General features: G+C 45.3%; 1 protein-coding gene across 1 annotated transcript; it reads right to left on the reverse strand.

The window, feature by feature from the left end:
• Window positions 1–36,290: 36,290 nt before the first annotated feature.
• Window positions 36,291–45,279, reverse strand: CDKN2C (cyclin dependent kinase inhibitor 2C). Its single transcript, XM_078671287.1, has 2 exons — window positions 43,466–45,279; window positions 36,291–37,354 (listed from the first exon to the last, which is right to left on the reverse strand). The coding sequence occupies exons 1-2, from the start codon at window positions 44,090–44,092 to the stop codon at window positions 36,998–37,000; spliced, it is 984 nt and encodes a 327-aa protein (XP_078527413.1). The 5' UTR covers window positions 44,093–45,279; the 3' UTR covers window positions 36,291–36,997.
• Window positions 45,280–72,089: the final 26,810 nt, after the last annotated feature.

Below are 72,089 nucleotides of genomic sequence, written 5' to 3' on the forward strand. Positions count from 1 at the left end.
TGGTGAACAAAAAGGTACAAAAGGGGGTGGTGATGGACGGAGCATCTGAACCAATCAAACACTCACACCCAGTCAACGGATCTGGGTTTAATCCATCACCGTTCTTTAGCCCACTCTGCCACCCCAGTTCAGACATAGCCATATGCAAATCAGTCTGACCCTGTGCCTCATGGGAACAGTCCAGCCCGAACTGCCAAGCCATGTTTTCCCTGGACCGGAAACAAGCTTCCGAGGACCAGTTTCTGGCATTTCAGCCGTCTTCAGCCCGGCTTGCTTGAATCCAGTGGCAAAGTGAGCAAGGGACTCACGTCTGAGCATACCCTGCCAACTTATGGCGAACAAAAAGGTACAAAAGGGGGTGGTGCTGGACGGAGCATCTGAACCAATCAAACACTCACACCCAGTCAACGGATCTGGGTTTAATCCATCACCGTTCTTTAGCCCACTCTGCCACCCCAGTTCAGACATGGCTATATGCAAATCAGTCTGACTCTGTGCCTCATGGGAACAGTCCAGCCCGAACTGCCAAGCCATGTCTTCCCTGGACCGGAAACAAGCTTCCGAGGACCAGTTTCTGGCATTTCAGCCGTCTTCGGCCCGGCTTGCTTGAATCCAGTGGCAAAGTGAGCAACGGACTCACTTCTGAGCATACCCTGCCAACTTATGGCGAACAAAAAGGTACAAAAGGGGGTGGTGATGGACGGAGCATCTGAACCAATCAAACACTCACACCCAGTCAACAGATCTGGGTTTAATCCATCACTGTTCTTTAGCCCACTCTGCCACCCCAGTTCAGACATGGCTATATGCAAATCAGTCTGACCCTGTACCTCATGGGAACAGTCCAGCCCGAACTGCCAAGCCATGCCTTCCCTGGACCGGAAACAAGCTTCCGAGGACCGGTTTCTGGCATTCCAGACGTCTTCAGCCCGGTCTGCTTGAATCCAGTGGCAAAGTGAGCAAGGGACTCACGTCTCAGCATACCCTGCCACACTTATGGAGGCCAAAGCAGTACAAAAGGGGGTGGTGATGGATGGAGCATCTGGACCAATCAAACACTCACACCCAGTCAACAGATCTGGGTTTAATCCATCACCGTTCTTTAGCCCACTCTGCCACCCCAGTTCAGACATGGCCAGATGCAAATCAGTCTGACCCTGTGCCTTATGGGAACAGTCCAGCCCTAACTGACAAGCCATGTCTTCCCTGGACCGGAAACAAGCTTCCGAGGACCAGTTTCTGGCATTTCAGCCGTCTTCAGCCCGGCTTGCTTAAATCCAGTGGCAAAGTGAGCAAGGGCCTCACGTCTGAGCATACCCTGCCAACCTATGGTGAACAAAAAGGTACAAAAGGGGGTGGTGATGGACGGAGCCTCTGAACCAATCAAACACTCACACCCAGTCAACGGATCTGGGTTTAATCCATCACCGTTCTTTAGCCCACTCTGCCACCCCAGTTCAGACATGGCCATATGCAAATCAGTCTGACCCTGTGCCTCATGGGAACAGTCCAGCCCGAACTGCCAAGCCATGTTTTCCCTGGACCGGAAACAAGCTTCCGAGGACCAGTTTCTGGCATTTCAGCCGTCTTCAGCCCGGCTTGCTTGAATCCAGTGGCAAAGTGAGCAAGGGACTCACGTCTGAGCATACCCTGCCAACTTATGGCGAACAAAAAGGTACAAAAGGGGGTGGTGATGGACGGAGCATCTGAACCAATCAAACACTCACACCCAGTCAACGGATCTGGGTTTAATCCATCACCGTTCTTTAGCCCACTCTGCCACCCCAGTTCAGACATGGCTATATGCAAATCAGTCTGACTCTGTGCCTCATGGGAACAGTCCAGCCCGAACTGCCAAGCCATGTCTTCCCTGGACCGGAAACAAGCTTCCGAGGACCAGTTTCTGGCATTTCAGCCGTCTTCAGCCCGGCTTGCTTGAATCCAGTGGCAAAGTGAGCAACGGACTCACGTCTGAGCATACCCTGCCAACTTATGGCGAACAAAAAGGTACAAAAGGGGGTGGTGATGGACGGAGCATCTGAACCAATCAAACACTCACACCCAGTCAACAGATCTGGGTTTAATCCATCACCGTTCTTTAGCTCACTTTGCCACCCCAGTTCAGACATGGCCATATGCAAATCAGTCTGACCCTGTGCTTCATGGGAACAGTCCAGCCCGAACTGCCAAGCCATGTCTTCCCTGGACCGGAAACAAGCTTCCGAGGACCAGTTTATGGCATTTCAGCCGTCTTCAGCCCGGCTTGCTTGAATCCAGTGGCAAAGTGAGCAATGGACTCACGTCTGAGCATACCCTGCCAACTTATGGCGAATAAAAGGGTACAAAAGGGGGTGGTGCTGGACGGAGCATCTGAACCAATCAAACACTCACACCCAGTCAACAGATCTGGGTTTAATCCATCACCGTTCTTTAGCCCACTCTGCCACTCCAGTTCAGACATGGCCATATGCAAATCAGTCTGACCCTGTGCCTCAATGGAACAGACCAGCCCGAACTGCCAAGCCATGTCTTCCCTGGACCGGAAACAAGCTTCGAGGACCAGTTTCTGGCATTTCATCTGTCTTCAGCCCGGCTTGCTTCAATCCAGTGGCAAAGTGAGCAAGGGACTCACTTCTGAGCATACCCTGCCAACTTATGGCGAACAAAAAGGTACAAAAGGGGGTGGTGATGGACAGAGCATCTGAACCAATCAAACACTCACACCCAGTCAACAGATCTGGGTTTAATCCATCACCGTTCTTTAGCCCACTCTGCCACCCCAGTTCAGACATGGCCATATGCAAATCAGTCTGACCCTGTGCCTCATGGGAACAGTCCAGCCTGAACTGCCAAGCCATGCCTTCCCTGGACCGGAAACAAGCTTCCGAGGACCAGTTTCTGGCATTTCAGCCGTCTTCAGCCCGGCTTGCTTGAATCCAGTGGCAAAGTGAGCAAGGGACTCACGTCTGAGCATACCCTGCCAAGTTATGGCGAACAAAAAGGTACAAAAGGGAGTGGTGATGGACGGAGCATCTGAACCAATCTAACACTCACACCCAGTCAACAGATCTGGGTTTAATCCATCACCGTTCTTTAGCCCACTCTGCCACACCAGTTCAGACATGGCCATATGCAAATCAGTCTGACCATGTGCCTCATGGGAACAGTCCAGCCCGAACTGCCAAGCCATGTCTTCCCTGGACCTGAAACAAGCTTCCAAGGACCAGTGTCTGGCATTTCAGCCGTCTTCAGCCCGGCTTGCTTGAATCCAGTGGCAAAGTGAACAAGGGACTCACGTCTGAGCATACCCTGCCAACTTATGGCGAACAAAAAGGTACAAAAGGGGGTGGTAATGGACGGAGCATCTGAACCAATCAAACACTCACACCCAGTCAACAGATCTGGGTTTAATCCATCACTGTTCTTTAGCCCACTCTGCCACCCCAGTTCAGACATGGCTATATGCAAATCAGTCTGACCCTGTGCCTCATGGGAACAGTCCAGCCCGAACTGCCAAGCCATGCCTTCCCTGGACCGGAAACAAGCTTCCGAGGACCGGTTTCTGGCATTCTAGCCGTCTTCAGCCCGGCTTGCTTGAATCCAGTGGTAAAGTGAGCAAGGGACTCACGTCTGAGCATACCCTGCCACACTTATGGCGGCCAAAGCAGTACAAAAGGGGGTGGTGATGGATGGAGCATCTGAACCAATCAAACACTCACACCCAGTCAACAGATCTGGGTTTAATTCATCACCGTTCTTTAGCCCACTCTGCCACCCCAGTTCAGACATGGCCAGATGCAAATCAGTCTGACCCTGTGCCTTATTGGAACAGTCCAGCCCTAACTGCCAAGCCATGTCTTCCCTGGACCGGAAACAAGCTTCCGAGGACCAGTTTCTGGCATTTCAGCCGTCTTCAGCCCGGCTTGCTTAAATCCAGTGGCAAAGTGAGCAAGGGCCTCACGTCTGAGCATACCCTGCCAACTTATGGCGAACAAAAAGGTACAAAAGGGGGTGGTGATGGACGGAGCATCTGAACCAATCAAACACTCACACCCAGTCAACGGATATGGGTTTAATCCATCACCGTTCTTTAGCCCACTCTGCCACCCCAGTTCAGACATGGCTATATGCAAATCAGTCTGACTCTGTGCCTCATGGGAACAGTCCAGCCCGAACTGCCAAGCCATGTCTTCCCTGGACCGGAAACAAGCTTCCGAGGACCAGTTTCTGGCATTTCAGCCGTCTTCAGCCCGGCTTGCTTGAATCCAGTGGCAAAGTGAGCAACGGACTCACTTCTGAGCATACCCTGCCAACTTATGGCGAACAAAAAGGTACAAAAGGGGGTGGTGATGGACGGAGCATCTGAACCAATCAAACACTCACACCCAGTCAACAGATCTGGGTTTAATCCATCACTGTTCTTTAGCCCACTCTGCCACCCCAGTTCAGACATGGCTATATGCAAATCAGTCTGACCCTGTGCCTCATGGGAACAGTCCAGCCCGAACTGCCAAGCCATGCCTTCCCTGGACCGGAAACAAGCTTCCGAGGACCGGTTTCTGGCATTCCAGACGTCTTCAGCCCGGTCTGCTTGAATCCAGTGGCAAAGTGAGCAAGGGACTCACGTCTCAGCATACCCCGCCACACTTATGGCGGCCAAAGCAGTACAAAAGGGGGTGGTGATGGATGGAGCATCTGAACCAATCAAACACTCACACCCAGTCAACAGATCTGGGTTTAATCCATCACCGTTCTTTAGCCCACTCTGCCACCCCAGTTCAGACATGGCCATATGCAAATCAGTCTGACCCTGTGCCTCATGGGAACAGTCCAGCCCGAACTTCCAAGCCATTTCTTCCCTGGACCGGAAACAAGCTTCCGAGGACCAGTTTCTGGCATTCCAGCCGTCTTCAGCCCGGCTTGCTTGAATCCAGTGGCAAAGTCAGCAAGGGACTCACGTCTGAGCATACCCTGCCAACTTATGGTGAACAAAAAGGTACAAAAGGGGGTGGTGATGGACGGAGCATCTGAACCAATCAAACACTCACACCCAGTCAACGGATCTGGGTTTAATCCATCACCGTTCTTTAGCCCACTCTGCCACCCCAGTTCAGACATAGCCATATGCAAATCAGTCTGACCCTGTGCCTCATGGGAACAGTCCAGCCCGAACTGCCAAGCCATGTTTTCCCTGGACCGGAAACAAGCTTCCGAGGACCAGTTTCTGGCATTTCAGCCGTCTTCAGCCCGGCTTGCTTGAATCCAGTGGCAAAGTGAGCAAGGGACTCACGTCTGAGCATACCCTGCCAACTTATGGCGAACAAAAAGGTACAAAAGGGGGTGGTGATGGACGGAGCATCTGAACCAATCAAACACTCACACCCAGTCAACGAATCTGGGTTTAATCCATCACCGTTCTTTAGCCCACTCTGCCACCCCAGTTCAGACATGGCTATATGCAAATCAGTCTGACTCTGTGCCTCATGGGAACAGTCCAGCCCGAACTGCCAAGCCATGTCTTCCCTGGACCGGAAACAAGCTTCCGAGGACCAGTTTCTGGCATTTCAGCCGTCTTCAGCCCGGCTTGCTTGAATCCAGTGGCAAAGTGAGCAACGGACTCACGTCTGAGCATACCCTGCCAACTTATGGCGAACAAAAAGGTACAAAAGGGGGTGGTGATGGACGGAGCATCTGAACCAATCAAACACTCACACCCAGTCAACAGATCTGGGTTTAATCCATCACCGTTCTTTAGCCCACTTTGCCACCCCAGTTCAGACATGGCCATATGCAAATCAGTCTGACCCTGTGCTTCATGGGAACAGTCCAGCCCGAACTGCCAAGCCATGTCTTCCCTGGACCGGAAACAAGCTTCCGAGGACCAGTTTCTGGCATTTCAGCCGTCTTCAGCCCGGCTTGCTTGAATCCAGTGGCAAAGTGAGCAATGGACTCACATCTGAGCATACCCTGCCAACTTATGGCGAATAAAAGGGTACAAAAGGGGGTGGTGCTGGACGGAGCATCTGAACCAATCAAACACTCACACCCAGTCAACAGATCTGGGTTTAATCCATCACCGTTCTTTAGCCCACTCTGCCACCCCAGTTCAGACATGGCCATATGCAAATCAGTCTGACCCTGTGCCTGATGGGAACAGACCAGCCCGAACTGCCAAGCCATGTCTTCCCTGGACCGGAAACAAGCTTCGAGGACCAGTTTCTGGCATTTCAGCTGTCTTCAGCCCGGCTTGCTTGAATCCAGTGGCAAAGTGAGCAAGGGACTCACGTCTGAGCATACCCTGCCAACTTATGGCGAACAAAAAGGTACAAAAGGGGGTGGTGATGGACGGAGCATCTGAACCAATCAAACACTCACACCCAGTCAACAGATCTGGGTTTAATCCATCACCGTTCTTTAGCCCACTCTGCCACCCCAGTTCAGACATGGCTATATGCAAATCAGTCTGACTCTGTGCCTCATGGGAACAGTCCAGCCCGAACTGCCAAGCCATGTCTTCCCTGGACCGGAAACAAGCTTCCGAGGACCAGTTTCTGGCATTTCAGCCGTCTTCAGCCCGGCTTGCTTGAATCCAGTGGCAAAGTGAGCAACGGACTCACGTCTGAGCATACCCTGCCAACTTATGGCGAACAAAAAGGTACAAAAGGGGGTGGTGATGGACGGAGCATCTGAACCAATCAAACACTCACACCCAGTCAACAGATCTGGGTTTAATCCATCACCGTTCTTTAGCCCACTTTGCCACCCCAGTTCAGACATGGCCATATGCAAATCAGTCTGACCCTGTGCTTCATGGGAACAGTCCAGCCCGAACTGCCAAGCCATGTCTTCCCTGGACCGGAAACAAGCTTCCGAGGACCAGTTTCTGGCATTTCAGCCGTCTTCAGCCCGGCTTGCTTGAATCCAGTGGCAAAGTGAGCAATGGACTCACGTCTGAGCATACCCTGCCAACTTATGGCGAATAAAAGGGTACAAAAGGGGGTGGTGCTGGACGGAGCATCTGAACCAATCAAACACTCACACCCAGTCAACAGATCTGGGTTTAATCCATCACCGTTCTTTAGCCCACTCTGCCACCCCAGTTCAGACATGGCCATATGCAAATCAGTCTGACCCTGTGCCTCATGGGAACAGACCAGCCCGAACTGCCAAGCCATGTCTTCCCTGGACCGGAAACAAGCTTCGAGGACCAGTTTCTGGCATTTCAGCTGTCTTCAGCCCGGCTTGCTTGAATCCAGTGGCAAAGTGAGCAAGGGACTCACTTCTGAGCATACCCTGCTAACTTATGGCGAACAAAAAGGTACAAAAGGGGGTGGTGATGGACAGAGCATCTGAACCAATCAAACACTCACACCCAGTCAACAGATCTGGGTTTAATCCATCACCGTTCTTTAGCCCACTCTGCCACCCCAGTTCAGACATGGCCATATGCAAATCAGTCTGACCCTGTGCCTCATGGGAACAGTCCAGCCTGAACTGCCAAGCCATGCCTTCCCTGGACCGGAAACAAGCTTCCGAGGACCAGTTTCTGGCATTTCAGCCGTCTTCAGCCCGGCTTGCTTGAATCCAGTGGCAAAGTGAGCAAGGGACTCACGTCTGAGCATACCCTGCCAACTTATGGCGAACAAAAAGGTACAAAAGGGAGTGGTGATGGACGGAGCATCTGAACCAATCTAACACTCACACCCAGTCAACAGATCTGGGTTTAATCCATCACCGTTCTTTAGCCCACTCTGCCACCCCAGTTCAGACATGGCCATATGCAAATCAGTCTGACCATGTGCCTCATGGGAACAGTCCAGCCCGAACTGCCAAGCCATGTCTTCCCTGGACCTGAAACAAGCTTCCAAGGACCAGTGTCTGGCATTTCAGCCGTCTTCAGCCCGGCTTGCTTGAATCCAGTGGCAAAGTGAACAAGGGACTCACGTCTGAGCATACCCTGCCAACTTATGGCAAACAAAAAGGTACAAAAGGGGGTGGTAATGGACGGAGCATCTGAACCAATCAAACACTCACACCCAGTCAACAGATCTGGGTCTAATCCATCACCATTCTTTAGCCCACTCTGCCACCCCAGTTCAGACATGGCCATATGCAAATCAGTCTGACCCTGTGCCTCACGGGAACAGTCCAGCCCGAACTGCCAAGCCATGTCTTCCCTGGACCGGAAACAAGCTTCCGAGGACCAGTTTCTGGCATTTCAGCCGTCTTCAGCCCACCTAGCTTGAATCCAGTGGCAAAGTGAGCAAGGGACTCACGTCTGAGCATACCCTGCCAACTTATGGCGAACAAAAAGGTTCAAAAGGGGGTGGTGATGGACGGAGCATCTGAACCAATCAAACACTCAAACCCAGTCAACAGATCTGGGTTTAATCCATCACCGTTCTTTAGCCCACTCTGCCACCCCAGTTCAGACATGGCCACATGCAAATCAGTATGACCCTGTGCCTCATCGGAACAGCCCAGCCCGAACTGCCAAGCCATGTCTTCCCTGGACCGGAAACAAGCTTCCGAGGACCAGTTTCTGGCATTTCAGCCGTCTTCAGCCCGGCTTGCTTGAATCCAGTGGCAAAGTGAGCAAGGGACTCACGTCTGAGCATACCCTGCCAACTTATGGCGAACAAAAAGATACAAAAAGGGGTGGTGATGGATGGAGCATCTGAACCAATCAAACACTCACACCCAGTCAACAGATCTGGGTTTAATCCATCACTGTTCTTTCGCCCACTCTGCCACCCCAGTTCAGACATGGCCATATGCAAATCAGTCAGACCCTGTGCCTCATGGGAACAGTCCAGCCCGAACTGCCAAGCCATGTCTTCCCTGGACCGGAAACAAGCATCCAAGGACCAGTTTCTGGCATTTCTGCCGTCTTCAGCCCGGCTAGCTTGAATCCAGTGGCAAAGTGAGCAAGGGACTCACGTCTGAGCATACCCTGCCAACTTATGGCGAACAAAAAGGTACAAAAGGGGGTGGTGATGGACGGAGCATCTGAACCACTCAAACACTCACACCCAGACAACAGATCTGGGTTTAATCCATCACCGTTCTTCAGCCCACTCTGCCACCCCAGTTCAGACATGGCCGTATGCATACTCTCTGGAGTGGGAATAGTAATTTTTGCCCTCCAGCTATCCAACGCTTTCTCTACTGTTGCACTCACTGGAGTGGGAATAATAATTTTTACCCCTACGCTATCCAACGCTTTCCCTACTGTTGCACTCTCTGGAGTGGGAATAGTAATTTTTGCCCTCCAGCTATCTAACGCTTTCCCTACTGTTGCACTCACTGGAGTGGGAATAGTCATTTTTACCCCTACGCTATCCAACGCTTTCCCTACTGTTGCACTCACTGGAGTGGTAATAGTCAATTTTACCCTCCCGCTATCCTACGGTAAAAATATTGTATATTTTTTTATTAATATTACGTATATATATATGCATTAAAAAATAAAATTGTATGTTTATTTTATTTTTACTTTCATTAATTATTTATTAATTTTAAGGTTATTTAAGTATTTTTAAGTATGTTTTAGTTAATTATATTTATTATTTCATTACTTTTAAATTACTTTTAAGACATAAAAAAATGGATATTTTGACTAACTATAGTTTTTTACAACGATATTTTTGATTCAATATTTTTGTAGTTACCTGTTTGTAGATAGGAATTCGATATTTTTGCATTCTATATTTTGTCAATGATATTTTGGTAAGTCTATATTTTGGTATTCTATATTATGTCAGTGATCCATCCTTAAGGCAGCCGACTGGTCCAGTTCCTATACCTTTGTGAAACACTACTGTAAACCTATTGAACATATATCTGATGTAGTTTTACTAGACTACCAACATGCATATTGGTAGCCTCAGGTCTTGTAATGAAATTACGATTCTCCTATTACCATGACCAGAGAATCTGGATTTCATTAAAGAGACAGAGGCTAACATTGTCGTCCCTTCCCTCCCGGAAGTGGATGGTTAAACTACCATGTTAATAATTTACTTTAATGACTTTGTTAGAAGTTTAGAATTACAAAATAAAAATAAAAAATGTTGAATTGAGGAAACAAGTCCATTTTTCAATGTATTAGGTTTTATTAATGCACTATGTAATATCCTCAATATTCTCTCTTTTACACAAGGCTTAATAGTACAAATCTTTAATATTGTGTCCTTTTTCAGATAATTCAGCTCAGATGGTTCTTCCACAAAGATGCACCCATAGGATCTTACCTCTGGAGATTCAAGACTTCCTCCTCTTCCCTTCAAGTAAGTTTCGGCATCATGCTTTTATTGTTCTTATGGAATTCACCAGTTTCTAAAAGAAGAAGTTTATTTCTTTTCTTCATAGCTGAACATTGTTTTCATCGCATTTAAAAAAGGCAGATCTATCTAGGCTTGTCTCCGTTGTAACACATGAACATTCTATTGTAGATCTTTGCTTTTGTGATGCATAACTTTAAAATGGCTGCTTGAAGTTGCATTAAAAGTATAATGGGCTCGTACCCCTCAAGGACAGCAGGCAATTTCCATGGATTCCCTCTCAGATGTGTCTAGCGATGAGTACACATGCCCCTCAGGTGCAGCAGGCCCTTTCTATGGAATTTCTCCCAAATGTTTCTAGAGATGCAGGACTTGTGCCCTTCAAGGACAGATCGCCATTTCAAGGGATTCTTATCCAGATGCGTCTCGGCATGGGTACTCACAAACATTGGCCCACGGACCACAAAGTTGGTGTATAATGTGACCGAGGGCCGCATTGATGCCAGCAGGGTAGCGGTATGGGGTTTAGGTGGGTGTAAGGAGGACTAACAACATATTAAATAAATGAGCAAGCGTTTATTTGCAGGTTAATAAATGCCTGCCCGTTAATGTAACCTTTTTTCCTAAACTTAGTGCTCAGCAACTGAACAACAGCTCGTGCTGCTGTTCACCGGGGGCGACATGTAACGGTCAAGCTGCCCTCGGGCCGTACTTTGAGTATCACTGGTCTGGAGGTAGGAGACGCGTGCCCTTCAGGTGCAGCAGGCCATTTCTTTTGATTCCCTCTCAGATGTGTCTAGAGATGGGGGGCTCGTGCCCCTCAAATACAGAACACCATTTCAACGGATTCTTATCCAGATGTTTCTAGAGGTAGGAGACTTGTGCTCCACAAGGGAAGCAGGTCCTTTCTATGGATTCTCTCCCAGATGTTTATAGAGATGTGGGGCTCGTGCTCCTCACAGCCAGAACACCATTTCAAGGGATTCTTATGCAGATGTGTCTAGAGGTAGGAAACTTGTGTCCCTCATGGACAGCGGATCCTTTCCTTGGATTTCATTACAAGACCGGAGGCTACCATTATGCAATAAGTTTTACTGCTGCCCTACACGTGCAGTCCTTTAAAGAACGTTTTACATTATAAACTAAACATTCCATAGAAAATAATAAAACGTTGTGGTAACCAGGCACCATCCTCTTTTATTCGCTGTTCCTGGACAGTTAGGTACATGTTTATTTGTCTCTATACTTTTTGCCATTACGTTTTAGTATTACGTGTATAAATTGCCTGTTTTAAGTCTACCAAGCAAGGTTTTATGTATGCTCTTTTCTGTATGCCTTACTACCTTTAAAAAAACAAAAAGAAAAATATACACCCGACATGGAAGGTAGGTAACAATTTACCTTTTTTCTTTTTGTACCCTTCCAATTTATGGTCAGGTTTTGCTATTACTCTTAATTTCCCTTAAAAAACGTTGATACAGAGAATTGAGGCCTCTGACCTGAACACAATCGCTCGAGATCACCACAAAGTCAGCTGCTCTTGTCTCTGCTGCCAGCCTGGTCTGCGGTAACACGGAGGCAAGCTGTCTGCCGCCCCCACGGCATGAGGCTCCATCCGGACAGGTGAGGTGTGTATTGTAGGCCCCGGTCTCAGCTGACCGCCCACTCCTTCTGGCACAACCGACTCCAGCCTGAATGCTTCCTCCCTGCTTGCCTTACCCTCACGGCGCAAGCCACAAGGGCGGGGCTCACGCTGCTTCGCAGGAGGCAGACCTTCTTTTTGAGACCCCCCAGACAGAAATTAGGTGAAAATAGCAAAAGCAACCTGGCTCCGCACTGTGTGTTGCTATGGCTACACCCAGCGTGGAGCTAAACAGCAGCACATCGCGGACCCTAACGGCATATTTAATGCTATCTGATGCCGGTAAGACTGCCCAAACACTGCCTATAACAAGTTAAGAATTAATGTTAAAAGGGGAAAATATCTATTAATAAAACATATTGAAAAGGATAGTGTATCCTTCAAGTTAACTCCTAGGATTGAGACAGGGACCTGATCTCTTTTAGATCTGAGGATGTCAGAAAACGGAACGCAGTTTAATGAGGACATTCCCCTTGCTGAAAATGCAATTCCTCGATCAGGAACAATCAACTCTGGTAGACACAGAAGTGATTCAGATGCTATCAAAAGGGGTTATACACAAGGTAACAAACACTGGTCAGGGATTTGTGAGCACGATATTTCTAGTAAAGGAAAAATACAAAGGCTGGCGCCCTGTAATAAATTTGAGGGAACAAAATACTTTCCTTGTGTACAGGCATTTTAATGGAAGGTATCCATCTTCTAAGGGACATCCTTCAAGAAAAAGACTGTCTTGTGAAGCTGGACTTCAAGGACGCTAATTTTACAATCCTTATGGACAGAGTCACAGAAATACCTATGATTTATTTGGAAAGGAGTTACATACCAATTCTGTTGTCTCCCCTTCACCCCCCCCCTCAGCACCATGGTGATTCATCAAGGTTCTGAGACCATTGGTTGCCTCCCTCAGGAGGAGAGGAGTATGACTAGTACTTTATCTAGACGTCATTCTACTGATGTCCCAAAGTCAGGGAGAGTTATTAAGACACATGAAATGGGCATTGGACCTTCTGGAAGGATTAGGATTTATTATCAACATAGAGAAATTCGTTATGACCCCAACACAAAACCAAGAATTCGTAGGATTCCAGGTAAATACCATTTCAGCCCAGTTGCAACTTCCTCTAGAGAAGTTGTCCAAAATAATAAAGAAAGTAACTTATGTATTATCTAAAAGTATAGTGAGCTCACGGGAGTGGTTGGTCTTCTATCCTCTTCCACACAGGCGATCTCCCCAGGGCCACTCCAATACAGAGCCTTACACAGACTGTAATCTTCAGGAGTTGAAGAAGGGCCTTTGGTACTCAGACAGAATTCCCCTGTCATTTGAGGCTCAAGAGGACCTCCTATGGTGGTGAAACAATTTAGACAGCTGAATGGAAAGGCAATGTTTGGAAACAGACCGGATCATACTGTGGAGTCAGATGCAAGCAATCTGGGTTAGGGTGAAAGATTAGGAGAAATGGAAACAGGGGAGAAATGGTCCCAGGAGGAACTCCCACTCCACATAAATTGCTTAGAAATATTGGCAAGTTTGAATGCTTTAATGAACTTCAAGTCAGTACTAAAAAACAGCAGTGTTGATCAAACTAGTCAACTTTACAGCTGTCTCCTATATCAACAGCTTAGGAGGGGCAAGGCCAAGGGTACTTGCAAACCTCACCAAGATTTGCTACTTCTGTTGGAGTCAACAATTAGCACTAAAAGCAGAGTGAAGTCCTGGCCATCTAAACACAAGGGCAGATTGGAATTTGTGGTTTCTAAGAGATTCAAGCGATTGGAAGCAGAATCCAATAATCTTCAAGAACGTTCAGGACCTGTTGGGGCCTTTTCAGGTGGACCTGTTTGCCAGCAGGCTAACATTTCAGATAGATCAGTATTACAGTTGGAGGCCAGATCCCCAAGCCGCTGCAGTGGACGCTCTGGTCCAATCTTGGAACAAACAGAAATGCTACACCTTCCCTCTTTTCACACTGATTCAGATGGTTCTACTGAAAGTTCGAAAGGAGCGATGCAGCATCGTTCTAGTTACACCCTTTTGGAATACTCAAATTTGGTTCCCAGGGGTGATGGAAGTGGTAATGGAGATCCCACAACTTATCCCAGGGGGTTTAGAAGGAGAGGTACACCCTCTTCTTCTAGAGAGAAACATGAACATTCCTACTTGGAGGATTTTAGGGGATCCAGAAGATACTCTGGCCTTCCAGGAAAAGCTAAAAACCTAATGGATGAATCATGGGCACCAGGAACAAGGTCAAGTTACACTGGTGTATGGAAGAAATGTTGTAGTTGGTGCCTCGAACAGGATGTGGATCCCATGGACGTCCCTGTTGAAGACGTATCTAACTACCTAACATTTATTTAAATCAAATTTATGCTATAGAACACTTAACTACTACAGATCAGGGATTTCAGCAGGCCACTCACTAATAAATGATTATTCTGTTGGTGCTGACCCCTTAATATGTGGAATAATTAAGGGAATAAGACTTAGGCGCCCTCCAAGGGCCAATTATGGTTCACTATAGAATGTTAATCTTATCTTTGACCTTTTCAACTCTTGTCTTTCCAATAAACAATTATCGATTATATATAGCAACATTACTTTGTCTAATATCCTTAAGAAGAGTGTCAGATGATAAAGTGATTACTCCGTGGGGCTTTGTTTGGCGTTGTTGTTGGGGGCACTCGCCATCTTCCCTGCATCACCCTGGTGAGACTCCAGTCCCAGGGTGCACCATCTGCTGCTGCCCGCACTGCCAGTAAAACACTTCTCACCTTGGTGGGACTGCAAATCCCAGGGTACTTCTGCTCTTCTGCCGCCAATGAGGGGGAGGCGCCAACAAGGCGCATAAAGCGCTGCCTCATCCCCCGCGGCGCAGGACGTCCGCGGGCAGCGTCAGGGCCAGGGGCGGGCCCGTCCTTGCTCGTCATTGCTAGGAAGAGGCAGGGCATGGCCCCCCCCCCCTTGATTCTAACCTTCTCCTGAAGACCGCGGGTAAAACCTTGCTGGGTTCATACTTTCTTTCTATTGACTGCTCCCTGTTGAACTGTGCACATCCATCTGTTGCTAACTGGTCCTATTGCAGTGGAGACTAATGTGGAACACAGGGAGGAGCTTCTGCAGAAGGGACTAGGAGAGTGTCTCCTAAACGATCCAAAGGAAGAGTTTTGATTATCATTCCCATCTGCAGGAGGTTGGGCGGTTCCTGAGACGTTCCTGACAAGCCTTCCTGACTGTTGCGCGATTAGTTTGTAATCACTTAATTCCATTTAGTACTGATTCAGAAGGGCGGTGAGCGATTACGCGTCAGAATTTCAAATATACAGGTTGAAATCTTTTTTCCGCCTTACCCGCTAATTGTGCTCTTTGTATGTTTTGGGGCTTGTTATTTATATTAATCTCAGGTGTCCGTTCTGTGGATCCTAGTTGGGTGGGTACATCGTGGCTCCGCTAAGGTTCAATAATGGGGAAGCGCACCGGCTCTGTCAAACAACAGCCCTGACCTCAAGTAACCCCCTCCTTTTCACTGCCACCAACTTCAATTGACAGGATGCTACAGAGGGCCATAGGTGTGGTAACAACAGAAATAGAGCTCACTGAAAGGCGCTTGTTATTAGCCCCAGATCTCTGTTGCCCGGTGTTAGAACTATCTACTTCCCAAGTTGCCACCCCAACTTCTACACCCAGGGTAACGTGCCTTTTCCATCCCCACAACAAGAAGCTGTACTTAAAACAGTAACTCAATATTGTTTCTAGTTTACCAAAGAACGGGAAGCGTAAGCAAGCAAGTGGGGGGGGTAGCCAAAAGAAGGATAATTTACAAGGGGCCTACAACTAGTGTGGAGTATCTGGATAACCCTGATGAAACTGTAGAATGTAGAAACTGCAGCATAGATAAACCATATCTGGACTCTCATCCAGATATGGTTTATCCATCTTGGGTGCAGAACCTGTTAACGGATTTACAGACCCAACTTAGAGCTATTGTGAAGGAAGAAGTTGCCCCCCTAGCTGATCTCACAAATTGGTAACAATGAGGGATTGAACCACACAAGCCTCACTGAAGTACTGTTGATTGTTCTGATATTGGGGAAAAAATCCTGTGTGGTCTTAAAACTCTCCCTAGCACCCTCCGGCTTTGAACCGTATATTGTTATTATTGATTTTAGCTGCCAGGTAGACAGCTCAAGTTTGACATCTTTAGATAGGCCTGTCATGCTAAGAAACCAAGATTCCACTATCTTCCGGGGCCCAAGTCGGGCTAACGAACATACTCATCTGAGAGGCAAAACCCCCCTGACTCCTGCACAAAGTTTAGGTGTACAGCAGGCCCAAGACCACATCACCCTCACAGGACCCAGAGGTGCTAATTATGAGGTTGGGAACAATAACACAACGCATAAATAAAAACAAACCGACTCCAATAGAGCCTAGGGAGAGTAGAGAAGGGCGGGGGGGGAGATCAGTGGGAAAGAGAGAAATAATTATCCAGCCCACTATAAATCTGCCACCAGCTTAATCTCTGTATGTGATTATACTGACAGGAGTACCAGAAATTAAAAATGGCCAGAGGGAGATACATTTGGACCTCAGGAATAAAAGTCTGTTTTGGTTACCGAGATACAGACAGCTCCCCTATGATAGGGCAGGTGACATTTTAATGGTCCGTTGAGTTGGTTGGATGGGCAACAGCCAAAAAACAATACAAGGGGACTGGTGGTTATCAATTTTTAAAATCCTCAGACCGTATGTAGGCTATTAAGTCAGAAACGCAGTCCCCAAGAGCCTCATACAGGGCTTAAGGCCCTTCCACTGGACTATTTTGATTCTTGCTGTTATATACCAGTTAGGGCCAATACTAGCTTAGATTTAGGCAGGTGGCCACTGGAACATCAAAATGTGGGCCATAGGTATCCATCTCCCAGACCCTTGCTATACAACATACCCGTAACAAATAGATTTGGGGTTCTGGAAGAGGTGAATTGACAAGCAATAATGGGAATAGGCCAGGGAATCAGAGCCTCAAGGTCTCCTAAACAACTAGAGGAGCACAGTTGTGGCCAACCCAGACAGTCCACCAGCCTCGGGTTAGGGATAGATCCAAAGGAGCTGGATATACCAACACAACAGGCAACCATTGGTGTAGTAGGGATACGGGAAGAGTTCCCTGGATTATTAGCTGCCACAATCCCGGCTCCCTTAAACAACAGTATTACGAGGGCAGACGCACCCATTAGAAAATTAGATAACTTCCCCTCGGCCCAAACAAGGGGTACTCAACCTCCCGATACCTACGCTTTTGATGTTACAACTGACAAGCACAACCCATGTAGTAAGCTGAGGGTCTTATTGTGGAACTTTGCTGGTCTAAAACACAAACTGTCACGTCCTGATTGGGGGCTCTTTGTGGACCATTATGAGATATGCATGTTTCAGGAAACCTTGGCACGGGAAGACTCTGCAAGGGTGGGATTTGCGATATTCAATGTCCCTTCCATTTCTGGGGAAAGGGGTAGACCGTCTGGGGGCCTATGTAAATGCGTTGGCTCACACCTGGGCTGTAAAGTTAACCAGTTGAACTCCTCGTCTAATGACATCCAGTGTGCAGCACTCACTTTTTCCTCTAAGCTGAAAATGGCTTTCATTAACATTTATTCCCAGCCAGTAAGCCTGATCAATGAATCCCCGACTCTTGACCAATTGAATCTCTTTATTCCTACTGTCCCCACAAATATCGTGTTGATTGTGGGGGGAGATTTTATTTGTCAATTTGAGCCTCTTGCCGAGACCACTGACACAATCTCTAGTGAGAACTCGCGATGGCTAATCCCAGATCCACAAATTCCACTGAATAAGGCCTGGTCCCCGCTGGCACTCCAGATCAACTCGATCACATTGACCCACTCCCTGAGAGCGTGCAATGGCCGCACAATATCGGATACACCGGGGAAGTTAACATTTAACAGAATAGGTCAAGCCTCTCTGCTGGTCTACATTCTAGTGGAGACTAGGTTATGGCAAAGGGTTGTTGACTTTGCTACCCTGACGCGGCACAACAGCGATCACAACGCTTTGCCCATGGAACTGAAGATGCCGGACCCTGGAAATGCCATGGTCAGCAGTACCCCCTCAAATAATAGACTAACACTCTCCAATTACAGGAGAAGAATAAAGTGGGGGGTAATTCAGCAGTCACCCGATAAGCTTACCACATTATATACAGCAATTATTCCAGCCTTACTAGAATTTGGAGAGGTTGCCACAGTGGTGGGTAGTTCATTGACCATTAACAGAGTTGCAGATTAGCACAGAGAACTAACATCTAAACTGGTTGACATATTCTATCCAAAGATACCCTTCAAGGTGAAAAAACAGGTTACTCGATCCTGGTTTAATGATAACTGCCGAAAGACCAAGCGGGCTCTGATAGAGGCCATTAAAGCAAAGGATAAGTCTCTAACCAAACAAATGTGGGTGCTATATAAAGAAAGTATCCAACAAGCAAAACAGACCTGGGAACTGGATAGATGGGATTCCCTAAAAACCGCCCTATCCAACAAAGATATGAAGGCATTTTGGTCCATAGTTAGTACAGGCAGTAGCAAAAGAAAGTCAGCCATAGAACCAAACATAGCAGCAGATGCTTGGAAAGCACACTTACAGGTTTTATACACCAAGAAGGAAGCACTCAGCCCGAATGATGAAACATCCACAATTCCTTTAAGGACCAATCATGAAGAACCCCCGAGATTATTCTGATTTGTTTTAAATGCAATAAGCAAGCTTCCCTCCAGCAAAGCACCGGTATTGGATAAGCTACCGGGGACATTTTCCGGGAAGAACCAAAAATATGGGGATCCTACTTATGGGTTTTATTTGATGATATAATGAAAGGTATGGCAATTCCTGAAACCTGGTCAGGGGCAGAAATTGTCCCTGTTTTTAAAAAGAGCTAACCACTTTTGCCTGCAAACTACAGACCGATCAGTTTGATCAATGTCACAGAGAAACTGTCTGCACCTGTACTTCTTGATCGTCTTCAGGGGTGGATGGAAGAACACGAAATATTGAGCCCATATCAAGCCGGATTCAGAAAAAAACATTTCCAGTGTCGAAGAAATATATTGACTCCAGCTCTTATTTTGGAAAACAGTGACACTAGAGGGTGGCAGTCTCTATTTAATTTTTGTGGATCTGAAGACAGCTTTTTATATGGTTCCCAGAGCTAAATTATGGGGTGTACTTGGAGACCTGGGGATTCCCCCATACCTTCTAAGAATGCTTATGAGATTGCACAAAGGCAACTTTGCCCAAGTAAGGTGTGGGAAAGACGGTGAACTAACTTCCTGATTCCCAGTTAACAGAGGAGTAAGGCAGGGGTCTGTGCTCGCATTCACTCTGTTTTGCCTCTTTGTTAACGCATTGGTCGCCCAGCTTACTGAGGTAAAGGATAATGATGCCCCGAAGTTAGCACGTAGAAAGGTTCCAGCAATGAGGTTTGCGGACGACGCCCTTTTAATGTCAAAGTCGCCCACAAGCATCCAGAGGGTTCTTGATAGCTTTGTTATCTTCCGTAATAACAGGGATCTGGAGATTAAGACACAGAAGACCAAATTTATGGTCTTCTACCCAGCCAACACATCCCGCTCCAACCCTTGTCTAGATGGCACTATGCTCGAGAGGGTGTCGGTATTTGAATATTTAGGGGTCAACTTGACAGAAAACTTAGAGTGGGGACCACAAATAGCCAGAACAAGTCTCAAGCTAGCCCAGACTACTGGGGGAATTGTAAAACTGTATAGAAATTCCTCCTACAAACCTGCTGAGCCTATAGCAGAGATTTATAAGGTGCAAGCCAGGGGTGCAACAATGTACGGGCTGAATTATGGAGTCATTGTAGTTCTAGTAGTGTGAGCAAAATAGAGAACAATTTTATGAGGCAGATTCTGGGTCTCACCCCCCCCCCCCCTTCAACACTCCCGTTATCCCCTTACGGCTGTATCTAGGAATCAGACCAATTGGGGATGAGATTGTACTCAGACCCCTCACTTTTTGGCGCAGATTGTGGGTGACCCCGGAACTGGCCGTTTATCGGTCAGAATTAAAAGAGCTATTGAGTTTCCTGGGTGTAGGAAAAATCCCATGGTTTGCACATGTAAAGGATGAATGTAGTACGCTGGGAAAATGAGGTCTCTGAAATAATCCATAGGAAACGTGCCCTGAATTTTCGCACTCAGAATTGGTAAAAACCTATAGAATGCATAAACTTGCAGCCATCCAAGGGAGTTAGGCCTTAGGACACTTGACAGCCGAATTCTTGACAATTAAAGACGAGTATACAATAGAGCTCTTTCTGGATGACATCCAACTAACCCTGGCAAGGAAACTATACGTACAGTTTAGATTTGGTACCTTGCCACTCCATGAAGTCAGCTAGGCAGCGCTGGCTTATCCAAATGTGCAGGAACTTAGGGTTTGCGTATTGCGAGGAGGCATTGAGAGTCCTGAAGTTTAATACTCGTAAGCCCATTGTCTTTGCTGTATCACGATTTCTAACTTCAATGTGGCGTACGCATTGGATGTTTTTAAATCTGTTATCACAGTCTTGAATGTACACATTGTCTCCATCTGTCAACTGTTTTATCCAAATTTGTAATCTTTTTAACGTCTCAAATACCAAGTCTGCTGATGAAATACGTTTTTACTCTGATTAATTGCATGTTGTAACTTTTTATAACCGAGGTGGCTTTTACTAAGGGGAAACACTCATGGTAGTTAGTTGGGAACGGGTTCTAGACAAGAACTACCTGGATCCAACACTCTGCAATGAACTTTAATGTTGTTAAACTAATAATATTTGTTCAACTACCAATGAGGATTGTTTTTATTCTACATGGTTTTATGTGTATGAATTTTCTCTGGATGCACTTTTATGGTCCAAGCTGACAGAAATAAAGTTTTGGGGAATTGAATGGGATGAATAAAGCGTTAGAGACCTGTAACAGATTCTATTCCCCAGATGGAGTACCTTTTGAAATATAGAAAAGGACCAAAACTATGTCTGAAAATATTGTTTATCCTTATTTTACTGATTACCCAAATCTATGCGTGGTGAGTTGCATGAAAGTTTATGAACAAAAATTGGTTGATGTTAGACCTAATGGTGAAAGTTAGTTACTAATATCCTTGAATGAATGACCGGTACTTATAGAACGCTCAGCTACTTGGGCAGGAGTGTCTCGGCGCTAACGGTTCAAATATGGCTGGCCTACTAGAAGGCTTAGCTCTTAAAAAGCCTTATTTTCAACTGTTTTTTTAAGTGTGAGAGAACTGTTGATGCTCTCAGAGCTGTCTGCAGTTTGTTCCAAGCGTGGGCTCCTAGGAAGCCAAAGGACCTACCACCTCTACGCACCAGATGTGTTTTGGGGATGCAGGTCAGATGGGCGGAAGATGATCTGAGTGCTCTAGTAGGTGTGTATCGGCTAGCTCGTTTTCTAAGGTAGACAGCGCCCATGCCATGGAAGGCTTTTCAGTTTTGTTGGGATTGCACTTGAGCTGGCTTTCCTTCGCCATCTAAAAACCTTTGTGAGGCAGGATCTAAATTCATCCCCATTGAAGTCTATTCCTCTGTCGCATGTGACAATCAACTGCGTATCATCAGAATAAGAAATTATTTTTGCAGGGGGGCGTGGCCGAACAGCCACGATGGCGGACGGTCTTCGCTAGAGCTCCGTGCCCGGCCGGGCTTTCTCCGAATAATACGGACCTGCGGGGATCATCGGCCTGCCGAGACGCGCAGACCTGAGGCAGAATTCCGTCTGGAGTGCGGGACACTGTGCGGCGGCGGGGTGAAACGCTGAGGAGACCACCCTGTGGGACGCTCTGAGGCTCGCGGCGCGGGGCTTTGAAGCCGGAGTGACCCTAAGACCCGGCGGCGGTCCTACGAATCCTGGGACCCGCTTGGAGGTAGGCGCTGGACTTGGATGATGACGACGGCTGCCTGGACCCCCGCGGACACCACTGGTCGGCGGTAGAGCCGACGGAGCACGGTGAGGGGAGCGAGGAGGAGCGCGCCGGGCCCTGTGATCCGGGAGCGCGACCCTGAGTCAGGAGGAGCCGCAATTTTGTGGAGATCGGCCGAGGGGAAGCCCCGAGACAGCGGTGCGGCCATCGCAGTGCAGGGACCTTCGTGGACCTCCCGCGGCCCTGTCCCCCCCTCGGACCTCCTGGAACCGAAGGACCAGCCCCACTGGGGGGTCGAGGGGGCCAGCGAACGGAGGGACGGGGCGGTGCTGCCTAGAACCCACGGGCTCACGCACGAGGAGGTGGCCGTGGCGGGGAGCTGCTCCCATTTGCAGACCTCAACCTGTACTGGCCTTCAGCTGGGAGAAATATCCCTACAGCGCGAATTGCTGCCTGATATAACCCCGATGAGGGATTGGACCCCCTATGAGGCGATCCGGCTGGGAGCTGGACTATCCTGCTAGTCGGCTTTTCTCCACCCAAGAGCCCGGTGCGGGATCATTGCAGCTGGTACACGGAGAGTCGGGGGCATACTATCTGGGTTGCTGGGCCCGGGTGGCCGGAACATCTCCAGGGCAGTAAAGTACTACGGGTCAAGGGCAACATGGTCAGCAAGGGCCAGAGAAACGTGGAAGGCCCGGGGGAGCCGACGGGGTCCGGCCCGCAGACGGGAGCTGGAGCAAGCAGAGGCGGGCCCGGCCTGGTCGACCAGACAGGGTCGAGTACTCAACAAACGGACAAGCTGGACCTTATACTACAGGAGATCCGAGACTCCCGACAAGCAATTGGACCCTCACCAATAACTTATCCCTCTTAAAAGCGGACCACGGCAAGCTGGCGGACAAAGTCAAGGACCACCGGCTTGCACTCACAGACCTTACGCCAACGGTGGCTGACCACGGCAAATCTATCCAGGACATCCAGGGTCAGGTGGCTGCGCTGATGGAACGGGTCGAGGATGCGGAAGGGCGCAATCGGAGAAATAATATAAGGGTAATCGGCCTGCCAGAAAAATGTGAGGAACCGCGGGCTGAAGAGTTCATGGAGTAGTGGTTCAGAGAACACGTAGCGACAGATGGACTCTCCCCATATTTCTGTGTGGAACGGGCACACAGGATTCCGACGGGACAGCCTCGGCCGGGGCGCCCTCCTTGTCCTCTCATTGTCCGCATCCTTAATTATCGTGATAGGGATGCCCTACTGAGGAAAGCTCGAGAAAGATCCACCATCCATTTTGAAAATCAGAGGATGTCGCTCTATCTGGATTATACGAACATGGTGCAAAAACAGAGGGCCTCCTACATGGAGGTGAAGAAGAAACTGAGAAGCGCGCAACTGAAATACGCTTTGCTCTTCCCCGCCCGCTTGAAAGTTATTCACGGGAAGAAATCATACTTCTTCGAGAGCCCTGCGGACGCTGAAGAGTGGCTAGAGGTGATGGGCTTGGACGGCAGTCAGGAGGCGTCCCAGGAAGCGGAGGCAAGGACGTCGGAAAGGAACTCGGGAGGTAGCCGCCGCTCCTCGTCTGGATCCGGAAAGGGAAATGCTGAGCGCGGCCCGTCGCGGAACCGGATCACTGAAATAATATCGACTGACAAAATATCGAGTAACCAAAATATCGAGGAAAAAATATCTACAGACAAAATATCGAGTTTGTATGTACAAACAGGTAAGTACAAAACTATCGAGTACAAAATATCGTTTACAAAAAAGTAGTTTTAAAAAATATCGACTTTATTAAAAACAGTGTTAAATTAAATTAAAATTAATTACTAAAATATACTTAAAAATACTTACATTAAATTATAATAATTAAATATTTAATTAAAGTTATTAAAAAAATTAACAATCATATTTGTTAAAACATATATATATTAACATAATATAATTAAATAATATCCAATATTATTAACATACAATAGCAAAATGTAAAAAATACTATTCCCACTCCAGTGGGTGCAACAGTGAGGAAAGCGTTGGATAGCGTAGGGGTAAAAAATACTATTCCCACTCCAGTGGGTGCAACAGTAGGGAAAGCGTTGGATAGCGTAGGGGTAAAAATTACTATTCCCACTCCAGTGGGTGCAACAGTAGGGAAAGCGTTGGATAGCGTAGGGGTTTAAATTACTATTCCCACTCCAAATAGTGCAACAGTAGGGAAAGTGTTGGATAGTGTAGGGGTTTAAATTACTATTCCCACTCCAAAGAGTGCAACAGTAGGGAAAGCGTTGGATAGCGTAGGGGTTTAAATTACTATTCCCACTCCAAAGAGTGGAACAGTAGGGAAAGCGTTGGATAGCGTAGGGGTAAAAATTACTATTCCCACTCCAGTGGGTGCAACAGTAGGGAAAGCATTGGATAGCGTAGGGGTTTAAATTACTATTCCCACTCCAAAGAGTGCAACAGTAGGGAAAGCGTTGGATAGCGTAGGGTTTTAAATTACTATTCCCACTCCAAAGAGTGCAGCAGTAGGGAAAGCATTGGATAGCGTAGAGGTAAAAATTACTATTCCCACTCCAGTGGGTGCAACAGTAGGGAAAGCGTTGGATAGCGTAGGGGTAAAAATTACTATTCCCACTTCAGTGGGTGCAACAGTAGGGAAAGTGTTGGATAGCGTAGGGGTATAAATTACTATTCCCACTCCAGGGGGTGCAACAGTAGGTAAAGCGTTGGATAGCGTAGGGGTTAAAATTACTATTCCCACTCCAGTGAGTGCAGCAGTAGAGAAAGTGTTGGATAGCGTAGGGGTAAAAATTACTATTCCCACTCCAAAGAGTGCAACAGTAGGGAAAGCGTTGGATAGCGTAGGGGTTTAAATTACTATTCCCACTCCAAAGAGTGCAGCAGTAGGGAAAGCATTGGATAGCGTAGAGGTAAAAATTACTATTCCCACTCCAGTGGGTGCAACAGTAGGGAAAGCGTTGGATAGCGTAGGGGTAAAAATTACTATTCCCACTCCAGTGAGTGCAACAGTAGGGAAAGTGTTGGATAGCGTAGGGGTAAAAATTACTATTCCCACTCCAGTGGGTGCAACAGTAGGGAAAGCGTTGGATAGCGTAGGGGTAAAAATTACTATTCCCACTCCAGAGAATGCAACAGTAGCGAAATTAAATAGTTCATATATTATATCAATAAATATAAATTAATATGTATCAAAAATTATTTAAAAGTAATTACGAATTTTATATAATATAATAATTAATCAATTAAAATTACAAATTAAATTTAATTATTACAATTATTTAACTATTAATACAAATTAATTACAAATTAACACTTAATAATTTAACATTTATAAATTAATTTACAATAAATTCAATAAATTGAATTTGATTTATTTAATTATCTATAAATACATTACTTCCCATCCTATTCCCCTATAAACCCACAACCCACCACAGAAAATAAATTATTAAATTGACATAATTAGCAATTAATCAATTAAATATAATTAATTAGCAATTCTAATTTAATTAATTACCCATAAAATAATTAACAATTAATTCTACAACAATACCAATAAACATGATTGAATATTTAATTAATTATAAATAAATTACTTCCCACCCAATTCCCCTATAAACCCACAACCCGCTACAGAAAAAGTAGAAAAATTAACATAATTAATAATTAATCAATTAATTTAAATTAATTGCCAATTAAAGTTTAATTAATTACCAAATATAAATTAATTAACAAATAATTAAAAAGTAATAACAATAAATAAATTTACATATTTAATTAATTATTATTAAATTACTTCCCACCCTATTCCCCTATAAACCCACAACCAGCTACAGAATTAAATAACGCAAAAATTAAAAAATACAAATTTCATTAATTATTATTATTTATAACATAAATACACACTTTTCACACATATAATAACATAAAAAACACTATAAAAAATTCAATATTATTAAAAATTAGATAATTTTAATAACCTATATTATATACTTTGATATTTTAACTGTCTATATTTTTAACAGTCGATATTACTTTACGATATTTTTGAGGTCTATATTCTGTCCAGTCGATATTTTGTCCAGTCGATATTTAAAACTCGATATTATGTCCTGTCGATATTTTGAAGTCGATATTTTGACTGTTCACCCGCGGAACCATCAGAGGGACGGACAACGGGATGCATTCTCACTCGCCGGCACCTTCAGGGAGGACCCGGCGAAAATAACCACAGACTCTGACGATACCACGGGACATTCAGACTCTGACAACAGCGTGCTGCTCTTTCCTACAATCACACCTAGAGCCGCGGACGACCTCATAGACAGCTGACCTGTCGGGTGACATCCCGAATCGACTCCTCTGCAGCAGTTAATGCACGGCATCCTTTTCTGTTATACATAGGCTCCGGGTGCCGGACCCCGATTGGGTATCGGTGTATGCGGGAGGTGGGTGAGATGAATGAGTAGACAATGACTCACTCCCCAATGCACACCACATCCTCTGGAATTGACACCGTACTGGGTGCCTCGGGGTGCGGCTCGAGGCCGCCTATTGCCATTCATACAAGCTCTGTCTGTAATCACATTGAACTTTCCTTTAAGCATTAAGTGCCCGGCCGGGCCACCGTTGAGCCGGTAGAGACCGGAACTGGTAACAAAATGACTACATGTGTGCTGGACCAAGCCGCCCAAGGCGAATGCACAAATATTTGGTTCTCTATGTTACTATTGTTAAAGTTGGGCTCGGCTATGTTCTATGGCTGCGCCAAGTTTGTTTTAAGAACTGTTAATAGTCTTTATAGGTGCACTTTCCTGGGTTCAGCTCCCCGGTGTTTTCGACACACGACCACCCCCGGGAATGGTTCTACCACCCACTGATCATGGCTGAACAATCTGGAATGTACAAGGTCACCACCTGGAATGTGCGAGGGCTGGGGGCAGTGCAGAAAAGACACAGGGTCCACTCCTACCTCCTTAGACAGCAGACACAAATTGCCTTCTTACAAGAAACACACCTCACGGTCTCTGAAGCTCAGAAGTTACGGAAGAAATGGAGAGGGACTATATATTCTACGTCATACTCAGCATTTTCTAGGGGGGGCCACTATCTGGGTGCGACACGGGACACCATTTACTGCAATAGAAAGGAAAGTGGATGAGCAGGGCAGATATATCCTGGTTAAAGGTGCCCTAGATGGCAAGTTGATTGTCCTGGGCTGGATTTACGCCCCGAATTACGATCAGGAACTATTCCTACAGAGGGTCGGGAGAGCACTCTCCCCGTGGGCAGATATTCCCTGGGTGCTCGGGGGGGGATTGGAATGCTGTGCTGGATCTGGCCCTGGACAGATCACATCCACCCCTACAGGCTGCCAGCGCTACTAAGCTTATTGACACATTCAGGGCATGGGTGGAGGGCTCGAGACTCAGTGATGTATGGCGGGAGGTACACCCCACACACAAAGAATACTCCTTCTACTCCCCCGTACATGACTTGCACACACATATCGACTGACTCCTATGCTCCCATATTCTGGTCCCACTGATGAGCGCAGCAGAATACTTAGCGAAGACCTTCTCGGACCATAGGCCCCTCAAATGTACTATCTCCTGGGGCAGAGTCCCGACTCCAGTCCCTACATGGCGACTCAACCCCCAGCACTTGGAAGACGGTCCATTCAAAGCAACTCTTTCAGAGGCCCTGACACAGTACTAGGAGGTTAACTGGGATACTGCCTCTTCCAACTTGGTGGTCTGGGATGCAATGAAAGTGGTTGTGCGGGGAGTGGTGATTGGGAAGTTGGTGGGCGCTAGGCAGGAGATCCACCGGAAATTGTGTGAGGTGGAGGATCGACTAGCGGGGCTTGAACGGGAGGCAGTGGAGGACCCGGGGAAAAAACAGGCTCTACAGAACCAACATATTTTACATGTTGAGACGTTAGAAACACTGCGCACCATTGATTACAAGGCCTATTTACAATGACAACACACGGAGGCGGACTGTTCTGGGGCGCTGCTAGCCCGCTTAGTACGTGACAGGCCGGACACCCCAGTCATTACTCAAATCCGTAACCAAGTGGGCGACCTAGTGGACACACAATCTGACATCAACCGGGCATTCCACGACCACTTACAGGCTCTGTATGCCCGAACTGGGACGGAAGATCCTACACGCATAACTGATTTCATGCGGGACCTCCCCTTCCCCCAACTGACAGCAGAGGTACACAAATCGATGGAGGGCCCCATCACCCAAAACGAAATACGCGCTGTCATCAAACACTTAAACAAAAACAAGACTACGGGCATGGATGGACTCCCAGTGGAGTTCTATTCAACTTATGCCGACATATTAGTACCGGTTCTGGAACGAATTTATGAGGAGGCCTTCGAGAGGGGCCGTCTGCCGCACACAACTATGCAGGCCATAGTGATTTCTATCCCTAAGCCGGATAGGGACACTCTGGAGATTGCGAATTATAGGCCTTTATCCATGTTGGCCACAGAATATAAAATCCTGAGCAAAGCTATTGCCCTACGTGTCCAGCCCCATCTGACTACACTTATACACTGCGACCAGTGTGGATTCCTCCCGGGGCGTAGTACCTCCCTCAACACGAGACGCCTGCACGCTATCATGACAGCGTCACCGGCCGGGCTGGCGCAGGCGGGCTGTATCGCGTTAGACCTCAAACAAGCGTTTGATTTGCTATCTTGGCCCTTTATGTTTGAAGCCCTGCGCCAATTTGGGTTTCCGGCCCCATTGATATGGTGGATCAGGTTGCTGTATACCGATCCCTACGGCTAGGGCAAGAACTGGGCGCTATGTGTCGGCTGAATACCCAGTCCACCGGGGCACCAGGCAGGGATTCCCCTTGTCCCCACTGTTGTTTGTGTTGGCATTGGAACCACTAGCCATCGCTCTTCGCCAACACGCAGAGGCGATGGGAGTACCAGTGGCGGGGACATCCCATCTTCTATCCGTATACGCGGATGATATGTTATTATACCTCCGGGACCTGGAAGCTGACCACATGCTAATATATGCCACCTTCCGCCGATTTGAAACAGCATCGGGACTGGCCATCAACCCGGACAAATCTGTGGGATTTTACTTACGCGAGGGGCCTCGTCCGCCCTCTCTGCCGTTTGGCACCTACGTGATCCCGGTAGCCCAATCCAGCTTTAAATATCTGGGAATCCGCATATACAGGAAGTCGGAGGACCTGCTGGATGGTAATATTTCTAGGGCCATTACTGGTCTCCGGGGTAGGATCGGCTTTTGGACCTCACTCCCCTTGTCAGTTATGGGTCACATTGCGATAGCAAAGATGGTAATGTTACCACGCCTGCTTTACTATTTCGTGAACCTGCCTATATGCATCCCGCACCGCACCTTCGAGTCCCTTAAATCCTTACTGATTACCCTTATATGGGGGTCGGGCAGACGGTGGATTAGCTTGCGGAAATTACAACTCAGCACCTCTCGGGGGGGACTGGGTGCCCCTGACTTCCAAGGCTATGTTTACGCAAGTCAACTCCAATGGTTGTCTTACTGGCTGGCGGGGAGAAATCTCCACGAGATCGGTTGGACAGCGGGCCGGTTGGGCAGGGGTGACAGACACGCCTTACTGCTACCCAAGAGTAGAATTCCGCGAGAGTGCCACCCACTGCTCCGAACTGCCCTTCTATGTTGGAAGAAGGCTTTGGCTTACACGTCCACAGTCCTGCCATACGCAGTTAATATTCCATTGCTAGGTATCCCGACACCACAGGGAAAACTTACCAAATACGCCCTCAGGGATTGGACGACAAATGGGATCGAGGGGGTGGGCAGTTTCTTCGGGGACGACCTATTGTTAGACCACCGCACCTTCGTGCAAGTGACTGGGACCTCAGACAGACATTACTTGTTACATGCCACTATCTCTCATTACATCAGGACGACTTGGGCGCCACAACGCATCCACCCACAGCAACACGAACTAGTGCACCTGGTACACTACATGGGGGCCGGCGGTCACTTGGTGCGATGGCTGTACACCGGGATTAGGACTCATGCTGCACTCTCCCTTGACACACTGCGAGAGACCTGGTCACGGGATACAGGGAAGGAATTTCCAGATACAACTTGGTGGGTGGCCCTGGAACATCCAAGGAGGATCTCCAGAAACGTGAAATTTAAATACATTCAGGCCATGATTCTCCATAGGGCATACCTCACCCCGGTGAGGATCCACAAGATGTTCCCCAATGCCTCCCATCAGTGCCCGCGATGTGGGGCGGACGAGGCGGACTTCCTCCATATGCTTTGGTCGTGCCCACGGTTGAGCGGGTACTGGAGTGAGGTGTGCCAGACGCTACGAGAGGTATCTCAGATACAGGTGAAGGAGAGTGCACTGTATTGCTTGACGGGAGCCCGGCCTCGCCCCAAGCCATTAAAACCCAAGTTGAGATTTGTGGACTTAGCCCTCCTCTTAGCGATTAGGAAAATCACAATGCAGTGGAAGTCCCCGAGAGCGCCTAGGGTGGAGACATGGCGAATGGACGTAGTGAAATGGGGTAGAGCAGAATGTGTTGCCCTTAGAAAAGAGGAAGAAGGTGGGAGGCGAAAAATTCTGATGGCACTGGACTGGGAGGTCATGGTATTAGAATTAGATGGTATGGACCGGCCCCTGTCCCAGGACAACTGAGCGCACCGAGGCCCTGAGGAACTATTGTAGAATGTATTGAGCACTGAGGTGGGACGGAGGTGGTTGAAAGAGCTTCTATTGCATAATCCTGGTAGAGAGTGATCAGCGCTGGGGAGCCAAGATCGACCCGATAGGAGGAATTGAGCACCAGAGTTGGTTGGGTGGGGGAGGGATAGTTGGGGAGCGTGAGAGTGGGTATATGGACACGCCCTGATAATAACAGAGACATTTACTATTGTATACGAATTTGGATGGAAACGATCTAGAGGACGGAGCTCTGCCCTCTATATGTAGACTGGGAGAAAATTGAAAAGCGTGATGTATTGCATGTCTGCTGTAAATACTGTACACAAATGTGATGAATATACATTCACGAATAAAGTTTTTCACAAAAAAAAGAAAAACATTTTTTGCACCTTGGGCCTCTGCCAGTGATTCTAGGGGTAACATGCATAGATTAAATAGAGTTGGACTTAATGAGGAGCCTTGCGGGACTCCAACCTGCATGCTGGGCATAGAGGCTGAAAACTGTGGAGTCCAGATAACCTGTTCTCTATCCTCCAAAAAGAATGTAATCCAGGCTACTGCCCTCCCCTCGATGCCTATGTTCCTCAGGCTGTCTAGGAGCTTCCTGTGGGGCACTGTGTTGAATGCTGCTGACAGATCAAATAAAGTAATAATTAAGATTTTCTCTGCATGTTTATTGGAGAATCGTCATTTCATTACAAGACCGGAGGCTACCATTATGTATGTTTAAAGCTTTTTAATGCTGCATTGCTTATGCGTTCCACTGGTTTAAGGTAACATTTAACAAAGATGAAAGCATTTGACCAGTCTGCTGCTCTTAGAATATCCGAAAGGGATCCACCACCCCAAAATACCTTACTGGCCATTGCGCCACGGGATGAGTGTGCACCAAACTTGGATAAGTCTATCCCTGCTTCTAACATGGCTGTTCTTACCCATCTCGAAATTGTAGCAGAAGAGACTGCCTTATAAGGTTTCTACAGCCCTGAAGGTGATGGAACATCTTTGAGACAAGCTGGACCATGGGGCAGAGCAATTTCATTAAAGACAACAGAGGCTAACATTATCCCACCCACCACTTCCTGGTGGAATTTAAAGAAAAACGTATGTATACATTGTTCTACATATACCTAATTACTAATAGTTATACATTGTTTCATCATTTTTAAATTCCTTAACCATTGTTATCACCTGGTTTCTTACTATTCCTTCCAGACACTTCGTCTCTGTGGGAATTACTTACTTATCAAATCCAATTAGCGAGGAAGACGTCAAATAAACAGATCCTATACCTTATCGCAGCTCTAAGAGGATGATGCCTGGTTACCGCGTTTTATTATGTTCAATGGAATGTTTAGTTTATGATGTAACACGTTCTTTAAAGGGCTGCATGTGTGGGGCTGCGCAGCAATAAAAGTTACTGCATAATGTTAGCCTCCATTGTCTTTAATGAAATCAAGATTCTCTCTGTATGTTAATTGGAGAATCGTCATTCTCTCTCAAATGTGTCTAGAGATGAGGGGCTTGTACCCCTCAAGGGTAGCAGGCCCTTTCTATAGATTCCCTCACAGATGTTTTATAGATGAGGGCTCGTGCCCCTCAAAGACAGAATGCCCTTTCAATAGATTCTAATCTAGATGTGTCTAGAGGTGGGGCGACTCATGCTCCTCAGATGCAGTAGACCCTTTCTATAGATGTTCTATCAGATGTGTCTAGAGGTGGGGTGTTCATGCCCCTCAAGGAGAGAATGCTCTTTCACAGGAGTCTTATCCAGGTGTGTTTAGAGGTAGGGGACTCGTGAACCTCAAGGACAGCAGGCCCTTCCCATGGATTTTGCTCGCAGATGCACCAGCATAGACGGCCATGGGTTAAGGTAACAGAGCCTTTTTAACATTCCAAAGAATATTGGCTGTACTGGACTAATAACTCTGTTATTGTCCTGTCATCCATTGTCTATATATTTCGTGAACAGTGTCAGAGCGACCCTTGACCCTACCTGGTAGGTCGCTCACCCTCCGCACAGCACTGCCTGTGTGTCCCTGCCCCAACTGCCGCTGCTGAGGAAGTTCAAGGCCCTCTTCCACCCGCAGGCTACCACCTGCGCCTCATCCCTGGTGGCCAGTGGTAGGCATTAGGTTTGTTCATCTCCGCTAGTTATTGTATTGTAGTGTATTGTTTTTATTGTTTTCACTGTACTTCTTATATTGTCGTTGTCTTCATTACTGTGCCTGTGACTGGTGTTCCCCGTCTTTCCCCGCTGCCTGTACATGATCTGTGCTGTTTTTTTCCCCCTGTTCCCCTCGCTGCCCCGTGCCTCTCTGCCGGTTTATGCATTCTGTCTCCTAGCAGCCGCTGTATTTCTGTGCCCTCTTGCCTTGTTCCACTCGTGTCCCCCTCGTTTTTTGAGCCCTTTTGCTTTCTGTAACACCCGTTTTTTGAGCCCTTTGCCTTCTGTGCCACTCACTTCCCCCTTGTTTCCTGTGCCCTTTGCCTTCTGTAACACCCGTTTTTTTTAGCCCTTTTGCCTTCTGTGCCACACATTTCCCCCCATTTCCTGTGCCCTTTGCCTTCAGTAACACCCCTTTTTTTTTAGCCCTTTGCCTTCTGTTCCACTCACTTCCCCTTGTTTCCTGTGCCCTTTGCCTTCTGTAACACCCGTTTTTTTTTTTGCCCTTTTGCCATCTGTGCCACTCATTCCCCCCGTTTCCTGTGCCCTTTGCCTTCTGTAAAACCCGTTTTTTTCACCCATTGTTGTGCCCTTCCCTCTGTTCCCTTCGTCATCCCTCTCCTCCCCCGCCGCTGTGTCCCTTGCGGCCCCACCCCCCTGACTGCCCATTCACTGCCCCCGCCTCCCAGCGACTCCTCCCTCCCACCTCCCCATATATGCCGGCCGCTGCGCGGCTACTCCGCTGGCGCGCCGAAGGCAAGCTCGTCTGCGCCCATCCGCGCCTGGACCGGGCCAGCGCCAGAACCCCTGGCACCAGCTCCAGCCACGACGACTGCCTGCCAAGAGAACCTCGCTCGAAGACTGCCTCGACAACAACACACACAATAGCAAGGAGCTCTTCAACATCGTGAAGGAACTCTCCAACCCCAGCTCCAAATCCCGCCGTCGCAAACCCTGTGCGACTCCCTCGCCACCTTCTTCCACCGCAAGATAGCAGACATCCACGACAGCTTCAACACCCAGACAGCAACACAATAGACCCTCCGCACACCATCGACCACGACCCCCTGCTAGCCTGGGCCAGCGTGAGCATCGATGATACCATCAAGACCATGAGCACAATCCACTCCGGCTCCCCGTCAGATCCCTTCCCGCACCACGTCTTCAACAAAGCAAGCAGCTCCATCGCACCCCACCTGCGCAACGTCATCAATCTCTCCCTCGAGACCGCGACCTTCCCAGAGAGCTGGAAACACGCCAAGATCAATGCCCTACTGAAAAAACCCAAGGCAGACCCAAGAGACCTCAAGAACTTCCGGCCCATCTCTCTACTCCCCTTCCAGGCCAAGGTCATCGAGAAAATCGTCAACAGACAGCTAACCTGATACCTAGAAGAAAACAGAATCCTGGACCATTCCCAGTCAGGGTTCTGCAGCAACCACAGCACCAAGACTGCCCTCATTGCCGCCACCGATGACATCAGGACCCTGCTTGACAATGGCGAGACCGCAGCACTCATCCTTCTAGACCTCTCTGCCGCCTTCGACACCATCTGCCACCGCACACTAACCGCACACCTCCACGCCGCGGGGATCCGAGACAAGGCTCTGGAATGGACCACCTGCTTCCTCTCCGGCAGAACCCAGAGTGGCCACCTCCCCCCCCATTCCGGTCCAAAGCCTCCGAGATCATCTGCGGCGTACCTTAAGGATCCTCCCTCAGCCCAACACTGCTCAACATTTACATGGCCCCGCTCGCACATGTCACCCGACAGCACGACCTCAACATAATCTCCGACACCACTCAACTGATCCTCTCCCTCACCAAGGACCCCATCACCGCCAAAGCCAACCTCCATGAAGGAATGAAGGACGTCGCTGACTGGATGACGAGCAGCCGTCTGAAGCTGAACTCGGACAAGACGGAGGTCCTCATCCTCTGCACCAACCCTTCAGCCTGGGACGACTCCTGGTGGCTGACGGCACTGGGAGCAGCCCCGACGCCCACCGACCACGCACGCAACCTGGGAATCATCCTCGATTCAACGCTCTCAATGACCAAGCAGCTCACCGCCATCTCCTCCTTCTGCTTCAACACCCTCCGCATGCCCTGCAAGATCTACAGATGGATGCCGACAGACACAAGAGAGACAGTCACCCAGGCCCTCGTCAGCAGCAGACTCGACTACGGAAACACTCTCTACGCGTGAGACCCGACCAAGCTCATCAAACGACCACAACGCATCCAAAACACCTCGGCACGACTAATCCTCGACGTACCACGCCACGGCCACATCACCCCCCACCTGAGGGACCTACACTGGCTCCCCGTCAGCAAGAGGATATCCTTCAGGCACCTCATCCACGCACACAAGGCACTCCACAAGACCGGCCCAGCCTAGCTCAACAGACGGCTCTCCTTCTACATCCCCAACAGCCAGCTACGCTCCACCGACCTCTCACTAGCCACCGTCCCACGCATCCGAGAACAACCACCGGCGGGAGATCCTTCTCCCACCTCGCCGCCAAGTCATGGAACACCCTCCCGCTGAGCCTACGACAGACCCAAGACCTGCTGACCTTCAGGAGGATGCTCAAGACCTGGCTGTTCTATCAGTAGTGTCCCCCTCCCCAGCGCCTTGAGACCCTACCGGGTATGTAGTGCGCTTTACAAATGACTGATTGATTGATTGATTGATGAATTGGCCACGCACCTGCTACACTAGGGTTGAACCATCTAGGGTGATTTTTTTTTTTTACGGTGGTGGTGGTGTTAAAACTTAACATGAGTGTAAAGTTGCTGCATTTTACTAGCCAGAGTTAAAGTCGATGTGATTATAGGGTGGCGACCATTGGGTGACGTCAGGGCGTGCAGGGAGGGCTCGAGAAGCACACGTCACGTCAGTCGGGCACTATCTGGGGCAGCCGACCACGTGCACCCACATTTATAGTTCTAATATTGAGCGATGCCACACTGAAATAGCGACGGTGCTTCAATAATTCAATTCCGTCGCCTGACCCGTGAAAGAATAGAAGACGTGAATGTCCCATGCATACTTCATGAAAACGATCGGTGGCGGTTACCTTCTGTGCTGCTCCTCTAAGAGAAATGTTTAAGTATTTAAATTACACAATATCGATTATATACATAAGTAGTTTGATTCCCTCATATGTGCCACATGGGCTCTCGTAGGTGTGCTAGCCTGGTCTCTTCATGCTGTTTGCGTATGTGTGTGATGATCGGATGACACAATATCGCCTAAGTGAAAAGAAAGCCACTGGAACCACATGCGTTTAAAAAATACACAATGTTAGCAATTGTTTAGTTTTGTCTTCGTCCGTTCGGTGTTTGTTGAACAAAAAGTGGAATCCTTGGCAGGACCTTGATCTGCTTTGAGGCTTAAATATAATTTAAATCCCAACATCATATTTGACTATACATTTTGACAAACACCTAACAATATATATTAAAGAGACACACAGGGGTTTTATTTTAAATAGTAGATTGCGACCCTTTAATTGTATAGGATAGACACGTCGTTTCCGAATCTCCTGGAACTGCTACATAAGGATTTAAACAGTTATTTCCAACATCTTGCTTTGCCAGTCTCTCTAACAGACAAAACTTTTTACACAGACAAATTCGTGATTTTCTTCCGAGGAGACGGGAATATTTACACAACTCAGTACAGCAGAAATATGCACCCCACCTACCTGAACTAAACATTTTATTCGTATATACAGTGTATATTACACGCTCCTCCCTTTTTTCTATTACTTCAAATTGCAGTGGGGTCTCCAGCCTTCATTTTCCGAGTACGCAAATGCAACATTGGGTAGGATATTTCGAATGCGGAATAGCCTGTTTCTACAGCTCCTGATAGTGTCATAAGCCAGTGGCTCGTGTGGGCCTGACTGGTACAACTGAGGGATGCGCATCACAGTATGTTTAATGTTTTGCTTATTTAGATAAAACAAATTAAACAGTCGGCTTTGAAAAGTATAAAATATGCGAGAGAGGAATAAAAAGCACGCTTGGAAGGCGGTATAGATAGCGAAGAGGCAAGGGTTTTAGCGTAGACCTACAGATGAGGCGAAGCCAAGGCTGCTGTGGCCCGTGTGCACAGCTAACCTGTCACAGTATTGCTGCATTTAATGAAATGTGAAACATGACCTGGGCAGCGATGGCTGCCTTAGGCTCGGGGGTTCTCCTCCATCCACTTCACCACGCCCTCCCGCTTGTGGGCCCTGGCCAGGTCGTAGGCCGTGTGGCCCTGCCCGTTCTGTGTCAGCGTGCTGTCCGTGTGCTCCAGGAGGCAGGCCACCACCTCCAGGTGGCCCTCCATGGCGGCCAGGTGCAAAGGCAGGTTCCCCTCCCTGTCCCTTGCTTTGGCGTCGGCTCCAAAGAGCAGTAGAGTCCGGACCGTGTCCGCGAAGCCCTCTCTGGCCGCATCGTGGAGGACGACAAAACCGGTAGGGTCCATCAGGTTGGGGTCAGCACCACTGTGCAGAAGGATTTCGGCGATTTCTGGAACGCCGAGCTTCATGACCTTGGGAAAATAAGAAAGATTTAATGATCTGGGCATGTCTCACAAGACACAAAAAGCATAGATTTATTTACTGCTAACATATCTGAAAAAACTAAAGTCCCAATATTAAAGTGCTTTCATGTAGCGCTCAGTACCGCATTTCTGTCGTTCCTAAGTGCTTGCCATAACAGGCGTTACCGTTAGCCTATTTAATGGTAATCAATTCACTGTCCTTAGAAAGCGGAAAGGCTGAGTCTGCTTTACTGAAATTCGTACTCATTGCTTAGACGGCACCGCCAAGCTACTACCACTCGACTTAGTCTAATTAAAGTTCATGTGCGCACCTATAAATGCTGTATAAAGTGCATGCCGGTCTGCCATTACAACATTACACACCCAAAAAGCCAAAGAACAGCAAGGACTGGAGCACCTCTTCATTTTTCAAAAATACCTATCCCTTCCTTTTTACGGCTCGTTTGAGTTGCAAATATAAAACTGAGGTCAACATCTCATCGTTGCGTGGGTTAATATTTAAAATAGCTAAGAAAAAGAAGGGTGTCCGTCCGTATTAAATCGTGCCTCTTGTATAAAGGAAAATGTAAAAAAAAAAAAACCATGAGGTTGATTAGGGTTCGACGTGTCAGTCTGAAGTAAATCATAAATTGCATTTACAGTTACACAGACACACACCCTTTTTAAGACCAGGGCGCATGGTCGTGTAGCGCTCTCTGAACAAGAAGACGGGTGTAGGCGCGATGCGGGTGCCAGCGTGACAGCTCGTGCAGGATGCTGCACGCCCTGCCTTCACCATGGTGGCTCTGCGACATAATTGTGTCTGGAACCATTCTGTGGTGCACCTGGCAAGTCCCAGCGTTTTTTTTAAATAAAGTAATATTGAAAAGCATTTTCTAAAGCAGAAGGAAACGTTTTACTTCATGTACTGTGTCTGTGCATTGGTACAGTACGCGGAGCAATGGGTGAAAACTCTTAAAAAATGTAGAACATACATTGGGTAACATGCAGCATGGTCCAATGAAGCGGTCTCAGCGCCTTGAGACCCCCACGGGTGAGTAGCGCGCTTACAATACCGATTGCTTGATTGATTGATTTGGCCATACTGTCAGCCACACACCACCCTCTCGGCCTACAAGTAGTATGAGGCATTAAAATCACGTTACATTGGATACCTCATCCCGAACCCCCTAAACCCCTAAACCCAAGCTCCTCTGCTGCAGATTGACAGTTGGTGCCTTATGTTTCTGGAAATTGGGTGGGGAGGGAGACGACACAACAGTTGGCCAATTGCAGAGACGGTTCTTAGCTTTTGTCACATAAACCACGTTTTAGCGCCCATTTTGCCAGAGATTCTGCTTGATTCTGACACACACAAACAACGGTCTTCACATATTTCACGAGGGAGGGGGAGGAGGTAAACCCTTCCTGTTGGGCATCATTTGTTGGATCTTGAATTAGGTTTTGTATGTTTAATACTCCATTGATGGGTCGCTCGCATTGCAACCACACGAATGAAAAAATATGTTCTTTTGGGGTTTCGGGCGGAGACCCTACAGCCGTGATTTGGGTTTTGAACTCGGCTATGACCACCGGAGTAAACCTCAGTTCACTTTTGAGATGTCTGAAGTCAGAATAAAAGTACACTCACTTCTAAGTCCCATCAGCTATCTCTACAACTTTAAACGCTCTTCTTTCAAAAGAGCCTGAACACATTTACACCACCCCACAAAGGGCCATATTCCAATCCAAGATCTATCTTCTTGCCAAATTTGTATTTATTTGCATTGAAGTTTGCTATAGATTATGATGTAGATTACAGCATAAAATGTACACAATAATGTTATACTTGCCTTAACATGTATGCACCCCCGATAATCACGTTTGCCTCCGTAGCCAACATTTTGGGGGACTGGCAAAAAATATTCAGGTGTGAGTGAATGTGAACTTTAGAAAAAATGTCCATGTTCATCTGAAGGGGTACGTTTTAGACAGCGATGGAACGATTTTCCTTTGGCACTTCAACTTGGAGTGCTATTTCCCCTACAGTGTAGCTCAATCACACACAATTAAATTTGCATCATAATAAATAAAAGCATGCTTTAATCTAGTGATATAATTGTCCGTAAAATGGTGTGCACGGCTTTTGCCATGAGCAAACCAAGCAGCATCCATGCAGCCTAGTCCTTCATCAAGCAAATGAACGACACGTATATTACAGCGTCTGCTGACTCATACAGTCCGTCATATCCTTTTAAATATTAAAATGGCAGTAAAGTTATTACAAAACTTGTGTAAAATAACAAAATAACGTGTTCCAAATGCTGTACTCAGAGTAAAGGAACCGTGGAGTTTACAGGTTATGTTATGTGGTTTTGTGCAGTGGCCAAACCTCAAACGAGGCCTCAAAAATGTAGTGAGAGTTTAGTCTTGAAATGTCTATAATGCTTACAGCAGCGGTTTCAACATCTCGTTGGCAGGGGAATGTCGTCATAATTATGGCTTAGTTCCATAATTCAACCAAGAAATACCTCGCTTCTTTATAAATACAGACCTGAATAACTGTTACTATATTTATCAGGGTTTATTAATGGTCTTGAAGAGCCCTGCGACTCTTAGAGTTGGTAGTGGGAGAGAGGGTGAGATGTCCACCGAAGCACCAATGGACATGTTAGCGACAGCATTCTACAGTGTGCATACCATTTTATTGGCTGTAAAAAATGTAAAATTCATGTAATGTTAATTACTTCAATAAATAAATCGGTAATTGGCACCTAACACTATTAAAACATACTTAAAAAACGGGACAGATGGAAAACCCTCGTTTAAACATGCTAGGAACTGACAAAATTATTTGTTGGAATATATATATATATTCACCAAATTTGACAAAAAGCTCATTCATCACGTTGTAATGTGATGCTCAGCCTGGTTACGTGTGTGTTGGAACGTTGAGAATTGGAATGTTAGTTTGGTTTGAGCGACATTCAGACTGCTCCTGGTGGGGTTCATTATTTATGTACTTTATTTCCTGTAACTTCTATCTTCAATACATTTACATGAAGTTACCAACGACGAATGGACTTTTATTCATAACTTTATACACGTTTATTAAATTTGTAATACAATGTAGTGCTATCATTTTAACCGTGTGTGGTTAAAAACCAGCTTTTTCGTCAAATGAAACGCCACACCAATCCACCATTTTCACTGCAGTTTGAATACGAGCTCTTAAAATGGTAAGATATTTGCCAACACATGGTTTGTAGTTATTTTCCCTTGTTACAGTTGTCCAAGAAATGTTTTACATACCACAACATCACAATTAATGCACACCAGCGAATAACAACATAAACCCAAACTTGTGATCAGAAATGTTATTTTTTTAAAACACAGTGTGTATAGAATTCATGACAATCTATATGTGCAGTAGGTAACATCCTCTTACTATCGTTCCCTGTGCAATTCTTAGATGTATTTCCTGAAACGTAGGAGTATGTATTCAAAGACAGGGTGAATATTTTATACAGTTCTGTGCATCGACCTATTTAACTCACAAACTGGTTGGAAACTGTGCTACTGTGAAGCAAGTTCTCGTTATTAATAAGGCCTCGGTTCATGGTGGAGCGGTCAGAGGCTTTGCTCACCCGGAATAAACTAAAACATGCGCACTTCTCAGGGTAAAATGCATTCAGCAGGTAAACGGGTGGCATCTATGGAAAAACGGAGGTTTGCATGAGGCGACAGTGACCCATCACGTTTCGGCGTGTGGGTGGAAGAGTGGCTGGCATGTGCGAGTGATTGTTAATACCATTTTAGGGGCAAAACATAACCCATATATATCTCAGTGGTAAGAACCTCAATTAGTTATCTACTAATCTATCTAGCGTTAAAAGAAAGCTCACCTGTGCTTTGAAACATCACTTGTTGAGTGGACGTGTTTTAGTGCATTCGGTCAGCCATAGAGAGATCTGACGGAGCTGGTGCGTCTCTGCTCCTCCCACATCAGTAACACTCGCTGTCTTTCGTTTGGAAACACTTTTACATTTTACAATAAATGTATCGGGGAGACACTGTTAATGCCAATTATGTGCATACCCCGTTGTTTATTTTGTTGCATGTGTACGTAGGAGGAGTCTAGCCTGAAGAAAAAAGCAAGCCAAATCCAGGGCTGGGTTATTCAATAAACTGCAACATCAGATGCATTTACGTTTTAGGGGGCACGCAGAGCTGTACGTCAGTATGAGAATCCAGGCTGCGCCTATATTTAAAATCCGTTAGACAACGATGCGTGTCATATATATTTCTTAGTCTGCAACACAGTTTAAATAAAGGCAGAGGGCCTCGTCCTGTAGTACTGTGGGCACATCATGCAGAAAAGACCTCTTTCGAAAAGAGTGGCTCCTCAGTCACTTCCCAGTCTTTTAAGAATTACGACGACAAATTAAGCTGTTGACCATAATACACCTCGGGAGGTGAAACTCTCCACACTGCTTGGACCTGCGGACGGGCACACGCACACGTGCTCAGATTATGTGCCGGTCAATTACTCGTGTTAAAGGCCTGTTGGCTCGCCTCCCCGGTGCATGCTCTCGCCATCGGTGGGAGCGCAGGTTGCTTACACACCCTGCATCCTGCCGCCAATAGGACGATTATCACTCGCCGCCATGATCGGTGCTCTAGACTTGGCATGACCTGTACGAGAATCCCCCATCAATTCCCTCTACCTAGCCTCCAAAATATAACCGAGGAAGGAGTCACGCATCGAAGATTAGTTTATGAAAATCTAGATTATTTCTCGAATCCGTAGCCAGCCGCCGTTTATAATTTCTAGATGGCACGTAGACGAAATGGAGCGCATGGGGTGGCGCTTTATCGTCCTGTGCAGCCTTCCTAAAATAAAGGGTTTCGCTTACAATGTGTCAATCTTTGTAAAGTGTACGCATTAATATCGCCTTAATTTGGACACTCTCCTGAAAAAAGCTGGAATCCTAAGGAAAACAATGGTCGTGAGAAAGCAGTGCATGCAAATATGAGAAGTTATATCGGTGTACTATAATCATACCTCAACGAGTAGGTTATTAAAAGTTAGATACTATGTTAAGATAGAAAATATCTTCTATTTGCAGTACGTAATACATATGTCAGGAGAGTCAAGAAATAAGACAAGATGGCTCCAAGTTTGCATTTCTAGTCAATCCAGTCCATGGGATGGATAACTACACACCTGACAATTGTTGATCTGTTTAACTTCATCGGCTTTAGGAATGTGAGCTTGGGTTGCGGCTCCGCATCTTTACTTCGACAGCTACGTCCCCCCACCCCCAAAGGTTCCAGTACAAATGTGATATACTGTTGTTTTTAATTATGTGTTCTTTTGCTGTTTTATTACCTCGTCTACAATTATGTATAGAAATGACATGGAATATACAAGGGGAAGGAAATCGTGTTGGTACATTGCACTTATGTGTCCTGTTAGTCGAAATTAAAAACAGTGACTGTGTGGTCTTTTGAATAATAACATAATATTTCGTGCGTTTGCCTGGCAGGAGGCGCTGAATTTCGCAGCCATGTCACTGCGCAGTTACAGTAGGCCCACCCTTCACCAACCGGTGCTGTCCATCGGAGGGGTGGGGTCCGGGGGGCTAACCTCAGTGGAACACACACTCGCAGTGATACATAATGTGTGGGTGACAGGTGACAATATTGGAGCCAGCTATCCATGGACAAGGGGTGCCCTTTCCATTCACGTACGTCATACGTCATACCGCGCCAGACAGTGGGATACCTGGACGCTGGTGGGGGGCTCTGCAAGCCCCAGCCATCAGATGGGCACCCTCAGATGGGCACCCTCAGAAGGACACCCTCCACTTCAAACCAGCCCCTCTAGACAGGTCCCTTGGCTTCCGCAGCTTCGAGTCCATAGGTTACCCACCTCCTTAAACCCTCAGACGGGTTACTGCAGACGTCGGCCCACAGGTGACCCCCGCTCTCCCGGTCTTATGCAGCCCCGACCCCCAGGTGAACCCTCTCCTTATCCTCAGCCCCCTGAGGGAACCCGCAGTCCCGGCCCTCGGGCGCCCCCGCCCCCATCCCTCCGGTGACGCACCTCGCACCCACCTGCAGCGCCGTCCTGTTGAAGCGGTTCCTGGCGTCGGCACTGGCCCCGTCCTGCAGGAGGCCGCGGACCCGCTGGAGGTCCCCGCGGGCTGCGGCCGAGCTCAGCTCGTCCCCCAGCGGCTCGGCCATCCCAGCCGCTAGCGAGGCATGGCGCAGAGGGCTGCTCCGGCTCTGGAGGCTCGCCACCGCCGCGGCTAGTAAATACTCGTAAGGAGCCGCTGCCAGGGAGCCGCCCCGGCCCGGACACGTGACCCGCGGGGCCCAGACAGGCGCTGTCAGAGGGGCACACCGCCCGAGTGCAGTGCCGCCGCTTCCGGTGCGTACCTGGGCACCTCGGACTGCCAGCGAGGGGCAAGTGTACCGAGGCAGACCGAGGGGACGGGGCTCACTGCGCCAACACGATGTCTGCGAGTTACGATCTGCAGTTTGCTCAGTAACGTTCAAGATATGATGACATTGCTCGAATAGATCCTCTCTGGAAGTTCCTTTCTTTCTGAAGAAGAACCACACAGGCAAAACCCCCGTGCACTGGAAAGACACGTTCCCAAATCTGAGGAAATGGCATCTGACGCGAAGTTTGGGGCTTAAGAAACAATATGAGCGAGGTATACGTGCCAATCTCTGCATGTCACAAGCCAGCCGGTGGTCCCGCAGCAAACACTGCACTCGAAGTTCACCAAATCTGCGCCGATCATCTCAAGACAAGTTCTCCCAGCCTCCATGTGTCCCAGTGTCAGTTGTGAAAAGCAGTGTCACTGAGCCAGTGGGCAGCGATGCTTAACCGTCAACAGAGGCTCAGCTAAGTTGAAGGATCAAACGTATATATATATATATATATATATATATTTTTAGTTTCATGTTTCACGTTCACGCTGTGACCACTCGAATATTGCCCCAATAATCCTATGCGCTTCAGCTGAGAATTCAAGCAGATCGGACCCGCGTTACAACGGCGAGCGCGGCTCGGATGTCAGATGGGAGCAGGTGTCGCTCCTGTATCACACTTCTCGCCGTGGCCGTATCCCGCTCCCGTGTGTCGGCGACACTGCTGAGGGGGGAAGAGGCAGCTTGCCGCCTGGGCACACCGGGGAGCCTGGTAAGCAGTGCCAACGACGGGCTCCCGTCTTCCCGCCCAATCCGGACTGCCGCGCTGGCTGCCAGTCTCTTCCGCCTCACCGTTACTTTTCAAAAAGCAGCTGTCCTTCCCTTCTAGCCTGGGCTGAGGTGACTAAAGTCACAGGTGTCCTTCCTCTCTGGCATGGGCTGAGGTGCCCTGGAGTCGCAGAGACAGTGACAGCCTCCCTCGCCGTCTCCCCCCTCACCCCTCAGGGACGGCTGGAGGGTGTGATAGTGAGCCGGTGCCCCACAGGGCTCCGGTGACCCTCGTGCGACCTTCATTTCCAGGAAAAGCACACCACTTCTCAGATGGGACCTCCGAAGCACCGCACTGAAGAGTCCAAGCCGGAGAAGGGTGTCCCTGGCAGCAGACCCGCCATGCATCGTACTGGAGTCCCCGCCGGAGCAGCCTGTCCCTGGCAGGAGATCCCGGGACTGCTGCGACAGGCTACGGCTGCAGATGTCGGCGGCATCCCCTGTCACGGGTCTGACAGCTCGCAGATCCTCATCACAATCCGGGCTATGACAGCAGCACACGGGGCGACATGCTTTTGCCGCAGCCATCCACCCATGCGACCCTCTCCCGCCCGAGCCCCTGCCGTCTCTCGATCACTGCCCAGCTCCCGTTCGCCTTCTCCAGCTGTCACAAGTTGCTGTCAGGATCAGCTGCCGCAGTCACCGCTCCTTGCCTTCAGAAGCCGTTTTTTTTTACCTCCTCAGCTTTTTTTGAAAATAATGAAAAAAAATCGAGCGCTCTTTCGGTTGGCTGGGACACGCCCACCTGACGAGAGCTGACGGCTGAAGCCCAGGCGGCCCCGCCCACAGAAGTAGCGCGCGCACTCTCGACCTGTGACGCAGTGTCAGCGGATCGGGTCATCTCCACGGGGTAGCGACGCAACCGTGTCTCCCTGGCTTTTGGCGTGAAAACACGGACCGGCTCAAAAGAAATGAAAGAAACCCTTAAAAGCCCGCGCCTCTGAAACGCTGGTTGTAAAGGCTGAGGATTATGTTCTCCGATATATATTTTTTAAATCTCCACTTACCTCTTCTAAAATGCTGGCAATGGAAGTGCATCAAAAAAGTAAGGGAACCCGCATGCTGTCCACAATGGGAGGGGGGATGGGAGGGGCAGTCGTGACTAAAAACAAAATATTCTGTAACTTTTTTATGTCTTTCACCTTCAGGTAACTATATAAAACAATACATAGCTTAAATGTAAAATAAGTGCACGTTAAGCTACTCGAAGGGAAATGCACTCTCCTACGTTATGAAACCTCTATTTGTAAATTCACTGCAGAGGTCTGTGTCTGTAACCAGAGAGCCATGGAATTGATTCCTAATTGGAGTAGTGGAGAATTATTAAGAGTAACACAGACCCTTGTGGAGCAGGGGGCCTGTGTTATGCCCTTTTAATAAGCACACTTAACAGCTCAGCTGGTAACTCCTTTCCAATACCACTCAAAAAGAATAAATCTGTCATCAGAAAGCATCAAGGGATTCCATTAATTAAAGCCAATGCCGATCTCCTGAGCTCCCTTTGCATTTGCAGATTGACCCGTTGTGCACATTTACATTTCTTTCAGGTAAGCTGGCACCCTGGTAAGAAGGCTAGTTTAGCTGTCTTCCCTTCACTTGGTTTCACAGCACAGGAGACTCTCAACCTTCCACTTAAGCAGAAGCATTCCAGCGATTGGAATTAACCCTCTAAGACGGTTAAGAAAGCAGGGGAACTATTTTCATTAAATAAAAAAAAGCATGGGCACGCCGTGACCCTTCGATGCCGACCAATTCGCCCACTGCATGTATGCCTGAGTCTCTGAAGTACAGTTCATGTTGGTGCATGAGCTTATGTATGTAAGGAAGAGGGGGTATCCCCGACTAGAGTTCCTAATGCGGGATAAATACAATATTTGAAAGAAAGAAATTAGGAACTAATGTTTGAAAACCATGGACATAAAAGGACTAAAGACAGGCACAGACTATAGTGAGACAAAGAACATGGTACAAAATTATTTTATTATTCTTATTTCATTATGATAAAAAGCACATTTGTCATTTGGAAATACATGGTTATTATGTGCATGCCTTCATTAAATATGTGACTTATTGTCTACATATGTAGGCTACTGTTGTCAGATCCTGTACAGTTTTGATAATGATATGACTAGAATAGGGATCTATACAAGATTAATTTTGAAGATATTTATGCATTAAAACATGGCTGAAAATGTCAACTACGCGCGTTTCGGCTGGAGGCCTTCATCAGGGAGCCATGTAGATATCCAGGTTGACCTGTACATATTTAAAAGATAAAAACAATAGTGGTGCTTGTCAATGTCCGTGAGAAGTCCTAGGTATATACATTTCGAAAAAATACAATACACATTTAGTGGTAATACATTTATACAGTTTTTAGGCATAGAGATAATAAATGCCTTATGGAGGGGAAACAACAACAAGAACCTGGCTTAATATTTACAATTTATATACAATAGGTGTTATAACCAATGTTGGATTAATGCATTCGCTTGACAAAGTCAGACACAGTTATACTATTTATCTAACACAATGGGTTTAACATATTTAACAGAGAAGGAGGTAGGGAGAAGAACTTGACAGCGAAGGCTTTCAAAGTTGACATAATTTGAAAGGGGTGGAGTTGAAGACTGAGGGAGGAAGGGCCCGTGGGATGTGTCAGAGAGTGAACCAGTGGGACAGGGGAATGGATGAAAATAGGGGAATGGATAAAATGAAATTGATACCTGAACCTATTGTATATAAATTGTAAATATTAGGCCAGGTTCTTGTTGTTGTTTCCCCTCCATAAGGCATTTATTATCTCTATGCCTAAAAACTGTATAAATGTATTACCACTAAATGTGTATTGTATTTTTTCGAAATGTATATACCTAGGACTTCTCACGGACATTGACAAGCACCACTATTGTTTTTATCTTTTAAATATGTACAGGTCAACCTGGATATCTACATGGCTCCCTGATGAAGGCCTCCAGCCGAAACGCGCGTAGTTGACATTTTCAGCCATGTTTTAATGCATAAATATCTTCAAAATTAATCTTGTATAGATCCCTATTCTAGTCATATCATTATCAAAACTGTACAGGATCTGACAACAGTAGCCTACATATGTAGACAATAAGTCACATATTTAATGAAGGCATGCACATAATAACCATGTATTTCCAAATGACAAATGTGCTTTTTATCATAATGAAATAAGAATAATAAAATAATTTTGTACCATGTTCTTTGTCTCACTATAGTCTGTGCCTGTCTTTAGTCCTTTTATGTCCATGGTTTTCAAACATTAGTTCCTAATTTCTTTCTTTCAAATATGGTGCATGAGCTTATCCCAATATGTAGAATGTAGTGCTCAAGTGTTTCTCAGTGATATGTGGGTCTTCATTACAAGACTTGAGGCTGATGATCCAGCGCTGGGCCAACGTCTTACCATTAATTTCCGATGGGTCTTTTCTTTGTAGACTGAGAGATGAAGGGAGTTATGTTAAGTATTCTTATATAGCGCTCAGCTGCCTCATCGGAGAGGCGTCCCGGTGCTGATAGCAGTGTCAGAAGATGGCTAGAGACTAAACCATGGCGAACAAGTAGGTTTTGGTGGCCTTACGAAAGGTCAGCAAGCAATCCATGCGAAGGATCTGAATAGGGAGGAAATTCCATAGTTTAGCAGCAAGATACCGAAAGGAACGCCCCCCCCCGCTCTGAGGCGCTTCATTCGGGGGACCGTAGCCAAGTATTGCTCAGCAGAGCGAAGCTGGAGGGCGGGCACATAGGGAACCAGTAGATTGGACAGAATCTCAGGGGATGCCAACTTTAGTATTTTGAAAATCAGGCATAGCATTTTTGATTCAATCCTTTTAGCCATGGGTAACCAAGGCAGGCGAAGCATTGCACCCGTCACGGAACATGTTCTAGGGAGTCTCAACAGGACTCGGGCGGCTGCATTCTGGATTTGCTGAAAACGAGTCACTTGTGCCTTATTGGCACCTAGAATGAGTGAGTTAGAATAGTCAAGCCTGGACAAAATAGTCGCCTGAACTATTAGCTGGCGGATGAGTGGATCAAAGAAACCCAACATGGGCCTCAGTCCCCGGAGTTGGCCGGAACAAGTACCTGCAACCGTCTTAGTATGTTCCTGGGACCCAAGATTAGAGTCAAGCCAGACCCCAAGATTTTTTACAGCCGACTTAGGGGTGGGGGCGCTGCCCAAGGTCACCGGCCACCATACCGTGCTCCAGAGCCCCGTATCTCTCCCCACCAGCAACACTTCTGACTTACTAGCGTTAAGTTGAAGGCAGTTGGTGGTCATCCATTGCGCGACCACCACTATACCGCTCCTAAATTTGGCAGCGCCCCACGTAGAATCATTGGAGAGGGCCACCACCAGCTGCGTGTCATTAGCATACAAGACCATGGTCAAGCCATGGTCCCTCGCCACCGCAGCCAGGGGTTGAACGTACAGATTGAACAGTACGGGGCTCAATGCCGAGCCCTGAGGGACCCCTGCTTGATGGAATGGGTGCGGGAGAGGAAGGGGGGGCAGTGACCTGGAATGTTCTGTCAGACAGAATAGATCGAAACCAATCCAAGGCCAGACCTACCACCCCAGCTTCCTCTAGGCGTCGAAAGAGGATCCGGTTAGAGACCGTATCAAAAGCGGCACTTAGATCGAGCAGTATGTGGGCTGCAGTCTGTCCCTCATCCAGAATGGTCCGCGGGTGTTCGGTCACAGCTAAGAGAGCCGTCTCAGTGTTCTGTTGAAGATTATGGGTTCCTTTTAATTTTAATTGTAACTACTAAAATGAAACTATGATGCAGTTTTGGGCTCACTGATGATTACCAGAAGCATGACACGATAATGATGTTGAATCTATGAAATGTGACTAACACTATGTGATAAATAATAATGAATATGAATGTATATTTGCCTAAAGAGATTTTGTTTATTTCAGATTATTTGATGTTTGTTCGTCCCCCTTGTCCTTTCCCTCGTGTGCCCTGATGAAGGTGTGGCCACATATTTGGCCGAGCACCGAAACGCGCGTTGGCGCTTCAAGGCTGTCCTGAAACTTGGTCGTCTAGTCTCCTACATGTTTTGGGAGACATCTTCAGGAGTGAACCCATCATTTGAACATCTGGCAATTATAGTGTGAAATATGTTGAATGATTGATGGATGTGTGAGTATGTTTGTATGATTTTGAAGTTTTGTAAGATTGAAGAATGTATGGAGACAGTTGAGTACTTATGAATGTATGAAGGGAGGTATGTGAACTTGATTGAATAATATAACCGCTTTGCATTGTCATGTTGTGTCATTTATGTTATTATTCTTTGTAAGAAAATATATTTATCCAAAAAAATGAAATAAAAAATGAATCTTGTTTTATAAATGATTTAGCATTCTTTGCTTCTGGTCTTAGTTAGCCGATTTCTGCTAATTTAATAGAAGGACCCGAATTGGGCCTCATTTATCAGAAAGGGCATTCTGTTTTGTTCTTCTTTATAGCTAAACCAATCCAAGGCCAGACCTACCACCCCAGCTTCCTCTAGGCGTCGTAAGAGGGTCCGGTTAGGGACCGTATCAAAAGCGGCACTTAGATCGAGCAGTATATGGGCCGCAGTCTGTCCCTCATCCAGAATGGTCCGCGGGTGTTCGGTCACAGCTAAGAACGCAGTCTCATTACTGTGGCCAGGGCTGAAACCATTCTGGGAACAATCCAAGACGCCAGTGTTGTTCAAAAAGCCCAAGAGGATGTTATTGGTGTGGGCCTCAGCAACTTTAGCAGCCCAAGGCAGTAAAGATGTAGGCCAGAAGCTTTCCGGTTTTGTCGGTCCAGTGAAGGTTTTTTCAGCAATGGGACCATCCGAGCTTGCTTCCATAACAAAGGCTTTACCGCAGTGGTGTAAGCGGAGTTGATTACCTGACACAGAGGCGTAAAGATCACAGGTAGGGAGTCCCTAAATTGGGCAGGCCTCAAAGGATCCATAGGGGAGCCCGATTTGACTTTCATACTCAGCTTGAGGAACTCATCCTGGGAAATAGGGGGATGGCTGCCAGAGTAAAAGTGGGGGAGAAGCCCGATGCAGCGGAATCTGTAGGGGGTATAGGGAAGGATTTGTAAATGGCTTCCACCTTCTTAACAAAGAAGGTGTTCATGTCCTCGCATCGCATGCCTAGCATTAGTCAAACACATCTAATTCACAGTGTAACCCATCTGGTTACACAATAAGAACTAGGAATCAGGGAATTCCATTAAAAGGTGTTATTACAAGTTAAATATCAGAACAATGTATATGAATCTCAATACCATGCTGTAAAGATATAGGACAACGGGATAGCCAAACCTCCTAAAGAAGTTCAGGTGCATCCGCATGAGCAAACAAGGAGTTCATTCACAGCAATACAGAATTTTAACTGTAGAATCTGGTCCTCAGAGAAGAGTCTCAGATCATGAGTAATATCTAAAGTCACTTAATTTTAAAGTCTAAACTAATAAGGGTGATCATGTCTAAAAGTATCAGAAAAAGATACAAATGTGGGAAGGTGTCAACATTACAGAAGATTGGTCTCGAGTCTTCAGGGGATAGAGAAACAAATGTTAGCCTAAGTCACACTCAGTAAAAAATCAAAGGAGAAAACATAGAGGTCTGTACCTCTAAAAGGAAAAGTGGCCAACATCAACCTGTGAGAACACCAGTTAACTTCACACATTTTTCTGGGTAAAACCCCTTATTCACACCATCAGAAGTTCCATTGTCCTTTCCATGTTTATGTTATAAGCTACAATATTAGCAGATTCTCCCAGACCAGTCCTGTGAACAATATCGACCTTGGAAACCTACAACTCATAGATACATTACTGAATAAGGACTGTCAATGAATGTAGTGTAGTTCCTATATTCCCAATAGGCTCTACGCATTAGAATAATATATCTATAGATGTGACGTAGGACTTATGTCTACTAGGTCACTATCGAATATATTAAACTTAATTGTGAGTGTCAGCTAGCTCAGAGGTCACTAGAAACTATCTAGAGTTCACAAGAAGGTATTTAGTTTCTGACAACCGCATAAACATGACAACTTTGTTTCCCCAAGATAAAACTGATCTTTAGAGTAGTGGAAACAATAGAAAGATATTTTTCTCAGTGATTCGTGCATGCTTCGTTTCACCAGAAGTGCAGAGAAATAGATAGATGGGCATTTTCAATAAAAGTATTTATTGAACAGTCTTCTTTCTCAACAGAAGAAATGAACTGCAACAATCGTAATACCGGCTGTAAAGTATAATGCGTACAGTAAGAAGAGTATTGTAAAATAATACTGTAAAAGCATTGTATGATTCCTAGACCATAGATAAATACATACATAAATAACAAAGGCTAAAAAGTACTCAACTGGTGCTTCTAAATTACGTCTCCCCCGATGTCCCTACCTTAAGTCTGGTACGAGGGAAGAAGTAAGTAAGGTGTAGCATAAATTTAGTATTCTTTGCCAAGAATCTATCCAAGATTTCTCTTAGGGTCTAATCAGCTCCGTACCTTGGTTTAGAACGAAGGAGTTCAATCTCAGGACTCGATTTCCCAACAACCCGCAAGGGTAGCTTGGAAACACTGGAGCTGAATTTCTCTGCAAGAGAAAAGACAGCGTCTCTCTCAGTGCGTCTGCTGGAGGGTTGGCTTCCTTCAGCACTTGCTGTAGCAGGATGCGTTGGGCAAGTAGATAGTCGAACTGCTCCAAACCACCGTGTGTTTGCTATGGCAAGTGTGGGCATATTTATACCTTGAAGGTGCCGAGTTTGACGTAAAGGTGGACATAATAACGTCATCAAAGAGTCTCAGTTCTTTGAAAACTCCATGAGTTCTTGGACAAATCAATATTCAAGCAAGGGGAAGTCCCTAGCTGTTGAAGCCGAGTTTTCCAAGAAATCGTTGTGGATTTTCGGAACTAGTGGAAGTAGCCATGCCGTATTTGGACTGCATGAGCTATGTCTAAATATGGTTATGATTTATATGCCTATATAAGGATATGGTGATTTATACCTATATAATGGCATGAATCGGGAAAATTACACTAGGGTCTTAAAATGCTATACAACACCCACTCCACTTTATTATGTTCAACATTACTAAGTTCAAGCACCAAAACATTTTCTAAAGCATGTGTTTACAATCCCACCCAAAAATACACAAAAATGCATTTGAAATGGTTGCACACGAAAATGAGCATTTGTACTGAACACATTTAAAAGCTATGATTTCATTTCAAGCATATAGTATGATATGGGCAATGCTGGCTGAATGAATCATGAAAATTACATTTATGAAATAGCTCTAAATACAGAAAAAAGGTCGAGACCATCCCATAGCAGAATATATAAACTGTTTTGGTTTCTTGATACGGTCAATATTGTTTCTAGGAAGTATACAAAGAATTCTTGTTCTCTAAGAATAGTTCTACTTTAAGTAGATTGCTTTGTGCCAAAGTTCATTGTTTTGGAAAAAGTCAAATCAAATCGTAGAAAAATAGAGTTCCAAAGTTAGAAGTTTTTGTTTTGAAAAAGTGAAGGTCGAATTTCAGATTTGAAAGAACGCTGTGTGCTAACTTCAAAAGTTATTCTCGGTGTCAGGAGAAAACATTATATCATCTAGGCTGGCAAACAAATCGTCTACCACAGTAGATGAAAGTTGAACCACTTCATTAAGTAGATCTATCCTACACAGATGAGAAGCATCGCCGTCAGCGTCAGTCGCATTAGCAATGTTCGCAGTAGATGGTACCTGTGTGCCTGTTGGTCCGTGTATCTCACCCGCAGCTGGAATTGCCGGTGAGACCTCAATGAATGCCGTCATGAGGATAGGTAGCCGTTGGGGGCAACACAATGCACGAGCCGTTACCGGACCCAGCAAAGCGTCAACATCCGTTGGCATGGCTGATGGAAGTGTTAGACAGATATCCAACACGCATTCCTCTCCACAAAGCACGTATCGTAGAACAGGTAAGATGCAATCTTGCCAGAGTGGTCTGAATGACAGGAACCACGTGGTATTCAGATCTCTTAAACGAGCCAAGCCAAGAATCTGTGTTATGCGTTCACGATACTGCATTGCCAGAAAAGCATTCTCCACGGTAATCTGGGTATTGCTGGTGACCGGACTTGCCATAACGGAGCAGGAGCAATAAAAATACTAACCCTGCTACGAGTCCCAAGATGAGAGGCAGGCCGGCGAACACAGAGTGCACAAAGTTAGGAAAAATGCTTAGGACTGCTTCAAAGGGTGCTAACAGATCCAAAAAAATCGTTTTAAATACATGTACAATACCACTGGTATCAGACATGTTTAAGGTACGACCTAACATTTCTGCGAAATGTATGGGGCAGTTTGTTGATAATAAGGCATGTATCTCCACAGAGGACCTTGCTACTTGCAGATCATACGTCTCTCTGGACGAGGTCAGTGGCACAGTTTTTTGTAAAAGAATGGCTTTCATTCTGCTTAAAGTATCAATTCGTATACAAGAGATGTTCCGTGAAGGCCATAGTGGTGACTCCCCGTCTGCCTTAGTTTTCGGAAACAATACTTGCATACAACAAGTGACCCGGGCTGACACACTAACGAGATAGGCTATTCCTGGCATCATTCCACAACAGCTGTGATCATACAGCATTTTGTAGCTCTCATTGGAAAGCTGCCTAAAATTGGATCTATCACTGCTGCCGGTGAACCCTGCAGGTGGCATGACAAGTTGTTTGAAGAACCATCACAGGCTCTATGTAAATTAATGCCTTGACATAGAAGTGTACCGCTCAATGTGGTTTTGCAATTTTTACCACTAAGAAATACATCCTTTTCCCCACTCCAACATTTGTGTGTGTATGGTAAATCCCAGGTTGACTTTATGTACTCTTTATCCAACCTTTCATACAGGCCTGCTGGTATGTGTTTTAAGCAATACTGATACTGGAAAATCGTCACTGGTATCGTGATGGTGCCATGTATTATCCATTCAACGGCTGGTTTCTCAGAAACGGTTAATTGTAATCTCTCCAGTTTTTCTGTGCTCAACACCGTATAGTCTGCTCCCCTGTGTGCCAAAGAGATTTTTTTATCTGTAAGCTTAAATCCAGTAAACAATGACGTGGTGTTGATTAGACGCCAAGGCACACAGCCTGAACAAAGGTTTTGTAACGTCCTGCTTAGCAGCATTATAGAACGCTATTGAGACTGGCCATGTTGTAACATTAGCAAGTCTTGTTCTATTATGTCTATGGCAGAGGATACGATGCTGTCCATAGAATAAATTCTGGACGACAGAGTTGTTAACCCATTGTCAACTACAGAGAGGGCTTTCTCCAAATTAATACGATCAATTTCTCGTATTCGTTCTGCAGTTTCCATTTGCGTGACTTTCCATGCTTCATTGTAAGCAGCGTAAATACCGCTGTATATGAAAGTTTATGACGCTGTTTGCGAGGTCCAAGTCAGAATGCCCTCAAATCAATGCCATCTTTAAGTAAAGTTAAGTGTTGTTTTATATGTGGGAGTGCGGATTTTTGGAGCCACTCAAGGCACAGTTTTCCTACACTGTAAGTTGTTATTATCCCTGGATGTTGTCTCTGGACATATCTTGGATCTGGCCTAGTTACTTTAAAACCGTGTGTCTTGTTCAGGAATCTATCTTGACAGCTATTCGTGTCTATGGGCCAGATTAACCATTTTTTCCAATCAGGATTAGTTCTGTTTTGTTGTAAAATATAATTTACGTCTGCCTCCTCAGATGTAGTTCCATTACTATCAGGTGTGGGCTTAGGTATTGACGGTTTGTTTAAATCTTTTATCTTAGCCAGACCAAGACAAGATGTCTGTTGAACAGTTTCATTTAAGAGCATTATTTGTTCTGGGATGATGCAGGCTCTGAATAATGCTTCTAAACCTTGTACCTCAATGTTATCTTTCCAAAAGTCAAAACCTAATGTGGACAATTGAGCATAAAAGGCCGCAGAATAAATTTGCTCAGTATTGGTCAACACACATTTCATTCCTGTCTTATTAACATTTTTAAAGTAAAATGTTTCTGGATTTGTGACATTAAAACCTGAGAAGTATGGACATTTTTCATAAAATGTTTTTGAACTACCCTTTGGTGGCATTGGACAATGTTCCCATTGATTATAAGTTAAACCATTTCTGGGGTTTGCAGATTTGTGCAAATAATGATGACCAAAATGATTAAAACAATACATTTCTTCATAATTTGATGAACCATCTAAGTATTCATGTTTTGCAAATTTTGCTGACATTTCTAAGTCTGCCATCATGTTATTAACAGTTTCAAAGTCCAAATCATCAGAAAATGTACTCGGTGAAACAAAATCACTCAAGGAAACCTTAAATCGGTGTGGAATCTTCAGCAGCTCGACAGGGCCGTAAATGTCATAATCAGTTCTATCCCAAGCTATACCACCAGGTAGAGGAACGGCTTTGATGTTTAGTGATGACAGGTCTCTTTGTTCACAATGAGATTATTTGTGTGGCTTCAGGAGCAAGTTGATCTTACTTGCTGTGTCCATTTTACTATATTTTCCATCTATCAGCTTTCCCAAACTTAAAACAAGAATGAGCCATAGTAGGAGAAAAAGTACACCTAACACAATCCAAAATTCAACCCATGGTGAAACCAGATATGTATTTGTAAGCTGGTGAAAAAGTTCTGTTACTTGTTCCTTGAAAGTTTTGTTTGCTGGCGTTGTTCTAGGCTAACTGGGTTCCTCAGAAAAGGTATCGAAGTTGATGAAATAGCCAGAGGCAGTTCTGTCAATGGTTGGTATTGCATCCGGATTATTTGAAATCGCTGGAGCTGCTTGTTCCCTTGACATGTTAGTATAGTCAGATGCAATGTACTAGTGTGATAGTGTTACCACAAAGGACGCGCTCCTTTAACGTGAAACTAGATAGTTTCTTCACTCCTATTAATAGAAGTATTCAAATAATCATCAGAAGATTGGCTTTGGTGTGGATGAGCGCTTTTTATTGAAACATTTTATGTCATCCTTTCCAAGATATTCAAAATTATAAGTTCAAAGCATCAATTCTTGGGTGCGTTCCGTTGTTCCCAATGCATTTCGGGTCAAACAAGTAACCCTTCGTCAGGGGTCTGTGGAGGAAATATACAGGACCTTAGCATTCAAGTACTATATATAGGCAAACACAATGTACAGACTATTATACAAAATCTTTCGACTGAAAAAACATTGACAAAACAATATAAAACATAGTGATAATGCATCGGTGCTATAATGACAACGCCTGTTATCTGTGGGAGGTGTATATACTATGGTGGGGTGTTCACATGTGGTGACTCGTAGTTCAGAAAACTGAAGTGACTGGGGTCGAGACGAAAGTGGCAAATTAATAATAGCAGAGAATATCTGCAAGACAAACTTTCAAAAGGCCACGGTACACAGGGCCGCTAGAGCGGGTCGTGATTAGTAACGGAAGGTCACACACCGGGAAAAACTGACTTAAAAGTATTCTGAAATGTACTTACTCGTCAAAACGCGCTTCACTCGTTCATTTCCGGGTGCTGGATTAGGTGAATAGACGTGAAGCCAATCAAGGGGCTTCTTCTACGATAGTGCCAAGTCACGTGACATCGCGTCACACGATCAGTGTATGCATAATATAAGAAGGACAGACAAATTGTGTCCGTGTTCATAATAATAAACGGTTAACTCTATAAGAGTGCTGCAGTGATAAGTGTCAAATGTACATAACGTTGTGATTAAAATACACGGGCCGGACGCTTTTCTGTTTTTATGTTTACGCGTCTCCCTGGTTACGGGGAGCCGCGTTCTGATAGGATAACTGTTGCTGAGCTCCGATCACGTGGTGTCGCGTGTCGGGAAAAGGTAAAGTCTGTAACATGGGTGAGTGTGAAAGCCACCTGACTGATCGGTATGCGGGATATACAGTATGGTGTCCAATGGTGGTGAATGAGTCTAGCAGAAAGGTTGTCAAAACACTAGCACTTACAATAAATGATATCCTGAATACATCCAATATGCAAAATACATAAACAAAAATGAATGAACAAATACATCAGTTGCAAAGTTAATGTCTAAGTTGGAGTCGGAAGGGCCTGCGGCCATAGCTGTGCAGATGATACATAAGTAAAGGATCATAGAAAACATGCAAATTCAATCCTATCGTTCATCCCTATCGGCTGTAGGGAATTTAGTTTTTGGATCCAGAAGAATTCTGCTTGCAACCGCTGTTTGACGGGATCCATGTCGTAGCGATGTGGGAGTATCTCCAGTATTGTGTATTTCAATTGCGAAATCTGATGGTTAGCTTTAAGCCAATGCATGGCTATAGTAGATTTGTTGTTCTTGGTTCGTATAATGCTTTTATGTTCAGTTATTCTCACTTTAATTTTACGTTCTGTTTGACCAACATATATTTTTCCGCAGGGGCATTTTATTGCATAAATCACGTTTTTTGAGTCACGCGTTCCTGAATAATGCAACTCTATTTTATAGCCTTTAGTTGGGTGCATAAAGATATTGCCAGTTATTGCGTTGTTGCAGTGAATGCAGTTTTGGCATCTGGCCATCCCTTTGTACTGTGTTTTTATCGCTTTTTTGGTGGTCAAAATCTCTTTCAGGTTTTTGGATCTTTGAAAGGCGAATGTTACATGTTCACTGTAGAGATTTTGTAAATCAGGTTCAGATTTGATTAAATCCCAATGTCGGTTGATGACTTTTTTTATCTTTTGTGCTTCTGTCGAAAATTTCAACACGCACACAGTTTTTTGTGCTGGGGTTTGACTTGATGTCTTGAGTAGTCTTTCTCTAGATAATTTTTCAACTTTTTTTAGAGATTCCTCTAGAACCTCTTGTAGTGTAGTTCCTATTATCCTAATAGGCTCTGCGCATTGGAATAATATCTTCAATAGTATAGACCTAGGGCAGAGGTTAACTAGGTCTTCTACCGACGATATTAGACTTAAAGTTTTGTGTTTGCCAGCTAGCTCAGAGTTCACTAGAAACTTTCTCGAATAGGCAAGGAGGATTTTAACCTCCCTGGATAGACAAGAAGGGATTTAGTTTCTGACAACCATAGAACATGACACCTTTGCTCTCCCCTAATCAGGAGTGTATCTCTAGAGTCGTGTGAAAACAATAGACAACTTATTTTACTCAGTCAGTACGTGCATTCTTAGTTTCACCAGTTTGTAGAGAAATAAGAGATGGGCGTGGTTCAATAAAAGATGTTATTTATTGATCAGTCTCTTTTCTCATACAAGAGAAATGAATCGCTATTATTGCAATACTTGTAGTTAAGTAAAGTGCATACAGTAGAGACAGAATTATAAAATAATACTGTAAAAGCATTGATATGGTTTCTGAGCCATATTATACTTTAAAATGGATAAAATAGATACATACATATATACATTTGACTAATCGTACTCAACTGGTGCTTCTAACCACGCCTACCCCAGTGTACCTGACCTAAGCCTAATACGTGGGCAGGAGTAGATAAGTAGCAGTTTAAGTTAAGTTTGTTTTGCCAAGGGACTGATTCGAGAATTCTCTGCAAGGGGTTATTCAGTTCTGTACCTGAGATCTAGAATGATGGAGGGCTGGTATCTCTTATCCCAGGTCTTGATATTCCAGCTGCCTGCGAGGGCTGCTTGGAAGCGCCGGAGCTGGATTTCTCGGCAGGAGAAAGGCAGCGTCTCGTTCTCAGCGCGTCAGGAAGGCGGGGCAGCGTCTGTGGGCTTCGCTCTCTGCTGGGCTCCTCAGCACGTCCCGCTGCTCCGATCTCGTCACCACCGCATGTGTTTGCTTAAGGCAATGTCGGTAATATTTATACCTGAAAGGTGCCGAGATTGACGTAAGGATGGACATATATACGTCAATAAGGATGTCATATGAACGGGCTCGTTCGCACATTCTTTTGCTGAAGTTCTCGGTGAAATCAAAACAATGGCTATGGGAATTTCCCAGGTCGCTGTAGGTTTGATTTGTTTTGAGAACTCCGTATGCCTTATCAGGGGCTGGAGGAATATCGCTTGTCTAATTAGATGGCATGCGTTATGACCTAATCAGATAACGCGCTTCTGTGCCGTGGTGTGGCTTAATCAGAAAACGGTTTTTGCACCGTTAGATGGCTGCTAGTTAATTATTAACCAGACCAGGGTCAGGAATAGGGGAATCGATACAGTACCTATAGGAATACATCACACCCACTCCACGTAGACTATGTCCATATTTACAAATCTAGGCATAGTGAATATCAGTAGCGTTTGTGTATACCGTACCACCCCAAAATACATTTATATGTATCCTGAAAATTTTGAAACCTAATCACATGTACTATCACGTGTACTATATGCACAAGCAGTCTAATAATGCTAAACATATAACGCATATTTCTAAATTCAGCATGAATAAATGCGAAAACCACACATGAAATGGCTCTTAATACAGAAAAAAAGTGCGAGACCATTTCATCACAATCATAAAGTTATGTATAATAGTGCTAGAGGATTGCTAATGTCTCGTGACTACCTAAAATAGAAATTCAGTTCTCTAAGAATAATGTCTACTTTAAGCAGAATATAAGTGTCCCAAAAAATCGTAAATATTTTGGAATTTGGGGAAAAAGGTTCTTGCAGTCTGAACAAACTGATGAAAAAATTGTTCATATCGCTTTTTGAGAAGTTGAAGGCCAAATTCAGCATGTAGGGAACTCCAAGTGCTAGTTTGCTCAAAGTTATTCCTGCAGCTCTGGTGAAAACATCATATCATTTAGACTGTTGAAAAAACTGTCAACAGCTTCTTGCGTAAGTTCCACTAATTCGGAAAAGGTTGTTACCATGCATTCATGAGCCTGAGCATGATTGCCTCCATTGATGTTTGGATCAGCATAGCTGACTGAAGGTCGTACCTGATCGATGCTGCTTTCATCTTGTACTTCACTACCCCTCAATCGTAGTGGTGAAGACTCCACGAATGCCGTCATCAGGATTGGTAGCCGCTGGGGACAGCACAATGCATGAGCCGTACCGGACCCAACAAGGTATCTGCGTCCATTGGCACATCCGATTGTTGTGCCAGACAGGTGTCCAACACGCATTCTTCGCCGCATAGCAAGCACCTTAATACAGGCATAACACAACTTTGCCACATTGGTCTAAATGAAAGAAACCAAGTCATGTTCAGGTCTCTGAGCCGGGATAGTCCAAGGATTTTAGTTACCCGGTCCCGGTAGCCAATGGCTAGGATCATTTCTTCCCTTGTCGCAGGTGTTTTGTCTGTGACATGGTTTGCCATAGCGAAATAACAGGATCAAAAATAGAATACCCGCTACTAGTCCTAAAAGGAGAGGAAGTCCGCCAAAAATGGAATGGACAAAGTCTGGAAAAATACCCAGGATGGCTTTGAATGGAGTTAAAGCACCCGAAAACACTGCTTTAAATACACTGGAGATACCAGTGGTATCAGAAATATTTAAGATTTCGTTCAGTATTTCTGCGAAATGTATGGGAGAATTAGTTGATAATAATGAATGAATCTCTTCTGTTGTCCTTGCAACTTGGAGATCATACGTTTCTTTTGATGACGTGAGCCTGGTCGGCATCTGTAGGAGCACAGTCTTCATTCTGCTTAAAGTATCTATTCGAATAGAAGCAATTTTCAAATCGGGCCATAACCTTGCCTCCCTGTCTGCAGACTCGCTGGGGAACAATACATGTTCACAGCACATGACCTTCCTAGTCACAGTTATGAGATAAGGTTTTCCGGGCAGCAAACTACAACATCTGCGATCTACTATTAGAATGTAACTCCGGTTCGAGAGTCTCCTAAAGAATGGTTCTATTCGTTTTGCAGGTGTGCCTAGCTGGTAACATGAAAGGTTATTTGAAGTCCCTTCACAGGCTCCGTGCAAACTAATACCCTGACACAGAAGTGTACCGCTCAGTGATCTTGCACAATTATCGCCACTGAGAAACACTTTCTGGCCTTTATTGCTGACACATTCGTGTGTATAGGGCAAGTTCCATATTGACTTAATGTATCCTTTACCCACCCTTTCATACTGGCCTGCCTGTATATATTTTTGGCAGAATTGAAACTGGAAAGTAGTTATCGGAATATTTATTATTCCATGTATTATCCATTCAATGACAGGTCGTTCTGACATTGTCAATGGTAATCTCTCAAGTTTTTCAATGCTCAGAATTGTATAGTCAGCACCCTTCTGTGCCAAACTGATTTGTTTATCAGTGAGGTTAAAGATATTAAATAATGACGTTGTGTTGATTAAACGCCAAGGCACATAGCCAGAACGCAAATTTTGTAACGTCCAGCCAAGCTGTACAATAGAACGCAATTGGGACTGACCGTGTTGTAACATCAGTAAGTCTTGCGATATTATATCGATTGCTGAAGACACAATGCTGTCCAGAGAATATATTCTGGAGGACAGAGTCATTAACCCATTGTCCACCACAGAAAGTGATTTTTCCAAATTAATACGGTCAATTTCCCGTATTTTTTCTGCTGTCTCAATTTGAGTTACTTTCCAGACTTCGTTATAAGCTGCATATATAGAGGCCGCTATGAAACGTTTTTGACGCTGTTGCGTGGTCCCAATATGAAATCACGCAAGTCAGCACCTTCGGTAAGTAAAGTTAGGTGTTGCTTAATTTCAGCCAGTGTGGACGTTTGTAGCCATTGAAGGCAGAGCTTGCCCACGCTGTAGGTGGTTACTATCCCTGGATGTTGTCTTTGGGAATATCTAGGGTCTGGCCTAGTCAATGTGAACCCCTGTTCTTTGTTCAGGAATCTGTCTTGACAGTTATTTGTATCTGTGGGCCAGATCAACCATTTTTTCCATTCAGGATGTGTTCTGTTTTGGTTTAATATATGGTTTACGTCTATCTCAACATCTATAGAGCTATTACTGTTCACTGTTGGCTTTGGAATAGACGGTTTGTTCAAATCTTTGATTTTGGCTAAGCCAAGACAGGTAGTTTGTTGAATAGTGTCGTTCAAAAATATAATTTGTTCTGGGATCATGCAGGCTCTAAACAATGATTCTATACCTTGCACTTGCCAATCTCTTGTACCCCAAACAGTTTTTGTTTCAATATTATTGTTCCAGAAATCAAACCCAAATGTATTCATTTGTTCAAAGAATGAATCAGAATATATCAATTTTGTGTTTGTAAGCATGGTCTTCATACCTGTCTTATTTGACAATTTGAAATAAAATGTTTCTGCATTACTTGTGTTAAACCCTGAAAAGTATGAATATTTATCATAAAATGTTTTCGAGCTATCTTTTGGAGGAGTAGCACAATGTTCCCATTGGTTATAATTTAAAACATTTCTAGGTTGAGCAGATTTATGTAGATAATGGTTACCATAATGGTTGTAGCAGAACATCTGATCATAATTAGACGAACCCTGCAAATAATCATGTTCTGTAAATTTAGCATAATTATAAACAAAATGGAATCCACTAGGTGGACTGCGGTTGTCACCACAATGATGGGGAGCAACCAGTGTTGTTAAAATACCCCTCACACACCAACAGGCCCCTTGGTGTCATGCTTCATCATCGGGGTCTTCGCAAACCTCTACGGGATGCGGCGTGCTACGACTCACGGCTACGCAGGAGCACTTATCTGTGAACTATGTGTTTGGTGTGTGTGAGTAAATGATGTGAGTGGTGAGGTGAAAGTGAGAGGTTAAAAAATACCTGCCACGTGAGTACAGAATTTTTTTTATTTAGTCTCCGGCTGGTATTGTTAAAAGAGTGCTAAAGTGGTTGTGGTTTACTGATTAGGGTAACCCAACCATGTTAGTGCGTCGACATGTTTCGGAGTTAGAGAACCCCTTCTTCAGGACGCCCCCCCCTCCCACTTCTGTTAACGATTATCTGTAAATTTAGCAGACAAACCCAAGATCAGACATCATATCATTAATACTTTCAAAGTCCCAATCATCCGCAAATGAGCTTGGTTTTACAAAGTCACTCAATGAGATCTTGAATTGGTGTGGATACTTCAGGATTTCAACCGGACCATAGATTTCATAATCAGTTTTGTCCCATGCTACACCGCCTGGTATAGGATTGGCTGTGAAGTTTACTGAAGAAAGTTCTCTTTTCTCGATGTGTGAAGATGTGTGTGGTTTAAGGACCAAGTTGATTTTCTGGCTTGCTGTGTCCATTTTAGCATATTTCCCTTCAATGAAATGTCCCAAACATAGTACTAAGATGAGCCAAAGAATGAGGATAAATGCACCGAAGGCCACCCAAAATTCAATCCATGGAGAGATCAGATAGGTTTCTTTCAGCTGTTGAAAAAGTTCCTTAGCTTTGTCTTTAAAAGTTTTTGTTGATGGCTGTTTCTTTGCTTCACTCAGGTCTTCAGATGAATCATCGAAGTTGATGAAGTAGCCGGATGCTGTTCTGTCAATTGTTCCAATTGTTTTTGGATTTTGCTTTGTTTCATTAGCAAAGTCTGCAGTTACATCATCATAGGTTGTTGTTTCTTGATGAAAAGTTTTAATTTGGGTTTTAAGAGGTTCAAGTTCCATTGCTTTGTTGCATAGTCCTTGTTGATTCACTGTAGATTTTCCAAATGTGATCAGTCTTCCAGTTTGAGCCTCTGTATTCGTAGCAAACATTGGTGTTCTGCTACTTCTTTGGAGTCCACTTGGCCTACTGTTTGTTATCGGCCACATGATTGTGGTTTAACCAGGTCGATGGATACAACTCGGTTCTCCTTTTTACCAGCAAGGGGCGGTAGTACTACTGATCTTGTCCCGTTGACAGACAAGACAGGAACTGCTTTTCTGTAAGAAGGCCCAAATTCCTTCTTTACCGCGATCTTCTCTCTGACTAGATCCCCGACTTTTGGAATCCAGACAGGCCTTGCTGGGACAGGTGGTTTCTCTTCAGTGGTTGTTGGCTGTTGTTTCAGTTTTATGTTGCTCAGGTCTTTTCTTGTTTCATTTAAGTCCTGTAAAATAGCCAAACGATCTTTGATATCAAAGCTTTTGTCTTTAACCACTGAAGTCTGACTATCAAGATCTTGGATCATCATTCTAGTCCCGAACAATAGTTCGTACGGACTGAACCCTTTCAGAGAATTCCTTGGCAGGTTATTTAGACTACGTTGGACACTTATTAGATGTTTGACCCACCCAGCACCCGAACCTAATACCTTTTCCGTTATAGATTGCTTTATGTCTTGGTTTTTTCTTTACACCATCCCGTATCCCTCAGGAAGGAAGTGAGAAGAGTCCCGCTATGCTATGCTCATTTGGCCATGCTTCCCCATAAGCTTGAAGGCTAAAAGGAATACATTAGTCAAAACGTAGCATGCTCCTAGCGTATATGCCATTATAGACTCGCAAATCCTTTTATAACAGTCCAGACGTCAGCCGAGCGCTGGGGTCTACATTATAAGTGAAAATTATTCTTTTTATGTTAATATAACGCTTTCTTTTTTTTTTTTTTTCATGATGGGGGCTTTCTTATTGTTGTTGTTCATCTGGAGTGAAATGCCATGGCAATAGTCCTCCCCGCTCGCCACTGCGATCTCTATTGCAGTCTGGGCAGTTTTTTACAAAAATGTGATGATGCAGGCTCATGCCTTGCCACCAGTACACTGATTGTAATTCTTCCAGAGAATCTTTTAGCTTAAGGTGTCTGAGACCCTCACCCATATGTGCGTCTGCTATTAACAAGCCTCTCCTGTCCCTGTTTGGAATCACTCTATCCCCCACTCCAGGGATTCGAGCAAAAGGGACTGAGTTTGCATCGATTATGTATGTATAATTGAGTAGATAATTGATCGATAGCGCCGAGCAGTCGCCTTTTGATGACGTTTTCACCGCCAGCACAGTTTCACCGTCAATGTGTTTTACTGTACGCTTTGTAGCTACGGAAGCCGGTTTAGTTGCTACCGCTGTGGCTGTCTCAGCCAATGAATTCCCTGCAACGTGAACGCCATCACGCTGATGACTCAGTGAATGTATCACGTGAGTTTTTGGTAGTTCTTTCTGTAAAAGAACTACTTGTTTCCAAAGCACTTTTTGCTTTATTGTTGCACCTGTGTCATCTTTGTAACCGTTTTGAATCCATTTCTGTAAATCGTTATTGTATGATTTGACGCAGTAATACGAATCGCACACAATAAGTGTCGGGAATTAGCGATCGGCATTATCTAGCGCCATTTTTAACGCTATTATTTCAGTTTGTTGTTCTGAATTATTTTCCACTGAGTGTGTTTTTGTAAGTAGAGGTCTTAATTTACCTCCGCGCCACACTTCTTTTACAATTTCGCATGTGGCCTTGTAAGCCAGCTCTCCCCAAACTGAGGGTTGAGCATGCCCGTCTGTATGTATTACACAGGCGTACTGTCGTAAAGGCAGAATGTCGATTGGCAGAGGGTATTCTTTCTCATATTCTAGATATTTTAATTCTTTCATTTCCGGGTCAAAATAGTATTTTACTTTGTCTGTAGCAACAGAATTTACCCATTGTATCCATTCTGGATTTAGTGCAGTTGTCGGTAAATTACATGGTGTTGTTAATGCCTCAAAAGCTGATTCTGCTGTTCTGACTGTAACCTGTCTACCGTCTGCTTGGTATTTTTCTTTTTCTACAGCTGTTTGAACCGCATGAACAATGTTTTCCTTAATGCTGAACCTTTTTTCAGCTTCTGTGTACAAATGTGATTTGTTTGCTATTGGTATCTTCTCTCCCTCATTAGAGGTCAGGTATGTGAATCCGCATTTTCCTGGGATGACTCGAATCACAAGGTTGCGTGTGTTGTCACGTGTTTGTAATTTTGTTTTAATTAACATGTCTGTTTGTAAAGATCTCAAAATTTCTGTGTGTTTTTGAGTCCAATTGATTCTTTTAAAATCTGGTTTTATTAGATCATAAAGGGGTTTGACCCTTTCTGCATAATTTATAAAGAAGTTCTTCCGAAATTCAGGAAGCCTAGAATTGATTGTAGGTTTTTTAGTGTTCTGGGTGCTTGGATTACAGCACATTTCTCTAGGAAATTGTCAGCCAGGCTTTGGCCTTCACTTGATAGTTCATATCCTAAAAACAGGACTGTTAGATGGGCAATTCTTGACTTTTTAAAGTTGAATTTGTAACCCTCTGCTGAGAACCCAAGTATTATGGTGTTCACTCTCTTCAAGTGAGTATCCAAGTCATCGTCTGTTAGATAGATGTCGTCGACATAAGATAATGCCTCGTCATCATAGGTTTGTAGTAACTCTGTTACCCTCGCTGAGAATAACCCTGGGCTGTTCTTGAACCCCTGGGGCAAACAACAGAAATTCTTTTGCGTGCCATTTATTGAGAACGCCGTCAAATATCTGCTCTCTGGTGCTATATTTTGACAAAAGAAACCATTAGAAATGTCTAAGGTTGTTTTGTATTTTTTGCGCACTATGTTATTCATTAGTGCAGCACTGTGCGAGTTTTGTACTGCAAATGTTTTGCAACATGAGTTAAGGTGTCTGTAGTCCAAAACAAGACGATATGAATTGTCTGGCTTGGAGACAGGAAACAAAGGGTTCTTCATTTGTGAGGTGCATGTTTCAATTACCCCCTGGTATTCAAGTTGATCTAGGATTTCTTTTACCTGTTTTTTAGCTTCTTGCTTAATCGGGTACTGCCTCTGTGCAGTAGGTTGTGATTTTAACTGGATTTTGTGAGGAGGAGAGTCCTCATCCCATCCCACATGATTTTTATATAAGGCAGGGGCTTGAGCTACTGCCCACTTTCTTGCAAGTGTATATTTTTTATGAATTGGAATATGGTTTGAGAAGGCAGGCATAATTATTTCTTCGCCATGTGGGCACTCCCTGACAAACTCTGGAGGCCAGTCTTTTTCAGCTAGAAGGATGTCATAGCCCTTGGACAGATTATCCCAAAATAGTCCCCTTATACGCAATGTTATTTCATATATTTTATGAGGTTTGCTAACTCTGGTATCTGCAGTTTCCACCTGAATGTATTCATTCGTGTCCACTGTCTCCAGATGATTCATAAGGACTTTGCGAGCTATGCTCACTTCTGCTGCGCTGTCTAGCATTGTCTGAGCCCATTCTCCGTTTTTCAGCTGTGTCCTCAGTATTCTCGGCATTGTTAATTACTTTAATACTGGCTACCTTCTTTTTTGGAAATTGTAATTTTTTATTCAGATGAGCAGGTTCTTTGTCTTTGGACTTGACGTGCTCTTCCCTTTGTTCTGATCGTCCTCTTCTTTCCGATTTCTGCGAGGAAGTCTGAAAAGATTGAGAGGGATGTGTATCAATATCTTGATATCTATCAGGTTTCTTTATATTATCCCTATTTCTAAGGTTGTATTTTTTCACAGAGGGCTCCCGTTGGGGAGACTTGCGTCCTTGGTCGGGAGATCTTTCTCTCCGCCAAGGAGAACTTCCTCTGGACTGGAATCTTTTTTCTTTAGGATTGGATTGCTTATTTCCATCCCAGCTCTTTTTTTGAGTGTTTAAATTATTTTTTATAAATACTTTTTCAGGACTTTCAACTAGTTGGGGTTTCACTGGTATTCCACCCAAACTATCTCTTCCTAGTTCTTCATAGGATTTTTCTATGATTCTGGCAATTTCCGATGGTTGGTCTGCTATATTTGTCTCTTTTAACCTCTGGCGAATCGCCACATTTGCTGCTTCTCCCTTTATGTTGGCTAATAATATTGCAGAGACCTGCTTGAAGTCTTTCAGTAGTTTCATACCGAGAGTTAAAGCGGGTTCTGGACCGTATTCATCTTGAATCTGTTTTAGCACATCTGGTATTACTGACATGGATGGTACACCATGTGTTTTTGTGTAAATGGAAGCAAAGACTGTTCCCCAAGTGTCACAATCCTCCACATGTGGTGCGATTCCCATTGGAAGACAGATAGTCAGAATCCTATGTTTCTCAACAGGGGTGGTATCTGGAAACACCGCCTCTATTTGAGTTATTTTTTGTGCTAGCCAGAAAGGAATTTGTTCCCGTTTTGCGGGTACCTTACCTAGACAGGACTGTATGTTCTGTGGTGTAATTTTATTTGTGTTCCCCTGATGACTGGTCAGCTGTGGAATTTTAATTGCTGGTTGGATTGTTGAAGTCCGCATTACATATTGGACTAATTGTCTATGTATTTTTATTAATTGTTTTAGCTGTGCTAAAAGTTCTGGTGCAGGCATTTCTTCAATGTCTGGATGTGGTGTGTATCCGGCTAGGACCGGCCACGTTGCTCCTGGTCTACCTAGTGGACCGAGCCTGGTGATGTGATTATTATGTTTTAGGGCGCCATTAAACAAGAGCAGATGCTCTTGGAATTTGAGTGGTATTTCCACCTCCTCGAAAGGAGTGTACTCACTAGGAGGTTCCTCTATTTTGTAATAGTGGAAGTCCTTTGTTACAGCGTTTGCTGCTGGAAAGTTTATCCATGAATAGAATACCTCTGTCTGCCGATATTCGTGTGCCTCAATTACGAATATGACTGTACCACCTCTTGGTGTCAGTCCATTTTCTATAAGTTTTAAAGTTATAGATTTCCTTATGTTGACCGGGATGAGTATTGCATTTGGGTCATTTTCCAGCAGAGTATTGTCTGCTGCTATTAGTTCAGCTGCTAGTCTAGCTGTCTCTCTTTCTTCTTCAGTGTCTGACATTTTACTGACATGAAGGTTATTCTGTTTGTTTGCAGATCAAGTTTCCACGGAATATAAAGATTAGATGCACAATATTTTGGAACAGTGTATCCTTCAACGTTGAATAAACCAAGAACCATACATAGGAGTCTCCTCCTGCGAGGTTTGGCGGATATGACCTTTCACCCACTCCAGACGTCTTTGGAGTATTATGGGAAGAAAGGGGTCTGTGTGAAAAAGCACGACTGAGTTACTCTAATGTCTTGCGTTAGTTTTATCGCCTATCCAAACGGTTGGGCGCCATGTAGTGTAGTTCCTATTATCCCAATAGGCTCTGCGCATTGGAATAATATCTTCAATAGTATAGACCTAGGGCAGAGGTTAACTAGGTCTTCTACCGACGATATTAGACTTAAAGTTTTGTGTTTGCCAGCTAGCTCAGAGTTCACTAGAAACTTTCTCGAATAGGCAAGGAGGATTTTAACCTCCCTGGATAGACAAGAAGGGATTTAGTTTCTGACAACCATAGAACATGACAACTTTGCTCTCCCCTAATCAAGAGTGTATCTCTAGAGTCGTGTGAAAACAATAGACAACTTATTTTACTCAGTCAGTACGTGGATTCTTAGTTTCACCAGTTTGTACAGAAATAAGAGATGGGCGTGGTTCAATAAAAGATGTTATTTATTGATCAGTCTCTTTTCTCATACAAGAGAAATGCATCGCTATTATTGCAATACTTGTAGTTAAGTAAAGTGCATACAGTAGAGACAGAATTATAAAATAATACTGTAAAAGCATTGATATGGTTTCTGAGCCATATGATACTTTAAAATGGATAAAATAGATACATACATATATACATTTGACTAATCGTACTCAACTGGTGCTTCTAACCACGCCTACCCCAGTGTACCTGACCTAAGCCTAATACGTGGGCGGGAGTAGATAAGTAGCAGTTTAAGTTAAGTTTGTTTTGCCAAGGGACTGATTCGAGAATTCTCTGCAAGGGGTTATTCAGTTCTGTACCTGAGATCTAGAATGATGGAGGGCTGGTATCTCTTATCCCAGGTCTTGATATTCCAGCTGCCTGCGAGGGCTGCTTGGAAGCGCCGGAGCTGGATTTCTCGGCAGGAGAAAGGCAGCGTCTCGTTCTCAGCGCGTCAGGAAGGCGGGGCAGCGTCTGTGGGCTTCGCTCTCTGCTGGGCTCCTCAGCACGTCTTGCTGCTCCGATCTCGTCACCACCGCATGTGTTTGCTTAAGGCAATGTCGGTAATATTTATACCTGAAGGTGCCGAGATTGACGTAAGGATGGACATATATACGTCAATAAGGATGTCATATGAACGGGCTCGTTCGCACATTCTTTTGCTGAAGTTCTCGGTGAAATCAAAACAATGGCTATGGGAATTTCCCAGGTCGCTGTAGGTTTGATTTGTTTTGAGAACTCCGTATGCCTTATCAGGGGCTGGAGGAATATCGCTTGTCTAATTAGATGGCATGTGTTATGACCTAATCAGATAACGCGCTTCTGTGCCGTGGTGTGGCTTAATCAGATAACGGTTTTTGCACCGTTAGATGGCTGCTAGTTAATTATTAACCAGACCAGGGTCAGGAATAGGGGAATCGATACAGTACCTATAGGAATACATCACACTCTTTCGGATATCCTCTTTGTAAATATTGTAATTGTTGCTCCTTTAGCGATGTCTTTAGAGTGTTAACATCTGAAGTGATTCTTTTCAGCTGAATGAATTGTGATGTGGGTAAATGTTTTTTTAAGGTTTCAGGGTGAAAACTCTGAAAGAGCAGACAAGAATTCCGGTCTGTGATTTTTTTGTACACTTTGGTGTGTAGTTGATAATTGGTGATTGTGATTAGTACATCAAGGAAAGATATAGATTCCTTGTTGACTGTGTGTGTAAATTTGATTCTAGGATTGAGGTTGTTCAATGTGGCTATGTTAGCGATGAGTTGGTCTTTATTGCCTTTCCAAATCAGGAATATGTCGTCAATGTACCTTTTGAATATGACCAAGTTATTAGTCCAATCTCGGTTCTGCAGAATGTGGTCGGTCTCAAACTTGGACATGAATAAATTTGCATACGAAGGGGCCCCCCCAAAGCCCATTGAGGTGCCATTGCATTGATTGTAGTAGTTGGTTTTCCATTCAAAATAGCTATGATAGAGTGAAAAGTGCATCAGCTCCATTAGAAACACTTTGTTGACTTCACAATCTTCATCTCTTAACAAGCTCCACTCGAGGGCCTCTAGACCTTCACTGTGCGGAATTGAGGTATATAGTGCTACTACATCCACTGAGCAGAGCCAATATTCTGCTTCATTGTCGAGTGTAATGGTGTTGAGTAGATTGAGTAATGCCGTTGTGTCTTTAATGTAGGTTGTGCATTTTTGTACGATGGGCTGTAGGTACCAGTCAACGTATTTACCAATACTTTCAGATATTGACCCACATGCTGACACTATGGGTCTAAAGGGTGGTTTACATGCATCTTTGTGAATCTTTGGTAACATATATAGTCTCGGTCTCCGAGGAAATTTGGTGTAGAGGAATTTGTGAGTTTTCTCATTGATCCATTTCATGTCTAGTGCGTGTTTTAAAATTAGTGTTAGGATTTTTTGATACTCTTCAGTAGGATCCGAATCTAAGCGTATAGGTATCTTGATTGTTCACGTGTTCATTTACGCTGGTTTCATAGAATATGGTGTCCATTATGATTAGAGCTCCTCC

Source organism: Lissotriton helveticus, chromosome 1_2 (genome assembly GCF_964261635.1).
Source record: "Lissotriton helveticus chromosome 1_2, aLisHel1.1, whole genome shotgun sequence".
Taxonomy (NCBI): Eukaryota; Metazoa; Chordata; class Amphibia; order Caudata; family Salamandridae; genus Lissotriton; species Lissotriton helveticus.

Excerpts from the sequence above, each read along its gene's own strand:
- CDKN2C (XM_078671287.1), bottom strand. The coding sequence starts at position 44,092 with ATGCAGAGATTGGCACGTATACCTCGCTCATATTGTTTCTTAAGCCCC. Across the intron at positions 37,355-43,465 it reads TCAACAGGACGGCGCTGCAG|GTCATGAAGCTCGGCGTTCC; the intron begins GTGGGTGCGAGG and ends TATTTTCCCAAG.